The sequence below is a fragment of the Cyprinodon tularosa genome, unplaced genomic scaffold (genome assembly GCF_016077235.1).
Source record: "Cyprinodon tularosa strain WSP-4 unplaced genomic scaffold, ASM1607723v1 ctg18, whole genome shotgun sequence".
In the NCBI taxonomy this organism is placed as follows: Eukaryota; Metazoa; Chordata; class Actinopteri; order Cyprinodontiformes; family Cyprinodontidae; genus Cyprinodon; species Cyprinodon tularosa.
In genome coordinates this window covers 959,184-1,021,365 of record NW_024038608.1, presented here as the reverse complement: position 1 = coordinate 1,021,365, position 62,182 = coordinate 959,184, and the positions used below count along the sequence as shown (strand labels likewise).

The following is a 62,182-nucleotide window of genomic DNA, read 5'->3' as shown; positions in this document are numbered from 1 at the left end:
CAAAAACTGTGATTTTTTTGTGATGTGTGCACTTTAAAATCAATACAAAAATGCAGCAGATGCCAAAAGAACAATATAAACACAGCTTCAGTAAGCTTGGAGAAGAGGATTTTCCCTAAGAACAGATTCCCACAGTGGATCGTAATTATTTTTTTTTCAGAAACCACCAAAGTTGCAACCAAGTGTTGACATCATCAGCTGCTCACATTATTCACGACCCTTAAGCGGTCTGAGGTGGCCGTGCTGTGAGCGGCAGATTTCCTGCGGTCCCCCCCAGACCCGGGCCACATTATTCGAGCATCGAAGCCCAAACACTTACACCGATCTCCCTCCTCCACACCCTCAAGCACTGCCAAGAGCTTATTCCATTGTTCTCAAGAGTGAGACATCCCAACAAATGATCGTCCAGAGTGTGCTAAGAGCCAGATGTGTGGATAAAATATTTATCGCTCTTGTTTTTTTTTTACAAGGTTCTAAATTAACTGGAAATATTGTCTCAAATTAACTCCCTTTTCTTGATAATGATAAACAGTTTTCAGCTTTCATTTAGCCATTATCAACACCCAAGTGATTGTTCTTAAAGCAGTGTTACAGCTTCTTCCTGAGAATACGCATTCTTAACATGCCATCTTGGTTGCTAATGGGAATTTATGATCCATCGCGTCTTGTGTAACCAAGGTCCTTCTTCCGAGGATAAACTAACAACTTTGACAAATTGGCAAGTGGGAGTTTCCCTCCTCAGGATGGAAAAGTCCATCTGAACAGCCCATAAACTCAGAGGTAATATTTTTATCTGAGGTCCTCCTTAAATTGAAATTGATATAAACAGATGGGAATGTGAAGAGCTAACAAAAAGGTTTTCTTCACTGTAGATGACACTAAACAATGAAAAGTTGGTAAAACAAAGACAAAATAATAGGAACAAGGGAGTTGATTAAATTGATGTAATCTATTACATTTTTAAAAGTAAAAATTCTGATTTTATTTGCCATTATTTATCTATAATGGCACAGTGCAATCTGCCCTCACTATAGGATGACCATGCAGTTGAAAATGTAATGTGAATGTAGAAGGAGTCACTCTAAATTCAGCTGAGAGGGACTTAGGACAGAAGACAGAAGTATATCTGAGTGCTTCCAGTTTTTTTGTTTCAATTCAAATCCCTCTCAATTCCCATTTTTAATATTTTAAAGAGAAATAGTAATAGAGCTTGCTTGCAACAGAAAAGTAAATAAATAAATCAGAAACAGCCAAAAAGTAAAATTTGGGTTTTTTTTCAGACAAGCTGACCATCAATGATTGACCAAAGTCTGAACTTCCCAGCGAATTTTAAGTCCTTAAACTTTTAACTTTTTAAAACATTTTTTTAAATAAACGATCACATATCAAATTTGTTAGCTCTAATATAAAGCTGATTAATATAAACTTTTTAAATATTCTTTTCACAGAGTTACACTTTAACATGAAGATTCCTTTTGGAAAACATTTCTAGAAATAATGTTTCTAGAATTAGGTTAAGGTGAGTATGTGTTGAAGTTCTGCCAGCTTGATTCTTATGTTGTCAAGACTAATAACAGAGGACCCAATTGTCGAAGCGGGCAGTGCTAGATTTCTTAAAAATTCTCAATTAAGGAAAGGGATCTGCAGTAAACAGTGAAGCTCTAAGGTAGGAACCTCTGCAGGAGGGAAACACAGGTTAGTGACCATGTCTTTCTGGAGGAGGATACTTATGAACGTGTGAGTCACTAAACTGGTCTTAAAGTTCAGTCCATGTCCGGAGGACAAGGTTGGTTCCAGCCGGTCGGCTGCTGACAAGACGCTGCGGGTGCCACCCAGAGTCCCAGATGCTAAAATCCTGGACACTGGAGAAAAGGCAAGTGATCTGAACTGAACAAAAGAAGGAAAGAAAATTCAGAGGGTGAGGCGAAAGCCGGTGTCAAGGAAGTTTTAGGGAGTCTGGGCCAGGAATTCAGAGATCCGGAGAGGTACCAAAGGGAAATTCGGGACGATGTCAGTAATCAGTTCCAGGTTTGATATACAGGCAGAATCCAGCAGGAGTCTGAGAACAGGTCAGGCAAACAGATCAGAACGGGAATAGGCAGGTTCAGGCAGAACGGGTCAGGATCAGGCAATCAAAAGCACTTAGTTACACTAGAAGACTCTCACCTATCGCTTGAACAATCTGGCACTGAGGACTGATAGAAGGCTGGTTAAATAGAGGTCGAAGCAGGTGCATCAGAACAATAACAAGAAACTGGGCGGAGATAAGCAGGTGAATGAAATGAGCATAAAGATCATAACATATGTGTTTTTAGGAGAATTTTAGTTCTCCAATGTTCCTTGCCTCTGATGTTGGATGCTGTGCAGCTGAAAATATTTTTGCCTTTATTTCTTCCTGTTTAGTCATTTGTTAAGATTGCATAACCTTAGCAAACATTTTTTCTTTTTAAACAGCAGCTCATTATTACCTCTAAAGCTGAAATATGACAGTACCAGCTAGGAAGGGAGGAGAAAATAGAGCAGGAAATTCAACCCATCTTTTCCATCATACATTATGTGAGATATTTAGGAAAAAAGTCAGAGAACTTCAAGCCCTAGTAAGGACCAAGAAGATAGACAATGCAGCATCATGTGTTTTACTGAAACATGGCTGCAGGATCATATTCCTGACTCAAATGTGTCTCTACCAGGGTTCCTGATCATATGAGGACAGAGAAATTTAAAGAAGGCCAGAAAACTTTAATGAGATGGGTTGGAAGTGCTTGTGAACAACAGATGTTGTCATCAAGGATATATAACTGCAAAGATTAGCTCCATGTTATTTGCTCAGTTTACCAGTGCTCCGTTATTAACTGTTTACATTGCACCTTCTACTGTTGCCAACACTGCATTTGAAGTCATCAATACTGTTGTTGCTGAAGTACAGGCACAGCAGCCAGTTTGTGGCAATAACTGTTAATCATGCCTCAATCTCTGCTACACCACCCACATTCCAACAGTTTGAAAGCTACTATACTAGAGAAAACTAAATATTACTCTTGTTTTGTACAAATGTAACATAGGCATACATTTTTAAAGTAAGATATCCTCGTTGGAAACAGGATCACTTTCTTGTTTTTCTATACGCAGAGTATAGAAAAGTACTGTATACGTTCCCAGAAAGAGAAACAGAACTGCTCTCTTGGCTTCTCTAAATTGTCCTTAGGTGCGATTACATGTAGAAGCTCGCTTGTGTCTCTCTGTGTTGCCATGGGGACCTGTCCAAGGTGTACTTTGCCCATAGACCACGAGAGATAGGTGTTGCCCCCCTCTGCGACCTTTATAGAATTAGTGGGAGAAGATGGATGGAGTTGACAAATACTCCCAAGTCAAGATGTTTGAGGTTTAAAGACTCCTCTTTAACCTTTTTTATGTGCAATACAATTATTGAGGATTAATGTTTCAGTTATAATCCACCTAAAATAAAGTGAGCTTGTTTATTTTTTAGCAATGTCTGCAGGATTGTCAATGAAATGGGCCACCATATGGTTTTACACAGCGATCCCCAGTGGAAACGTCCTTGACAGTTTCACAGAATTTCTACTGACTCTGTTTCTGAAAAACCACCAGGATACCAGAACACCAGTGAAATAATTCAGGTCTCAGTGGAAGTGAGGGAAGTGAAGGCAGTAAACAAGCGTTAGTCATGGGGCTGAGGATGTGATCACTACCAGCACACAAGAGTGGATGGATCAAGAATTCAATGGCAATTTATTCTTAGAAACAGGAAGCATGTAATACAGCTCATAAGTTGCTGTTGTGATAGATAAACAAGAAAACAAATTAGCCTAGGTCCTTCAAAACCCTAAATCTGTACTTTTATGTTTCCTCTCCATTATAAAAGAAGTATGTGCCATCAAACATTATGGGATACTTAACCAATCCGGCATGCAGATGCAAGAGGAGACAAGCAAAAACATTTAAGTGTTCCAGACAAAATAAAAATGGGAGAGATGGTTTCATGTTAACAGTGATGATACTCCTAGTGCTTTCCGAGAATAACAGAAACAAGAGTCCTATGTGGATTTAGGTTAGATGTACGGTACAAAAGCCATAAATATCTCTTTTAATGGTAACAGAAACAGCACATGTGCTTTTCATCAGCCTGCTTTCCAACACTTGAAAGAGAAACGTTGCATGCCAAGAGCTGTACCAGCCTCTATACAGCTTGAATTTGACAAATGATGCCATGAAAGAATAGATATAGGACTTTTCCTTTGGGATTTCCTAACTGTACCTGTTTGCATGCACATGCCTTCTGGACGCGGAGCAGACAGTAACCCACCCTGCTTTGTCTGGAAACAAAATTCATTACAGTGAGAAGTATTTTCTTAGGTCGGACAAGGAAATTCCGCCCTCAATTAAATATGTGGGAAAGGGAACGCAATCAGATATGATTTGATTTGTTCTGGGTGAGGAAAACAGTGATGAAAAAAAGAGCCTGCAATGAAGGAAAACATGTATCTGTTTTTAAATCTGCCAGACTTTATTTACCTTATTTGTAGAAACAAGCTCTGTTGGTTGTGAAAATACCGAAATCTAAATAAATTTGCTTCAAGACCCCCGTTTGACTCAACCAACTGATTTTGATTGAATGTAGCAATATAATTTTTGTATTCTGAGACCAAAGGTAATATGAAGTCATAGTATTTTTTGCATGAAGGACATGGATAGTAAAAATAAAACAACCAATTAAAGCTTATGAAATAAAGATAACTCTTATACCTTTGCTTTTTATGTAATGTGCAGGCTATAGCACCTATAAACATATCAATAAAAAGTTCTATAAGGCCAAATATTAGCTAAAGTGAATATTCACTTTCAGCACACCAACAAAAATTTATTTTAAGGAGAGAGGCTTTTGGGTTATACTAGGGCTGTGTCCTAATGTCCGCACTAATTACTATAAAAGGCACTATATGGTGGCAACGCCATTTTAGATGACTGTCTGAATGTCTAGTGGATGAAAAAGTAGTGGACTTAAAATCTCCATCAATACACCTTAAAAAGTAGTGATCATCCACGGTCACTAGATTAGAGCTATATCCCAGAATGCTTTGCGAGGAGAGCTCTCCTCCTGCCCTGTCGCCATACCCAATGGAGGCGACAAAAAAGAAAGATGGCGCAGGCCCCCTGCAGGGAGGGGGGGGTCGCGTGACCAACGGGGAGCGAAAAGTAGTGACCATCTGTCTGAAGGTTAAGTTAACTGAGTTTACTATAAAGACCAGTATCTAGTCCCTGGTCTATATCGTGATTGAGGGATTTAGGGGTTAGGGTGGACGTTCTGACACAGCCTAAGTGTTCAGATGGGAAAGCAAAAAGGACTAGCAAATGCCAATGTATGCAAAACACGAAAGATGATAAACTAAGCTCTCCAATGCAGTGTTTTTGTTTTTTTCAGAAAATGTCTGACACTGAAAATAGAGCCTTGAAAACATATTTAGTAACTTGAAATCAACATAAAAGCCCCACTTGACAGAAACACTAGCAAGACAGTCTACTGTACTTATGGTAGTAGATTTACATGCAATCTCAAGTTCCATAACTTCATTTTTGCTAATAAAATAAAATAAAATAAAATAGTTTTTGGGTAAAAATTAGACAGTAGCAAGTTGAGTTCATCCAATTTTGACTATTTTGGCTTAAAATCAGCATTTTAAACTAACATCAATCAGCTTTGTATTCTATTTAGAATGCTAAGCTAATGAAGGGATGCTAATCCGTAATTTTTACTATTTCACCATAATATGCTATCTTGTAGCTTTGTTAGCTTAATACAACACATTGTCTTTCATGATATGTTTGCCATTAGCCATGAAACACTTTTACACAATGTGTTTCTGAGCTACGAAGATAGTTTTAGGCAAAAGTAAAAACCAATAAAGCTCTTTATCACTATTCTGGTTCATATAAATGTGGCACAAAGAAAAAATATTTAAAGGGTAATTCTACATATGTTTCAATTGTCCAAAACTGATTCTAACAATTAGCTAATTGGGCTAATATTTAGCATGCTTAGTTATTTCCTTCAATTGAAGTTATTCTAGGTTTAGTATTCTGAATAATTTCAAAAGTGTGTAGTAAATTGTTTTCAAAGGTGTTGCTTCTGATTTAGGAAATTATTGCATTAACACAAAGTAGTGCCAGAGCCCAAACATTTTTTTGGGGGAAGAAATGCCAGTTTGATACAGAGAAAATGACCGTAAGACACTGACAATAAGTTTGGTTTAATTTTGTTTTCAAACAGCCCAAAGTCATTCCATACAGAGTTAAGCATATTTTAGCAAATATGTCACAATTGTTACCTGTATAATCACTGGTATGATACAGGTTTTCACAGGTCAAAGCCTTTTTACAAACTTTTTTTTTTTTAAGAGCGATCAGATGGCAAATACTCAAATACTATCAAATCTGTTAGCTCTAATATAAACCTTATAAATTTTCCACTGTGCAGTGATACTGTATTCCATTGCTTATAGCTATTAATGCTTTGTTAAGAGTAAAATACAATTCTCTAGTTATTCAGAGAGGATATTACTAATCACTTGAAATTATATCATTACATTAAAGCTACAGTGTGTAATTTTCAGCGACATCTAGCGGTCAGACTGCAGACCGCAGCAACATGAACATCTCCCCCCCACCGCTTCTCCCCCCCAACAGTACGGCGAGCGTTACGGGACAAAATGTCTTCCACGACGTCGGAATCACCTACCTTCTCAAGTGATGAGGTTTGTTTACATAGATAATTTTACAGATAGTATTTCATTAGTCTGTGTAGGGTATAGATTTCATGTAGACTTTAGATAATAAATATACCCGTTATTTTTTCTACGTCGTTGTGACGTTTTGGTGAGCTGCTTTGCATGGTGATATAAACAGACGAAGGAATTGTAGTCATTAGTTTAACAGCGAGATTGTGTTCGCTAGAAGAATATATATTCCCCGTTTACAGAGTCCAAGTCTTGTTTGTGGCACGGGGGTTACAAGGCGAGGAAGAGGGAGAGGAAGAGGGCGAGGGCGTGCAGCTAGGGCCAGGCGAGAGAGGGGTGCCAGCGGGGTGACTAGAGCAGAGGAGGAAAGGCTTGAAGATCTCCAAAGGAGCCGGAGAGAAGTAACCGAGGTATATATCCAGAAAATTATTTTACAGAAAATTACTGAATCATTACCTGTGAAACGTCAGGGACGTTGCTGAATAAGTATACTGGAGAGTAACAGCATCATCAGGCAGCATGTTATTGTTTTAGACAGGTCTGAGCATCCTGTACTCCAAAAACTGCAGTGATATTAGACAATTGTGTGTGTAGGATTAATTACCTGTCCAAGAGAAAACTGGCAACTTGAGCGTCACTTTGAAAACCTTTTTCCTCCGTCAGTGACTTCCATCGTGTAAATGCCGTGCCAATGTTGATCCGTGTTTTTTGCCGTTTCTTCTCACGCTTGCGTTTATTCTCGTCGTGTTTCCGCTTCTTAGATGACGGGGGTTCGGTGTCCGCCGCTTTTCGTTGTGATACAGAGTAGGCATGATCCTCCATTCGTCTGATGTTTGGCCACACAGTGCCAAACAGTTTGCAAAGTCACTCACGCCTGCCGCCTTGTTCACCTTTCTTGTTACTGAGGCGCAGTATACCTGCTTCTTCTTCTTCTTTGGTTTCAGGCAGACTAAACGCTTCTCAGGCATAATACTGCCATCTACTGTTCAGTACCGTCTCAGTTAATCTCTCTCAACTTGCCGTAGTTATTTTCGAGCGTAATGGGAGATCTCGCAATCGCTAGTTTGTTGCCTCTGCGCTTGCCGTAGCGCAAAGATGTCTGCCCCCATGGCTGCGAGACCCGCTCCTATGTAATTATAAATAACGAATTCTAAGGCAACGCAAATATTATGGTTAAAAGGCTGAGCTCATAGGTGATGATAAATAACATAGTTATGTATAATATGTTAAATTTCTGACTTTATATCCCTGTAATTATTACACACTGTAGCTTTAATACTAATTAGTCCAAGTCTTGAACGTTTTTGCAAATGTGAGACTATTTTCAAAACCAACACCTGGTTTTTACTTCCCTATTTTACCAAACAGAATCCTACTTACATTATGCACTTCAGCGCATCTCTTATCGTCTCAGCAGAATGTCTACATCTACTTTTTTATTCTAGCCCACACATGCTGCAAGTGGAGCTCTCCAAACAGGAAGAGCAGCCAGGCAAACGCTGATAGCGAGCTTATTTTACAAGCATGTGCATTATTGAATGTAAAAAGAAGGGGATACATATTACAAAATGTTTGATGTAGAACAAAAAGCAATACTTTGTAGTTGGAGGAAGGCAAATTTTAATGTGCAAGGCTGTCCTTTATTTAAAATAGGAACTTTTGTGCCTAAAAACAGGGTATAAAACCCAAAGGACGTCATTTATGGCTGACACTTTGGATTTAGAATTACTTGATACACAAACTAATGCACCTTATTCAAGAATTTGGAATTCTGACATGGAAAACCTTTTAGCTGGTCCAACTTCAAATTCAATATGGCTTCTGTATGGACAAAGATTTACATGATTTGCTGGAATAATTTTTTTATTGCCACTTCTAACTGTATTTCGTAAAACAGTACTCTCCCCATTTTTGAACATGAATTGTTATATTTTTAACCATGTAAAATACAAAGAAATACATTGAGATTAGCTTTCATTGCTAGATTTAGCATCCCCAGTTTCGACTACCAATGCTACTTTAATTAAGTCTGCACATCTTTAACTGTGGTCTCCATCCAGCTTCTGCTTTATGGACCGTATAGAAAACAAGAATACAGATTTGAATCGAGGAAAAACTACTAAAATAGCCAATCTAGCATATAAAATTCTTTTCTTGGAATAGCAAACAGAATACCAAAATACTAGTGGGATCCGTCTCTATATTATTCACAAAAACAGCATTATCTGCAAGAATGTGTTTCAATACACTGTACAAATACATACTACAGGCTTCAATATACGGCATGCATGTTTACATATATACTCACCTCCCGCTCCGGTCATTTATCCAGCATTTTAGATCCAAATGGAAACAAAATATAGTAGATCAAATGGATAAAATGCAAACAGTGAGCCTAACCCAATGCGATAAAGCTTGTGCTTGTACCTAAACAGAATTTAGCTGAACTACAGCTTCAGTTCATCTTTGTACATGCAATGAAAAACACAACTATTAATACAGAAAACAGAAAGATTAACATGAGGAAACATATTTTAACACAATTTAATCTCTTCATTGTTTGAAAAATGTTCCTATTTTAGGACAGTTCACTTATATTAGTTACACATAATCACTGTTTTTGCCCTGATGTTGCTGATTCATGCACCCTTATTTGCAAATTTGCAATCTCTAATACAATTTGATCAAGTCTGATAAAATATGTAAAATAGATATTCCAAACACTTTACTTTATTTCCCTTCCCTTTATAATCATTTCACTACTTTGATCTTAAAACAACCTGATAGTGTTCATTTCATCACAACTTCCTGTACACCATGTGCTTGTGAAGTCATACGAATTTGTGGATTGCTGCTGTGCATCACTTTGATGAAGTAAGCCAGAGCATGGTTGACTTTGACGATGCTGTTTCTCGTGGTTTTCACATGATGAAGAAATGAGTAGATTCCTTCTGGTGATGTCATTTTCTGTGTTCCTCATGTCTGACAGTTCAGTCTTCCAGACAGTTCTGAAAATGTCAACCTTAACCGGTCCAGAAGTCAAAGAAACCTCCTTCCTTCGGAGAGTTTCTTTAAACATATGGGCTTTCCGATCTGAATATGTCCGAGCAACTTTTGCCATTTATGTGGTCTGTGTGGCTTTCGATGCTGTAGCAGCGGTGGACTTCAGTGAGTGACGACGCCACATAATAGGCTGAGCGGTTGGCAAAAGTGCCTGCAGATTGCATCCGCAGTAGATTCCACTGTCTCCGGAGAACAGTCTGAACCTAGAACACGGAAAAACATATCATGTTAAATGTTTCTCTTTTTTTTTGTGACTCAACCTCCAGTTTCAAAATTATGTTAGTATAATTTTCTCACAAATGTATACTAATTTATGACCATTTTTTTGATAAAAATATACTGCTCAAACATCTGGAGTAGCTCCACTAGTTTGAATCGGATGAGTTTTATGTTGTTTTATATTGTATATTTATCATTTTTTCTTTGTTTAATCACCTATAAATCAGAAATGGTGAGATTTAAAATAGTGGTTCTGCCTGAAAAATATTCCTCAATTCCTTTTTGTCATACAAATACAAACAATTGTATTTCCAAGTATTGTTGGCAGCTGTATTTTGTTGTACTGCTTTAATTCAAATATGTAATTTCAGGCGATATTTGCGCCTAAGAACCTCAGGGCTTAAGAAGCTAAGTGCTTTGCATGGGACCCAGGTTCAAATGCTGTTTACAAAAGGAAGGGCAACCAATGTAAAACCTGCCAAGTCTGATTATCAATTCTCAATGCATTTCTCTGGCAGTTCCTAAATAAGGAAACACACAAGGAAAGTTGAGATAAAAGAAAGATGGCACAGAACAATATGAGAGATATATGCTCTCATAATATCAAAGATCTATGTTCAGGGATTAAGACTATCACAGGCTTCAAATAGAAAGAAAATTAGGCAAACGCAAATCTAGACAGCCAATGAACTGACAACATGAACAACCCCAGCATCCTACTCTGTTTACTGCCAAAAGTCAAACAGACAACATTCCCTCGTTTGATCCAAAGCTTCCCTATCATGCTTCAAATGTTTAATCTGGCACCTTTGACATGGATCCTTCTGATTCTGTTTGTTTCCAATCAAATCAAAATGTAGTTCTGCTCAGCTATATCTGTCTCTAGAAAACATGTGAAGAGGCAAATAGAGATGTTGACTTGGAATAAGGCTCCAGTTCCAGATGCTGTCAGCCCCAGAGTCCTCAGGGCCTATGCAGAGCAGCTCTTTGGGATTCTACAGCTCATTTTCAACCTTAGCCAGACCCAGGAGTTGGTTCAACAGTTGTCACAGACATTGTTCCTTGTTCTAATAAAACTCACCCAACATTTCCAAATGACTAGACCTGTTGCTCTGACATGCCACATCATGAAGAGCTATTCCCATTGACCCACCAGAACAAATTAACGAGTAAATATAACGACCTCCTGCAGTTTAGTTATCGATGTAGAGTTAAGGGCTGGATCAAAGTCTCCCTGACAAAAAAGGCCACATTTTGTGAGACTAAAGGTTCAAGTGTCTAACCAGGTAGTCAGCACTACAGGAGTACCACAGGGGACAGTATACCTCTGATTCTTTTTTATACTGTACACCTCTGACTTCCAGTACAAGACATAGTCCTGTCATGAGCAACACAGTAAACAACAAAAATAAACAAGTTGATAAAGAAGGCTGACTATGGTCTGGGACAGAAATAGCATAAAAGTATAAAAACAGACAATACAACACATAATCATCTCTAAAAAAAACTATATATATGTTAGTGATGGAACGGTTTATGAAAACCGTCCGAACCGTTGAGTTCGACTGTCTCGGTTCGATTCGCATGTGTTTCGTTCGGTTCATGCGCTGCTCCATTTTCTCATAGGCGAAGCGTTTACACTCCAGAGCAGAAGGTGGCGGTACTGCGACCAAAGCCAACCACCAGTAGAAAACAAGAAGAAGAAGAAGCGAAGCAGCGTAGCCGGGTGTAGCAGAAAAAAATCAGTTGTTGTGGAGAATTGTGTGGGTATGGCAAGTGGGAAAGAACAGGAGTTGGAAGACGCGTCAGCAGCACTTTATAGGTCTGCTGTATGGGACCACTTTGCATTTAGAGTGACCTACGATGACGGAGGAAAGAAAGTTGTGGATAAAAGTGCAACAGTGTGCACAACAGTGTTTATGCTAACAGCAACACGACCAACATGTCAGGCTACAGTAACAATCAACATATACAGAACCGAACCGAAAACCGTGACCACGAAACCTTGAACCAAACCGAACCGTGGATTTTGTGAACCATTCCACCCCTAATATATGTAGTGTTTGTCTTGATGGTAAATGGCCTGTACTTATACAGCACTTTTTTAAAGTCAGGATACTTGACCAATGCGCTTTACATTCAGTCATTCACCGATTCACACACACACTGATGGTGGTGAACTATATTGTAGCCACAGCTGCCCTGGCGATCACTGGGGATCACCGGCTGGTCCCACTGGTCCCTCTGACCACCACCCTGGGCAATGCAGATGAAGTGTCTTGCAGATACATCGACAGCGAAAGCCAAAGCCAGGGCTTGAACCAACAACCCTCCGGTTGCATGGCAAACTCCTGCATACAACGCCAACTCTTCCCTCTGATAGTGTTTACTCTGTCCATTTTAAACCTGAAAAGAATTTCTGTACCTGGAACAACCAGCAGACATAATTTTACTACCTGCTAATAGTGTATATTTGTCCTAACTGTGTCCTATCCCTCATTGTAGCAAATATTTTTGCGCTTTTTCTTATGTTCATGTTTTTTTTTTCTTTTTGTACCTCCATAGGTAGTTGGATGGCTCCATAACCTCCCTGTCATCTCATTGTCCATATAGACTTGGTAGGTTTTTATGTCTGATTCCTTCCTTTTGCAGTTGTTGATTCAATATTTCAAACCCTTACAACTACATTGCTAGTATAGCTTAACTACTGGCCTAATGTTAAAGGAATAGTACACCCAAAACATGATTAGCCTTCATTTTCTACTCACCCCCATGCTGAACAACACTCTGGAGTACTTTTTTGATATCTCAAATGCATCTGGAGATCTGGGAGGCTTCTTGCTGTCTGCTGACATTCAAATAATGGAGGTCTATGGTGCCCGAGGCAGAAAGGTCCATAAAAGTCCACAAAAAACGTGTCAATATTCTTCCATACTGCTCGTCCAATGTATTCCAAGTGTCCTGAGTGGGTAGCGTCCATAATTTACTCGAAACGAAGTCGTTTAGAATGTTTTTAGAGCATAAACAGTAGTGTATAGGATTTCCTAAAAGAGCGTTCACGAGTCTACGGAAACCGCGGCAGACCAAACCAGATGAAAGTGCGCATTCAGCATCTGCTCTGCCGATAATGCAAGCATAGAAGAAGAAATGTGCTGTTTACCTGTGCAAAGAAAGAAACAACGAAAGAAAAATGTCTGAGGACTTCAGTGTTGAGGAAGAGCATGAGTTCTTTGCCGAGCTGAATGCATTCTAAATGACTTCGTTTCGAGTAAATTATGGACGCTACCCACTCAGGACACTTGGAATACATTGGACGAGCAGTATGGAGGAATATTGACACGTTTTTTGTGGACTTTTATGGACTTTTCTGCCTCGGGCGCCATAGACCTCCATTATTTGAATGTCAGCAGACAGCAAGAAGCCTCCCAGATCTCCAGATGCATTGGAGATATCAAAAAAGTACTCCAGAGTGTTGTTCAGCATGGGGGTGAGTAGAAAATGAAGGCTAATCATGTTTTGGGTGTACTATTCCTTTAAGCTTATTGGCCTGGAATAATTTGAGTCAGGGTATTTAATTGGGCAGAATTTGAGTAAATGACCTTAAAATTAGTTTCTTAACCGTATACTGAGGTAAGGTTGTAACTCACCTCCCCATTGAAGAAGCAGAATATAGTAGAAACCAGGAGTCCCTGAATTTCAATTTGAAAACATTTGAGAAAATAAATAAAAATCTATTGACCTTCCGTTTATTTTACAAAGAGATCCCTGTTTGTACTGACCTGGTAATGCATGGCGATGTTCATGATGTATAGATAGATCTCAATAATCCAGGGATCCAGAGGTTTGTACCCAAGGAGGACGTACTGGATGCCCAGTAGGGGGATGAGGATGAGAGTGGCCCTCACAGCCCTCATGTAGAGGCTTGATTCAGCCTGATGGGTCACTCGCAGTTTGGTGATGATAACCCGAATTATGTTCAGAAGGAAAAAGAAATTCACCTGAAGTTAAGAAGATGGAGAAATTACTTTAAGAGTGAAGGAGGAGTATATAATATAGATCGTTAGGGCTAATTTTAAGTACACACATTGTAATAGTTGTCTTGGATCAGCTTAATGTCTTATATAGGTAAAAAGAAAAAATGGCAGACAAAAAATTTAAGATGAAATTTAAAAAAGAAATCAAGTTATGAAACCTTGAAAAAATCATAATCAAAAAAGATATATTTTTAAATGTGTTTAGTTTTTGTATAATTATTTTTTACAAAAAAACTTTCAGACTCCATTAATTAATTTTTTTTTTTTTTTTACTGATAATATATTATCAAATGGTGTTTTTCAGTTTTCTTTTTACTTTTTTTTTTCTTTCAGATCATTTCTTTTATATTTACCTTTTTCAGGTTAGGTTTTATGAACTGCATTCTTTTTACATAGTTTTTTTTCTGAAAAGAAGATAAAACATCGTATCTGAGTGAAATCATGTGGCCACTTTAAACCCAATAAAAACATGGTTGCTAATGTCCAGCAGACCAATAGAAATGCTCTATCGTCTTTGCTCCTCTCTCAGGAGGAAACCTGCCCCCACAAGTGGAGAGAACCTGGAATGATTTGTGAAGAATCTAATTTGTAGAACTCAGGCCCCGTCCACACAAAGTCAAACCCTGGTCTAAACGCACAAATTTTTCACCAAACCAGCCTCTCATCCATACGAAGCCGGCGTTTTGGGGGTCTGTTAACGATCTTTTTTTTATTAAGCCTTCAGAGTGGGAAGATTTTGAAACGCCGTTTTCACGTTTCCATCTTTAAGCTCTAACCGCATTTTTTTACTTACACGCATGCGTCATAGCGTCGCCTCTAAACACGCATGCGCGACACAGTATCACAACAACAATGGCGCCGTACTGTGTTGAATGGTTGCCGCTCATGTTACTCACTCTGCTGTCGGGCTTACAACAGAATCTTCTTCTTCTGGAATATCTCCAGGAAGAACAGAGCAATATCGACGACATAGTTCAGCACCTGAATTTGACTGAAGCACAAAAATGGTCCCGCAGGGCAACCATGTATAAATATTACTGCTCATGCCCAACATTTCGTTGCCTGTTTTCGCCTATTTTTGCTTTGCCACCACAGCGCCACTTACAGGCCTGGCATACATTTTGCAGCGTTTTCATGCATTGGTGTGGTCGATCACATTTATTTTACGTCTCCGTCTTTACGACAAACGTTTTGGAAAATATTAGCGTTTCGTGTTCGTTTTGACTTCGTGTGTCTATTAAAAAAGAAATTTGGAAAAGAGAAAAAGAATAAAAATATGAAATCTGTAGTAAAAAAATGAAAAAATTTATATTAAAAAAATGTAATATGAGAAAAGAGCTTCCAACGAGTTTCCAACGAAAAAAAAAATGATGAAGTTTTCTAAGTTTAATAACTGGATTTAATGTCTTTATTTTTTGTTTTTTTATTTATTTATTTATTTATTTTTTAATTGCAACAACAAGGGAACACATCTCCAAAAGGTTATTACATAAAAAGGGATTTTCTTATTAATCATTTACATTTTCACTTTGTTATTATTTTTCTGAAAGTTGTTTCTAGTGTATGTACATGTTCCACATGGGTATTCTGAGCCATGTTTCTCAACAAAATCATTACGGCTTTTAAATGATAAAGATTTGTAATTCTTTACAAATATTTATAAGGTGCTAAAAGCAGAAAGAAAGAGAAACCTAAAAAGAAAAGTTCAATCCATCGTTTAACTTCGCCGATATAAAAAAAAAAGAAATTTGTGAATAACATAGAAACCCTTACCACTAAAGCAGTGCAGAAGGGGGCATGAATAATATACAGCAAGGACGTATCCGAGCTGCCCCAGCATCTGGAAAGACACGGCAAAGGCTGTCAGTTAAATAAATACCTGATATACTTATAATTTTTTTTTTTTTTCTGGATCAGAAAAACTCACCTGTCATTGTAGTAGCAAAAGCGGGCAATTGAATATATAACAGCTGGCACAAGTGGAAAACCTGCAAAACATTTAAAATTATATCTTTGGTTTGCATCAGAGCATGCTATTTATTTAGATCGGAGAGTTTGCATTTTACTAACCCCATCCTAGAAGATAATACCACAAAAGATGCTGTTTTTCTGCAAACACAGCCACAACAATCAGAGTGTGTAGGTAGATGCCCTCACAGAGCATCCAGAAGTAGTTACAGCCCATTATATATAAATGGATGAAAGCCAGAAGCTTACAGACTCCCTGTATGGAGAGAGGAACAGAAACCTCAGCATCATTTGGTGCATGAACATAGGCTGACAAAGAAATCCAAAAAATTGAACTTGTGTTCACATGTCGGACACATTTTCCACATATTATTATGCAGTTTGATCTTGTATTCCATGTTTGTTCAAATTTTGACCATGAGATTGTATATTGCTCACATTTGCACCACATAATCAATAGATTTGACTTTGTGTAATACCTCTTTGATTTATTTGTCAAAAAACCAAAGTATTTGTATGTATGTTTTAATGTGTATTCTTATAGTTTTTTTTATGTAAACATCCCTATGATGTACTTTGAATGCACATTATAAAAAAAAAATTAAATCAAAAATGGTAAAAAAAAAAAAAAAAAGAGGTTCAAAAGTAAACACTGACACCAATCTGTAAAGTTATTCAGATGTATTTATCATGTTTAACAAAAATTACACAGAAAATGTTGCTAATGTTTAAATACTATTTGGATGCTTTAAGTTTTTGATTCCTAATAGTGTCAAATACAAATAAACATATGGATCTTTACAGAGATGGGAAGTAACGAAGTACAAATACTTCGTTACTGTACTCAAGTAGATTTTTCTGATATTTTTACTTTACTTTACTACTTATTTTTATGGCGACTTTTTACTTCTACTCCTTACATTTTTACACAAATATCTGTACTTTCTACTCCTTACATTTTTAAAAATTGGCTCGTTACTTTAGTTTTGAATCATTTCAATGGAGTTACCGTTATTATTTTTCAGGTCATCAATACCAAATTCAATCTATCTAATTGGATGGTAATCTACGTTGCATTTGACACACCACTACAAGATGAATCGACAGATTCGGCGGTATTCATTCGCTGCAAATCATTGCAGCTTGGTGGCGGTGGCGTTAGCATAGTAGTATGGACGACGAGATGATTGAAAATGAACACAACGGAGATCTAGTCCTATTGGCAGACATCCATTTAAAATGTAGGCAACGACATGAAAAAAGTGGTTTCTACTTTTACTTTTATACTTTAAGTAAATTTACAAGCCTGTACTTTGTTACTTTTACTTGAGTAAAGAAGTTTAATCAGTAGTTCCACTTTTACCAGAGTATTTTTTAACTCAAGTATCTGTACTTTTACTCAAGTACGGAAAGTGAGTACTTTTGCCATTTCTGGATCTTTATAATGTGGAGAGGGAGGTCTGAGAGTCTGCTGAGGCCACAGTGCCATACATGTATAATGTATGTATACGTCTTCATTCATAGCTGCAAGTTTATGCTAGTGTGGAGTTATGTCCCATAAAGTAAAACGTTTTTCACATGTGAACAAGTATTCCTCCTACAGTATCAGTGTATTCTCATTATGAGTTCGTATGAAATCGTACGAAAAGTTATGCACCGTAATTTCGTGCGTTTTGGACATTTTTTTCGTCGTATGCGCATGCGCATCTTACGCCCCATTCAAGAACATAGAATATACATTAGAATTAGCCCTAACCCTAACCCTAACCCTAAGATATAAAACAGCAAGCAACGGAGTTAGAGACATGAATAAGTGATTATTGCACGATTGTTCCCAGTTTTACGTCTGTCCGCGGATCTGCTTTTTTTTCTGTCTGCCAGCGCACGCGCACTGATCTGTTTTTTTTGACGAAAAACGTCCAAAACGTACGAAATAGTGTGCATAACTTTTCGTACGATTTCATACGAACTGATAATGAGAATATTTTGACAGTATGTAGGGTCCAAAACGCAGGACCTGAAATTTACCATTGAAACAAAGAAACAATCACATGTAAAAATCACATGTGAAAACATAGGGAGCACTTTTAACAATCTAACATTTTTTTACACACTATACAAATGTTCATTTCTATTTTCAATTTGGAATTTGATTCATATGATTTCACGTTACACAAATATTTACACAAGACTATCATCTATAAATACAATGTGATTCATATTTGAGGCACATGCGAAAAACATAGGAATCACTTTTAACAATCTAAAAATTTTTTACACACTATACAAATGTTCATTTCAATTTGGAATTTGATTCATGTGATTTCACGTTACACAAATCTTTACACAAGACTATCATCTATAAAGACAATGTGATTCATATTTGAGGCATATGCGAAAAACATAGCAATCACTTTTAACAATCTAAATTTTTTTTACACACAAAAGTTGATTTCAATTTTCCTTTTTTTCCAAATGTGATTCACATGTTTACACATGAAACTTCACATGTGATTCCTATTCGAAGCACATTTGAGGCAAATGTGTAGCGCATGTGAACAACATGGGAATCACTTCTGATTTTAACATTCCAAATCCGCACCAATACATGTGGTATTACAAAACATTCACATGTAAAGTTCACATTTATCTTTTTCCAAATGTGATGTTCCAAATGTTTTCTCATGCGATATCACATGTGATTCCTATTTGAAGAACATTTGAGGCACCTGTACATCACATGTAAAAACACACGCATCAGAATTGTTTTTGCAGTTGATACACATTTTTTTACACGTAATTCTCATATGAGATCCACATTTGAAGCACATGTGGATCACATATGAAAATGTGGAAATCACATGCGCTTTTAACAGGAAATTTCCCTATTCCACAAATATACATGGGGTACATATGTTTCACATGTGTGATTCATGCAGTTTTTCTGTAACTGTAAATAAATTGTAAATCTTCCATAAAGGAAAACCATGTACCTGATTACTAAGCGAGTCCTTCCTTACTTCACATAGCCACGTCACAGTTATCACCGAGTTTAGGACGAAAGAAAGGAAGAGATTTTTGTGAAGAGTTATTCTCTCGCAGCTCAAAGTTCTGAAGAAAATCAGGAAAAGGACTTTAGAGAAACATTTCAAATGGACCGGTAATATTGAATGTGCTCCTAATTTAAATCAACTTACTTAAAATAGAAGAATATTCCTAATGAAATGAGGAGTGAAATGAGTGATAGGCCATGGCCAATCATGGTCAAGTAGAAGTGGGTCATTGTTGCAGGCTGTGTAAAGATTGATTTGTCATTACTAGCTACATTGACAACAAAACTGCAACATGAGTCTCAGTTCTTGTTGTCGTTCTCTTACCGTCCGGTCGGTATTATTAAACTGGCAGCTATTGAAGTCTGTCCACGTTCTGTTGCTCTCTGGGTGTCGTCCCCACTCCCCTGTGTTTGTGCAGACTTTTTCTGCCATGGCTTCGTTAAAAAGGAAATAATTGTGAATAAATTAGATGACATTACAACAACAAACTGTTTTGTCTATTAAAAAAAAACATATATTCATATGTATATAATCTAATTAAATAATTATAAAACTTTACTTCATAAATTGGTATACATTCAATAGTCACTAAATAATCTTTGCTGTTTGGGTTTAACTTAACTTCATCTGAAAATGAAATGTTTAATTTTTAAAACCTAATTTAGAATTATTCAGTTTTTTGTTGATGAGTCTTAGGTAATCTAAAATAATGTGTCTAAAATAAGATTTGAGTCATTAGTTTAATACATTTTGATGGGTCCAAAATATCTACATCTCAGGGAAAGGATTAGGGCAATTAAAAAAAGGGCCACTCAATACAACAAAAAGACTACTAACTTATGACTAAATTTAACTCGGAATTCTGACTAATTCTGACTTTGTTCTCAAAATTCTACTAGTATTATTCTAAGAATTCTGTCTTTATTCTCAGAATTCTGACTTTAATTTCAGAATTATGATTTTTATTCTAAGAATTCTGACTAATTCTGATGTTAATCCAGGAATTATGATTTTAATCTCAGAGTTCTGACTTTATTCTAAGAATTCGGACTAAGTCTGATGCTGATCAAGGAATTATGATTTTAATCTCAGAGTTCTGACTTTATTCTAAGAATTCTGTCTTTATTCTGAGAATTCTGACAAATTCTGACTTTAATTTCAGAATTATGATTTTTATTCTAAGAATTCTGACTAATTCTGACGTTAATTCAGGAATTATGATTTTAATCTCAGAGTTCTGACTTTATTCTAAGAATTCTGACTAAGTCTGACGCTAATCAAGGAATTATGATTTTAATCTCAGAGTTCTGACTTTATTCTAAGAATTCTGTCTTTATTCTGAGAATTCTGACAAATTCTGACTTTAATTTCAGAATTAGGATTTTTATTCTAAGAATTCTGACTAATTCTGACGTTAATCCAGGAATTATGATTTAAATCTCAGAGTTCTGACTTTATTCTAAGAATTCTGACTAATTCTGACGTTACTCCAGGAATTATGATTTTGATCTCAGAGTTCTGACTTTATTCTAAGAATTCTGTCTTTATTCTCAGAATTCTGACTAATTCTGACTTTAATTTCCGAATTATGATTTTTATTCTAAGAATTCTGACTAAGTCTGACGCTAATCAAGGAATTATGATTTTAATCTCAGTGTTCTGACTTTATTCAAACAATTCTGTCTTTATTCTCAGAATTCTGACTAATTCTGACTTTAATTTCAGAATTATGATTTTTATTCTAAGAATTCTGACTAATTCTGAGGTTAATCCAGGAATTATGATTTTACTCTCAGAGTTCTGACTTTATTCTAAGAATTCTGTCTTTATTCGCAGAATTCTGACTAATTCTGACTTTAATCTTAGAATTATGATTTTAATTTTAGAGTTCTAAATTTATTCTCAGAATTCTCACTTTAATTTCAGAATATCCTCATAGAATTATAACAAATTTTTATATCCCTACTAGTTCCTTAGTTTTGGCAATAGAGTAAGTATTCTGAGAATAAACTCCGTATTCCTGAGGTGTCATTTGTTTATTGTTTTTATTTTATGGTCCTAATCCTCTTTTGTAACTTCTGGTTTCAATACCAACATTGACACAAAAGAATTCTGCACAAATAGCCTGGTACCCGTACTGTCTCCATACTTAAACATACAATAAATGCAATATATTAGTCAGTTATTGTTTTCTTTAAGTTCCTTTCCTCTATAACTTTTTAAAAGACTTAAAAAATTCACCTTGCGTATCAAAATCATGGAAGTAGTCCGGACAATTCTGTCTTTTCACTCCGGGTTCAGTTTGTTCCCAGCAGAGCCATCCATCCCATGTCGTGTTACACATTGGCCCTGATTGAAAATAATCAACCTTTTAAAAGTAGTTACAAACAAACTTCATTTTTTTTCATTTTAATATTAATTCATTTTCTTTAAAAAAAAATATGCTAAAGAAAAAATATTTCAGTCTAGATTTTTCAATAACCCTAATTCTAATTTCAATAATGTCCATAATCATTCACAAATTAGTTTCATTACTTATTTAATTAGAAAGCTTTTCATTTCAAAACACTTCTTAAACACAAGTCCTTCCAAACTTTAGTATACCCATGGCTCACCTGCAGATTTTATTGGATGATAAGATTTTTGTGTAATACTCTGAAAACACTGGAACTGAGCTCTTGAAATCAGCTGGCGAACGTTCTGGTGAGTCCGGTGCTCGTTCTTGTCTCCCTCCGATGTGGCGCCCACCAACATCTTAAGATCAGTAAAGATCAGAAAATGTAAATGTTAAAATTGAGGCAGAAGACAGTGTGATAAATTTCAACCTAGACAAAGTTAGTTTTTTTTTGTTTTTGTTTTAGATCAGGCCTCAAAACCAGCAGAAATTGTTAGGCTTCCAGTTTGTGTGGGTTGTGTTTTTCTTTGTTTTCCCTCCACCACCGGGTGGCGCCTGGTTCTCGTTGGCCTTCTCACACACCTGCGGATGGTTGCCTCGTTAACGGAGTGCTCTTAAGCTGCTGACTGCCACTACCTCGACGCCAGAGTGTTTGCCAGTTTTGGGTACTCTAGCCAAGCTGAGTTTTGCTTAGTCAAACTGAGTTTTTGTCAAACTGAGTCTTAACCTAGTTGTTTTTTTGTCTTTGCCTTTCGGCAAGAAGTCATCCTGCAAACTGGATGTTTTGGACCTTCTCTCCCCTGGAAGGATTGTCTGAGCGTCAAACTGAGCTGAGGATTCAAACAGGTGGTTTGGATCTACTTTTCCCCAAAGGATTGTTTGGGATTCACACTGAGCAGGGGATTCATCTCCACAAGAAACAGTTCAAGTACCATAGAAAATGGTAGAAGTGGCAGTCAGCTCCTCCGTTCCTCAAGGAAACACCTCAACCTGGATAAACCCTGTCAGCCCTCCAACGTGCAACTCAATTACTGGAACAACTCACACTGACTGGATTCAACGAAAGACACCTGGAAACGTGAGTCCTGTTGCCTTTATTCACTTTAATAAGTCGAAACACAAATTTCCCTCTGAGCCTGAATTAACCACAGGATCTTCCCCTTCACTTTTCAGTCCCGGTTCGCCAGTGTTCAGAGCAGCACTGGGCCCTTCTCTACCAGTTCATAATAAACCTGTTTAACCTTCCCCTGGTCTCTCTGTTTGGTTTTCTGCATATGGGTCAGATCTTTGGATTAAATCATGACAGAAATATTAAAGACAGAAGGGAATCAGACTCCAAAAAAAAAAAAAAAAAAAAAAAATCCGTGGGAGGAGATGTGCTCTTGAATACAATAAAAAAAAAAAATCTGGACAACCACCACTCAGGTGTTCTTCCTGAATTTAACAACACCGTATAGGTGAAATACATTCTGGTTTAAAGAAAAGTATTTATTCAACTAAACTATTAGCCTAATGACAATTAAGCTGTTGTCTTAAATGTTTTAGATTAAAGGTGGAAGTTCTGGTTCCTTAGTGTTTTTTTTGGTTTATTTGTCCATTCGTCCGTCCATCTTCATAGCGCTTTGTAAAAACCAGCAATCTGACTTTTTCATGTTAAAACCTGTGTTTATGTTGAGCTTCAATTAAATTCTGCCAAAAACTCACAACAGTGTGCTCTCCACGTTGCCCAATTTTTATCCTCCTGCTGCATGGATGTCAAATCCTGGAGGGTTTATAACCTTAGCGTGCTTTGCAAAAGTAACTCTCGCCTCTATTCCACCCAAATAGGTGATTGCACCAGTCAGGACTTTACCTGGATTCAGTCGCTAAGTGTCGCTACTTGTTTAACTTTTTACACCAAAAAACAATGTTAAAGCAACCGCAGCTAACTGCTAATGTTAACGCTACAGCCATATGGATAAATATACGCATACCCTCACTAGAAAATATAAGGGGAATGAAAAGCTGTCAGAATCAGCTTTTTTTATTTTTTCGTTTTTTCTACAAAACTTTAGTAAACGTGAATTTAATTTCCATTTCTGTCTAGTATTGTATACCAGGTTATGACTCCTTTAAAGTAAGACTGTGTAACTTTTATCTACTAGGGGCACTAGACCTGTATTTTCCAGGTTAGGCGCTCTTGAAAGCAACCAACAACACTGCACTGTTGTAAAATAAGTTGAGATGTATTTTAAAATAAGTAAATATTTGGGTAAAATCTTGCACTCTGTTTAAAAAAAATAAAAAATATATTATTTGATTTCAATATATATGACTCAAACTTTTAACTGGCCAAATCAAATTCAACAAAACCCCTTGAAAAGGCATCAATTAAATCAGCTGCTGTTCTTTACTCCTGGGAGCGTCTAGCCTGCCATAGAAAAATGCTGTAATGGTGGACAGTAGCCTTATTATGGCAGTATGGGCCTCAAATTTGGACGCCACATACATCCTGCAGATTAAACTTTTTCAAAGCCTTGGACATTCTTCAAAATGTTGCTTTATTGATTTAATAACAAACTTTTAAAGAGATTAAAGCATCTACCCAGTCTCCAAAACAGAGGACAGTTGCTTCCCACCATTTAGGTACCACAGCATAACACAGATCTTGACAGGGGTGGAGCTAGATGGTGGGCCAGTGGTGGCCATGATGACCCTTATCCAATCAATTGGCCACCCCTGTTCAGTGGCTGAGCCTGAAATTGTCATAGTGATGGCCAGGCAGGGATCAATGTGCACCGAGTAGTGGCCAAAAACTGAAAGGCCCAAAAACCAACCAATCTACACCAACCACATGGTACAGTACTAACAGGAAAATTACATCTGTATTTTTCCAAATAATTGGCCGAAGACAAACCAACTTTGGATAAAGCTTTTGCCTATAAATCTAAACACATATTTATAGGGTACATCAATTCTGCCTAAATTAAATGTATTAAACGTATAGTTCTGAAATATATCCACATTAAATGGTTAGTTTAGTTGTTACCTATTACTAATTATTTCAAAGACTCTTAGATGACTTGCAGAGACACATTAATTGATTAATTAAAAAAAGTTCTTAAAAGAGCATGAATTGTGTTTGTCATCTTTAATGTTCGTGAAGATCAGCAAAACTCCCGAAAATCGGTGATCTACCCTTCCTCTATCCATCTAGTCTTCAAAACCAAAGATCACAGGAGGCCCCCAATCTGGGGGGTTTGTATGTTGATGTGAATAATGAATTAATGCATTACTTTTATCAGTTTATGGTCAGTAAACTTACAATATGTTAATTAGTCAGAAGATTCCTCTTGAGGGCATCACTGCTGCCACCCTCTGGCTCAGAAGTGAACTGCTTGTTAAAGAGGTAGAACTTTTTGTATAAGTAGGAACAACAAATCCCCTGGTAGAGGGAGCCATGGCCACCCCTGGTCATCCCCTACCTCCGCCTCTGTGTCGTTCCCTACCAGGTGATCCCAGGTGGACATAATTAACAAGCAGTTCCCCTCTAAACCAGAGGGGGGCAGCAGTTATATTCTCAAATGTAATGTCATAACTATTTTTACATCTTAATTGCTCATATATTAACAACAGACAGCAAAAATACAACACTTAATTACTCACATCAATATATTAGGGTTTATTATGGTAAATATAAAATTCATGCTCTTTCCAGACAGTGTTTTTGTATTTTATGGTACAGTAGAGGAAGTTGCGTGTCTCTGCAAGTCATTTTGGAGTCTTCTTTTTAATTAAACATATAAACATATATGGATTAGTATATCTGTATCAAAATATTATGCTGAAAAAGTATTGCTAAAAGTATAGCGGTTTTCAGAAATGCAGGTAAGAAACACCTACGTTTTTTTGATTAACTTGCATGCGCAAGAACATCCCACCTGCTCTACCACCATTGTGTGAAAGACTCTCAAACACACTCAACTCTATATTTCTTTCTTCTAGCGCATTCCTCTTCTTCGCATACACTTTTAGCCATTTTGAAAGTATGCAATGAGAGCTGGAGCCCCTCTGGAGCTAAGGTACCACAGTGAGAGATCAGAGAAACGTTCTGGGCAGACAGAGCACCAGAGCGGGGGAGAGGCAGCGGCTGGCCAACATCTACTACAAAACTAAAAATGGCTTGAAGACATTATTTTCTCTGTTTTCAGTTGCGATTGAAAAAAGCTGGTCTCCAATTCCCTTCTTTGACGTAGGTCATAGAAACATCTAGTGTCTGATTGGACTTCATAACGTTGATGTAAACAAAAGTTCAGATATGGCTTCCCCTATTTTGCTGGCATGGTGGCGATCTAAGTTCACTCAATTCACAGAAATCGGGCCATTCGTCTCAGTAAAACGGCAACCTTTGCCTCACAGTGTACCAGAACTGCCCCTCACATGGAAATCCTTTGCGCTAGCTTCGCTGTGTGAGCTGGAGAGAATTTACAGGAGTGTGAATATCAAGCTATGAGCGCAGAGAAAAAACATTTTAACCTTTGACATATGGGGCGCCTCATGGTATTCAATCTGCAGGTATAAAACATTCAAAATATGCATAGAGAGTAGTTTACGTCTGTGTGTTTTAGATAAAACAGCTATCATGATTATTTTTTATGTACATGCACTAATGGCAGAATTCTGACTTCTTACAATAGATAGGATAATCTCCCCCTAAGGCCAGATGCTGAAAGAAGATGATTAATATACCCTTCATTGAGAAAACATGGAGGTTTCATGTATTTTGTTTATAAGCAAGGGCTTTGAAAAAATGCAATTGGTCTTTATGTTGTGCTATGGGCAATTCAGAGTTGTTTACATTAGAGAAAAAAATTCTATAAAAAAAAAAATTGATAAGCTTCTTTTGCTACAGATTTTTTAAATGAAAATTCATAAAACATAAAAGGTCCAGGCAGGAAATTTCCAGGACCTTTTGCTTTTTTAATTGATTTCTTGTGCCTATCCACTTCTGACCGAAGGAATTGTACAACCAAAACATGATTAGCCTTCATTTTCTATTCACCCCCATGCTGAACAACACTCTGGAGTACTTTTTTGATATCTCAAATGCATCTGGAGATCTGGGAGGCTTCTTGCTGTCTGCTGACATTCAAATAATGGAGGTCTATGGTGCCCGAGGCAGAAAGGTCCATAAAAGTCCACAAAAAACGTGTCAATATTCCTCCATACTGCTCGTCCAATGTATTCCAAGTGTCCTGAGTGGGTAGCATCCAGAATTTACTTGAAACGAAGTCATTTAGAATGTTTTTAGAGCATAAACAGTAGTGTATAGGACTTCCTAAAAGCGAGTTCACGACGCTACGGAAACCGCGGCAGACCAAACCAGACGAAAGTGCGCATTCAGCTCGGCAAAGAACTCATGCTCTTCCTCAACACTGAAGTCCTCAGACATTTTTCTTTCGTTGTTTCTTTCTTTGCACAGGTAAACAGCACATTTCTTCTTCTACGCTTGCATTATTGGCAGAGCAGACGCTGAATGCGCACTTTCATCTGGTTTGGTCTGCCGCGGTTTCCGTAGACTCATGAACGCGCTTTTAGGAAATCCTATACACTACTGTTTATGCTCTAAAAACATTCTAAATGACTTCGTTTCGAGTAAATTATGGACGCTACCCACTCAGGACACTTGGAATACATTGGACGAGCAGTATGGAGGAATATTGACACGTTTTTTGTGGACTTTTATGGACCTTTCTGTCTCTGGCACCATAGACCTCCATTATTTGAATGTCAGCAGACAGCAAGAAGCCTCCCAGATCTCCAGATGCATTTGAGATATCAAAAAGTACTCCAGAGTGTTGTTCAGCATGGGGGTGAGTAGAAAATGAAGGCTAATCATGTTTTGGGTGTACTATTCCTTTAAGTGGATGTGGGTCCCTGCCTGGGCACCCCTATAAAAATTTACCAGCTAAATTACTGGCCCAGTAAACATCACCACCCCCATACCGGTAAGGATGAGCACTAAGACATGCACAAGACACCCCCAGGCCCTGATGTCAAGCTAATAAAGCAAATCCCTGCAGCTTAGTCTATGTTTGTTATGCAATATTCCTGAAAAAGTGCTAAATTCACCTAATTTCATTTTGACAGAAGATAACCCTATGATGCAACATTAGCATGAGTCGAAACTAACTTGAAACAGGGGTGGAAACAATAAAGCTTGATCACCTTATTCAGGGAGAGGAGTGCCAGCAGAGACACGATGCCGCTCAGATCCATCCTCTTCCTCTTCTCTGGGGAAACAAAAAAAAAAAAAAGATATTAATCATAAAACAAATACTTAAAATGAAATCCAGGTGTTCTATACCCCATAACGTGTTATGTAATATCTGGAGTTATTTTTAGTTGATTCAGAGGAACAGGTAAAAGTTTCAGCACTTTTGCAAATAGTTTGTCCCAGGAGCTCGCGAATAAAAGCTCTTCCTGAGCAGCTGTTGAGTTGATCCAGGACGTTTCTGCTCTGTCATATATGCTCTCCGTTCTTTTCAGTCAGTATTCTTCAGATAATTCATGTTATTAAATCCTAACGGGTCACGATTCTCATAAATCGAGATAATGTAAACATAAGAGAAAGAAACGGTCTTTACATAGACTTGCTTTAAATATGGAGAAGGCAGATCTCCCCCTTTTTTCTTCGGGATGTCAGGGTCACAGATTTAGCCTTTGCTTCCTCCGCTCCCCGCAGTTTCCTTCCTGCAGCTTTATGCCTGCTGAGCAAGTTTAACCAAGGTCCCAAATACAGCAAGCACCATCAGCAGTGGCTGGCATTGTTAATACAAACCATTATAGAAACGGTCTTAAATAGATCTTTTAATCTCATTCAGGTGGAGTTTGATTCTTTGATATCAACAAAAATAAAGAATCTAATTAACGATTTGCAGTTCTGGAAGAGCTAAGAATATACATTGGAACTGTTCATGCATCAATTTGTACTGTAAACCAATACTTTGAAAGCTGAGTATGGAGTTATTTTAACTCCATTATTGGTCCAAGAAAATAACACGTTTTGTTAGTGGAAATTGAAAAAAAAATCTAAAATAAAACTTTGTAGAAGTTCATAATTAAAACGTGATTGTTTGAAGAGAACCTTTGCTGTTTTCCTGTTTTTTTTTTACAGGTTTTTTATTTTAAAATTTTCTTATTTCAAATTTATTTTTTTCAGATGTACTTTTATGAATGTTGTTATTTTCAAACTGCATTGCTCAGATCAAATTTTCTTCATTTAAAGCAGGGATTTTCAGCATTTTCCAGGCCAACGACCCCCAAATTGATGTAAGATGGAGCGGGGACCCCCTAATTATAGATATTGCATGAAATTGTGTTATATCAAACTGATCCCTTAGTCACTCTATTACAGATGGAGTAATGAAACCAAAGTTATATCTCCCTGGGATTATTAAAGTATTTCTGATTGTGATTCCTGGTTGATGGGACAGGTGTTGTGAATGAAAAGGTGCCCCCCTTGAAAGAGCTCCTGTGTGTCGCTGAATGTGTGCATTGATTACTGGAAGACATCTTCTGCTTTCATTTATCTGTTTACTACAGTGTGTTGAATTCCTGTTAATGTGGATTTAAAGACATTTCAATTAGTGGAAAAAATTGCAGCGGGTTAAAAAATGTCTGATCAACCTAAACTTCCGTGACCCCTATGCAGTAACTCTGAGGACCCCATAGGGGTCGCGGACCCCCTGTTGAAGAACTCAGATTTAAAGCCTAATTACAAAATGCTCACTCTTGACCAATAAAAATACTATTGCTATTGTCAATGCAGACAAACAGAAACATGTCTTTGCTCCTTACTACAAAGGAATCCCCACCCCCAGACATAAAGAGAGTGTGATCTGAAAAACACAATTTGAGAAGAATTCAATTCGTAAAACTCAGTCTGAAAAAAAAGTTTTTTTTTTAAAGAAATGAAGTTATTTGACAAAAAAAATCTGACGTAAAAATTAAGTTTCAATCAAAAATGTTTTCTTTGATTTAATTTTTTAAAGTTTCAATTATTAACTTTTATTTCTTTTTCATTCCATTTGATAAATATGTTTAATGCATCCACAATAACGGGGGGAAAAAAATCGCCTCATAGTTTTAATTTTGAGTTAATTCATTTTATTTCATTTAGCTCTGATTCCCAACACAACGTCTCAAGGCACTTTACAGAACAAATCCCTTCAATCCTATAATGAGATTGTTTTAAATGAACATGATTTCTCATTTCTTTCAGTGCAAAATGAAGCCCATGTTGTTTCATGGTTTAAATATTAGGATATAATACTTAAACTTTTTTCTGTAAAGCTAATTAAACAGTTGCTATATAAGCGGCCTTATTCTTTATTTATTTATTATTTATTTTCATTTTGTACTTTACAACAAAACAGGATTCATGTACTGTACGGTTACTTTTTTCTGATATTGCCGCTGTGCTGGTTAAAAACGTTTATGCTCCATATCTGCAAACTGCTAAAAATCCATTCCACCTTAGAGGTAATCGCAAGACAGATTGGAAGAAACAATTGATTATCAAATGTCATTAATAATGCAATTGCACTCATCGTGATTCAGTATTTTGTCCGCCCTCATGCGCTATTGCTAGCTTTACATTTCGGCTGCAATTTGTGTATGGGAATAACGCTTCACTTGCATAATCGCTTCATCAAACAGGAAGATTTTCTATCAACTGCTCATTGGTTTCAACTCAACATGCTGGACCTGGATTTTATCAAAGTTGCTGTGCTTTTTGTTATTATGGAGAGCCAATCAGTGGCCCTATTGTTGCCATCATGGGGTCCATCCGATTATTCAGAAATGTTCACAGGTCAGGGAATCCCGGAGCTGTGGAGTAGTACTCTCTGACCAGAAATTAAAATTGTTATCCTTTTTTGAGGTTGGATTACTGGGACAACAGAGGTAAGGCAAGGAGGTGCTCTGGAGCTTAGATAGGAGCAGTGAGAGTTTAGAGCAAGAGACCAGGTGGAGGGAGCACCAGAGCTGGACAGAGGTAGCAGCAAGATGTGACCAGATCTGGTGCTATAAGAGGAGGATGAGTCTTCAACGGAAAATAGATTAGATTTGCCCTTGGTCCAACACAACTGAATCAAATTAGTGAATTGGCTCCTCAGTATGCAGTCGACTTCTCCAGAGTCCTCACAGTCATCTAATAACTTCACCCAGTTATGATAGACTAAGGAAACTTAAAAGTTGCAGTATACCAGCCCTTAGGAACTACATCTGTCCACCATTGTTTAAAGCACAAAATAGCAGACATGTCTTCCAAGAACTGTGTACCTCCCCTAAATCTGTTCCTGGTACCTGACCTTTCTGGCTTACTTTCATCCCTGGGTACAGGTGATGGGGCTAGGCAGGCTTGCATCTGCAAAAAGGCCGGTTTATAGGCCCTTTATGAGGTAATGTCAAAGAGATACAACATGGGGTCCCTTAGAGAAAAATACCTTAAATTTCATACACGTAAATAACGAGAAACCCATGTACCAAATGCAAAATTTACATATGTACCACATGTAAATCAAATTTAAAAAGATATATATGTTGATTTGGAATGTTTCATGCTAAGGAACATGTGTATCACATTGAAAAACCTTATTACCATTAGAAGGATGTGATTTACATTTGAGGCACATGTGTGTCACATCTGAAAAACATGCTATTCACACGTTTTATATGTGAAAATCATTTACCGCGTGAAATCAACATGTGGTACACATGTGTAATACATGTGAATAATCATAAAAGCATAATGTAAATCTGTCGATTTGGAACGTTTCATGTTAAGAACATGTGTATAACATTGAAAAACCTGATTACCATTAGAAGGATGTGATTTACATGTGAGGCACATGTGTATCACATCTGAAAAACATGTTATTCTCACATTTTATATGTGAAAATCATGTACCGCGCGAAATCAACATGTGGTACACATGTGTAATACATGTGAATAATCATAAAAGCATAATGTAAATCTGTCGATTTGGAACGTTTCATGTTAAGAACATGTGTATAACATTGAAAAACCTGATTACCATTAGAAGGATGTGATTTACATGTGAGGCACATGTGTATCACATCTGAAAAACATGTTATTCTCACATTTTATATGTGAAAATCATGTACCGCGCGAAATCAACATGTGGTACACATGTGTAATACATGTGAATAATCATAAAAGCATAATGTAAATCTGTCGATTTGGAACGTTTCATGTTAAGAACATGTGTATAACATTGAAAAACCTGATTACCATTAGAAGGATGTGATTTACATGTGAGGCACATGTGTATCACATCTGAAAAACATGTTATTCTCACATTTTATATGTGAAAATCATGTACCGCGCGAAATCAACATGTGGTACACATGTGTAATACATGTGAATAATTATAAAAGCATAATGTAAATCTGTCGATTTGGAACGTTTCATGTTAAGAACATGTGTATAACATTGAAAAACCTGATTACCATTAGAAGGATGTGATTTACATGTGAGGCACATGTGTATCACATCTGAAAAACATGTTATTCTCACATTTTATATGTGAAAATCATGTACCGCGCGAAATCAACATGTGGTACACATGTGTAATACATGTGAATAATCATAAAAGCATAATGTAAATCTGTCGATTTGGAACGTTTCATGTTAAGAACATGTGTATAACATTGAAAAACCTGATTACCATTAGAAGGATGTGATTTACATGTGAGGCACATGTGTATCACATCTGAAAAACATGTTATTCTCACATTTTATATGTGAAAATCATGTACCGCGCGAAATCAACATGTGGTACACATGTGTAATACATGTGAATACTCATAAAAGCATATGTAAATCTGTTGATTTGGAACGTTTCATGTTAAGAACATGTGTATAACATTGAAAAACCTGATTACCATTAGAAGGATGTGATTTACATGTGAGGCACATGTGTATCACATCTGAAAAACATGTTATTCTCACATTTTATATGTGAAAATCATGTACCGCGCGAAATCAACATGTGGTACACATGTGTAATACATGTGAATACTCATAAAAGCATATGTAAATCTGTTGATTTGGAACGTTTCATGTTAAGAACATGTGTATCACATTGAAAAACCTGATTACCATTAGAAGGGTGTGATTTACATTTGAGGCACATGTGTATCACATCTGAAAAACATGTTATTCTCACATTTTATATGTGAAAATCATGTACCACGCGAAATCAACATTTGGTACACATGTGTAATACATGTGAATACTCATAAAAGCATATGTAAATCTGTTGATTTGGAACGTTTCATGTTAAGAACATGTGTATCACATTGAAAAACCTGATTACCATTAGAAGGATGTGATACACATGTGAGGCACATGTGTATCGGGTCGGGTACCCGCGGGTACCCTGTCGGGGACCCGCGGGTACCCGACCTGTTGCAGGACTCTAGAACAGCAGAAGCAAGGAGAGTCGTTTCAGAGGAGATGGAGAAGGAGCTAGCAGACCATATGAAGCAGTTCACAGACCAGTTCATGGCCTTACACCAAAGAAATGCCGGGAACTGTCATTAGAATTGGCAATCAGAAACAACATTCCTACCCCCAGCAACTGGAGAGAGAAAGGTTTTGGAAGTGCAAGAAACAACGTAACTCAGTAGGTTGGCATAGGCCAATTTATCTTGTGTAGTTCAATACAGTACCATTTCCTTTTTAGGTAACGATTGGTTTAGGAATTTTATGGCACGCCACCATCTCTCCTGCCGTATAACCGAAGCAACATCTTTGGGAAGGGCTACGGTCTTTAATAGAACAACAGTTGGAGAGTTCTTCGACAATCTGGCTAAGGTGATGGACAGATAACAGAATTCAAGAATTCAATTTGAAAAAATTAATAACTATTTATGACAACTACATACAACAGTTAAGTGAAATAACCATGCTGGATATGTGTCTCCTAATGACATTCTACACTTACCCAAAAGTCAGAACGCCCGGAAACAAACAAACCGAAAGCGTGTGAAGACAAGAATCCTGACTGATACACCTAAAAAGCAGGCGATCAAAAGTGCCCATAAAGAGAGGCAAAATAAACAGAAAGGCAAAACAGAAAGATCCATAAAAGAGAAAGGAATGCTGAAGAGGAAACAAACCCAGAAGAAAATCGCAGTAGAAATCAGCTCTGAGGAGAGTGATGTTGCCATCCCATTTGAAGACACTTCTGAGCACGAGAGTTCCAGCGATGAAAGAAGTGAACCAGATGTCTCAGATCTGGTAGTTGGTGACTTTGTCATCGTAAAATTTGCATCCAAATGCAGAAGCCACCATTACATTGGCTTGGTTCACAGCCTTGCAGGCAACGAAGTGAGTACCAGATTTCTGAGAAGAATCCGAGGGATCACTGGCAGTTAGAAACCCACCTTTGCATTCAAGGAAAATGATGAGGCATCTTTCCCACAGAGTGATGTGTTGAAGAAGCTACCTCAACCGCAAAAGGTTGGAGGGACTGCAAGGAGGGAGCAACAGTTCATGTTCCTCTGCAACCTTGACAGTTGGAATATTGAATAGTTCTTTTGGTTAAATGGTTTTGAAACTAACTGGTGGTTTGTTCTCAGAAGTTCAATACTTTTCAAACTGTTAGCACAATATGCTCATGTTTACATTTTAAAACCTAGAGGGTCAGTTTACCCCAAGATGGCTCAATTTACCCACTTACTTGGTTCAACTTACCCCTAACTTGGGGCAAGTTGAGCCACAGGAGCACTTTTTTTTGAGAAGTCATTATTTTGGGCAGCTTTGTTAGAGATGTATTCTGATAATTTAATTTGATAGGAGACATCCTAAAATAAAATAATATGTTTTTATTCTATTTCTGTGACATTTTTCCTTAGGTCCAGAACAACATAAGTAAAAAATGGCTCATCTTACCCCACTCTCCCCTACTGGAGTTGAGGGGAGTGAGGGGGGATGGCATCCCCCCCATACCATCTCCTGGAACATTGTATTACTGAATGTGTAAAATTTTTACTATATATTAACAGTAATGGCAATAATATTGCCCTTTCAACATTCGGTGGGCTTACAAATAGGCTGAGCAAAATAAATTAATTGAAAGAAGTGGCCTACCATGACTATGGAGCTGATTCCAGTGGGAAATTTGTCCTCTGCATTTGTCCCTAACTATGTAGGGGCAGTGATAGCCATGCCAGTCCAGGGACTGACTGCAGTTTCCCAAAAAAAAAAAGAAAATCCGACCATCCCCTTTCTCTTATTTTACAACTAAACTATTGAAAATAAGCGTATCTGTTCTTAAAAATAATCATATTAATAGATTGGTAAAGTGTATCACTCATCTGATCAACACTAGCAAACATTTTTTTTCAAAAGTTTCAAGAACAATGACTTACTTATATATTACTTATATAAGTATTTGGGACCTTACTTATATATTTTCTTTTTTGCAGCGAAAGAAGCAGATATGTAAAATTCCGCTAATAACTGAATTTAATTTGACCTCTTTTTAAAGGTCATACTTATTTTTTTTCCGTCTTTGAATTGTGTGAAACCTCCTGCTTTTTCTATTCAATCCAGTACTGCAAAAGTTGTCCCTTTCAATGATATATCTAGCCAAAAAGTTTGTTTTGAGATTGATACACAAAGCAGGGGCTGATTCTCTCTGATTGTCAGTCTCCTTTACAAAGAATTTACCAGCACAATCAGAGTTTCACTTGGTAAGACTAAATAAATAAATAAATAAATAAATAAATAAATAAAAATAATAAAATAATGACATGGACAATATTCTCAAAAGAAATAGAGCTCACTAATAAAGGCCACCAATGACATTATCCCTCTGTTTAACCTAGAAATAAGGATTTTAGTTGTATGAATATTACTAAAAAAACACAGATTTTCTTTTTAATAGATGTTTTATTCATTGATTTTAATTCTTAGTATAAACACGGATATATTTTAATGGAAAATGTATTTTCACAATGTTAAAAAGCTGTTCTTTGAATCTGATTTAAAAAGTGTGAGATTTACAACACAGAGGCTGCATCATAAATCGCTCAAAAATTATTTTTCAACAATTGAGAAAGCTTCCTGGAGAGGTGGCGAAACGTCTTCAAATCTTGAAAACCAAGTCCAGTGGATATTTTTTGATTTTTTACGGAATGACTATGACCTGGATGACTGAGAACCTTCATCAGCATATTTTTCAACAACCTTTGGACTATACTGGATAAGAGCTGCACTTAGTATATTGATTTTTCCCCTTTTCTGTATAAATATGTTTAGAGGAATTAGCAAGCTTTTCTTCCAATGATAGATCTACCTTAAAATCAGTATACAGAAATAAAATACAAATGAACATGGAAGGTGGAAAATAACATTTACTGATGTCAAAAAAATTCTAGTTACATAAAGGGGAAAGAAAATAAGAAATAAAGAAAAAAAATCTCTTTGGAACTTAATAATAATAATTAAAAAAACAAGTTCTAATGAGCAATAGATGATAAACAAAACTTCAACCTTACCAAAATAGAGGGCACCACTGGCATGAAATTAATAAAGCAAACCAGTAAAGAACTTCATAGCAACTCTGAAGCACGGAGGAAGACATATCATTCTTTCGTGTAGCAGGAACTGTCGTCAGCTCATTGGCAACATGAGTAGAAAATGGACAGTAGATCCACAGAGAACGGGCTCAAATTAAGAAAATAGTCCTAGTCAAAGCCCAGATTATGATTTAATCAATATACCGGTATCTTGTAATAGGTTGTACAAGTTATGAACCCCTCAAACATCTCATCTAACTTACTCCAAACAAAAAGTATCAGGTATTTTTTATATTTTTTGTGTGATTAAGGACATTTTTCATTAACAAATAAGTATTTAATGGGGTGTCTCATGTTTTTTACTCACCACAGTGCACCTCATTCCTTGTGCAATAAGCAAACCCAATATACTTACTATAGTATGGAGTGAAGTATGTTCCATTATTGTTGCAAGTGAGAATGTTTTCTTAGTGGAATTTTGAAAAAAAAATAAAAACAAATAAATATAACGTAAACCCCAAATTAAACTTTGAAAAATGTTTTTTTTTTTTTTACATAAAACCTGAGATTATCCTTGCTGTTTAATTTAATGTTTGTTTGTCTATTCAACTTTATTTGTAATATTTTGTTCTTTCAAATTTTCTTTTTTCTCCATTAATGATTTTCTTTTAGTTTTTACAGTTTTTAATTTTTTCAATTCAATTGTTTTTTTGTATTGGGCTTGAAGGGAAGAGAATGTGATCTGTAAAAAGCATTTTGAAACAGCTAGTTGGCAAAAAATCAGAAAAACTGAAATTTGAAAGAAAAATTTGAATAAATAAATAAATAAAGTGCCTTTTTTTTGTTTTTTCCCCACATTTTCAATTATGAAATGCATTTTTGCTTGCAATGGTAATGTAACAAAATTCATAAAGTGGTATCTTTTTTTTTTAGTTTAATATTTAAAGACTTCTGAAGACACTGCGGTTGTTTTTAGGGTCTAAAGAGTTACACACTTCTCCATCAGAGGTAGTCATTAAAACTACATCGATGCTGGAAACCCCTCATTCCCACTGGGTTTGGCATGTGGACAGCTTTTACTTGTTAAGCGTGACAAACCACACTACATTCCCACATAGAAAACCTTCCTCTTCCCACTTTTTACACTTTTTTTATTTCAGCACAAGATAAAAAAAAAAAAACATGACCTTTTCTATTTAGAACCTTACCTTTACAGAAGTTGAAGGAAAAGGTTTTGTTTTTGAAGAGTAATCCTTTATTTAGAGAGCTGTCCTCTGTCTTTAAGGGAAAAAGGAAGGGTTTCTTTGCTTATTTCCTCAGAGGTTGTTGTCCAGGGTGTGTTGAGCAGCGGAGGTTGAGGCGACACTGAGCTGAACTGAGCTGATTAAAACCGAATGAGGCTGTCCATGACATCACATGTTTGTCCTCACCGAGGGACGTCCCAGGAGACCAATGATGAACATCCCAAAGCATTTTCTCTGTAATTACATTGTAATTAAGAATAATAAAAAAAATATGCTAAACAAATAAAAAAAAAAACTTAAAAACATAATTAATTACTAAGAGACAAAACCGAACAGAGCAAGCATTTTATTTATACTAAAATGCCTATAGAGTTTTACCTGTGATCTTCTATGATCAGTATGATGCCTAAGTGGTTTTGTCATGTAAGAGGCTGAAAAAAACATAAAGAATTTTTAACATTCATATGCTTAACCCTTTAAAGCCCGATCCAAGAATAAAACAGAACAGAAAATTACCTTTTTAACCAAATATGTGAAAAGAAAACACAGAAATACATTTTTGATATTAATAATTTATTACTATGCGATAAGTCAAGATTATTTTTTGTGTAGTCTTCCACTGGCTATCTGATTGTGTACAATAGGATTTTGAGCAAAGTTTTTACCATTAAATTATGCAAAAGGTGTCAGACGCAAAACATTTCAGAAACCGTATGTATCAAATATGATACATTTGGCATTACAGGGTTAAAAAAAATACATTAAATCCATTGAAAATTAAATGTTCTAAGATATTTTCACATTAGAAACTACTTTATGAGCACTTTTTCTTGTTTTACTTTTCCCTTGTTGCATGCGATTAAAAACTTCACTTAGGGTCGCCAAAAAAGGGGGAAAAAAAGAAAAAAAAGAAATTTATTTGCCAAATAAAAGTTTTTTAGTAAAGCGATTTATAAATCAGAAGGTAAAAAAAGAAGGTGCTATTTCTAATACATTTATATAACACAAAATTTAATCTGTTTGTCCCCAAGCTTTATGAGCCTTGATGAAACCTTTAGGGTTTCCCAAAGAGGGGGTCAGGGCCCCTTGGGAGATCCTAAAACACTTTCAGTCATTGTGATGTGATCCTAAAGGCATGTGGAGGACCAAAATATGTCATGAAATGCTTTTATATTTATAAATGCACCATGAAATATGTATATATTACATTTTAGATGCTAAATTTTATCAACATTGATTCAATCATTACAGTAAATATACTATTAAATAAATAAATGCCCTGTAAATACTCAAAAGTGCCATTAATATATAAAAATATATTTAAAGCTATGCAATAAATGTAATTTTAAAACAAGAAATGTGTCTAAAAATGAATATAACTACTTCCCTATATATTTCCCTATATAGACATAGAGTGAATTGTGCCGTCAGGGTGTCGCCACTGTGTGGCACTGTTATTTTTGGGGTCACAGGCTTAAAAGTTTGGGAACCCCTGCTCTAGAAATCCTTTCAGTATAAGAAGCCAAAATCTCCTTAATTTATGATGTTATTTATTCTTGTGAAATTCACCGGTCCCCTCTGTAGCAAAAATACCTAGACAACATGATACCACCACTACCGTACTTCAGTGTTGTGATGATGCTTCCAGATCAAAGGACATGTCTCCTAAAATTAGCAACTCTTATCTTATGTTTATCCTTCTTGATTTGTGGTGTTTCTTATCTTATATGTTGATCATTCTAGCTGAGTAAAAAAGGGAAAAATATGATTTGACTTCATATTAAACAGGTAAGAAAACATAATTATTAGAGAAATCTAGTTTTAATTGCAAGTGGTGTTAAAGGAAAACTCCGGTCAGCAAGGAATAACTAATGGGTCATTATTTATACCCTAAAACTAATACGTTTGTGGTGATTTAATGAATTTAGCGTTTATCAGTAGAAAAAATAAAAGGATTTGCGATTGAACGTCTGGCGAGAGAAAAAAACATCATTAATCCGTTACTCTCTGCTTCGCATAGAGCTCTAGTCATCACCATCATGGATAATAGCACGTTGCGACAAACACCAGATTCAGCATTGGGAATTGCTCAACAGCCAATACCGCACCGTGACGTCACAAACCGGTAGGTGGCAGTAGTGCTCTTTGACAAACATGGATGCCGCCAGTAAAGCCCATTCACATGAAAATTACTCTGAATTAAAAACACTTATCATTCATTGAAAAGTGTGAAATAGATTCATACCTAAAGTACTTTCAGAAGTTTGTATTCTGAATGTGACCGGACTTTAAATAAGTGTTATTACAGGTAAATAATAATATAATCATCACCACTGTTATTTAATAACAGAAAACAATTACTCAGTCACACAGTTAATCAGTTATAGACAACTAAAAAAATTGCAAATCATCCAATTTTTTATTAAATTTTAATTTAATTAATTAAACCATCTAAATAATAATAAAAAAAATTTTATTAACCTTTTTTTTTCAAGATCTCCTACAGCACCTTTAATAAATGCGATGCATTTTTTTTTTTACCAGAGCAATGTCTCCCTCTGCTGGTTATAGGCGGTTTAGTCGCCTCCATTGCCAAGGCTACAAGAACCCCTAAAACGTTTTAGCCTGGTCTAAAACGGGTGAAACGGCTCATTTGTGAAACTTTCAGAAAAAGGTGAGTTTATTTATTTATTAAGAAAATAAGTTGTTTAGTGTTTGGGGAAGCTGATTTCCTTTTTTGAGATAACTGTAATCTTTTTTACGGAAGAGGATTAGGGCCACTGGAAAAACAAACAAACTGATTTTTAAATTTTATTTCAGTTTAACATGGGATAAAAAGTCAGAATTCTGAGATTAAAGTCAGAATTCTGACTTTTTTCTCAGAATTCTGACTTTAATCTCAGAATTCTGACTTTTTTTCCCATACTATACTGAAAAAAAAAAAAAAAAAAACCAGTTAACATTTTTTTTTTCAGTGGCCCTAATCCTCTTCCGTAGATCTGCCACCCAAGAAAAGACCAACCACATTTAGAGAGGATGTGCAGAACAGCTCAGTTATCCTGGATTCATAGAGGAGGAACAAGAGGGATGTTCTTCTTTTATTATTACTTATCTTATATATTTATTTTGGTCCATTGAATATGTTTAAAAGCTTAATTTCCATCACACCTTCCAAATAAAACATCCAGAGAAGTGCTGTCTCCTTTCATGGGGAGTTTTTATAAAATCTACAGCCTTCTAGAAGGTCTAAACTGTTTAGCCGTTTTGTCAATTGTAAGAAAAACTAACAACATAATGAATGAAGATTTTTAATCCTTAGCCCAGTAATAGCTTATTAATTCCCCATTGTTTAATTTACTTGATCTGCAGAGAATAATTAATGAACAAAGTTGTGATATTCTTAGTTTAACGTATATTTAAGATGCAAGTATTTTAGTAGGGCCCATTCTGCTTTACTTCAATTCTCTAAAAATCACCAGAATATAGAAAATAATGTAAATTGTGAGAAAAATGTTCCACATAACTACAGAACACTTACTGTTACTCAGTAACATTTACTCTGCTATAAAAATCCCATAGTTTCCCGCTTTGTTTCAGTTTAATCCCCTGAAAACCTCTAACCTATAGCTGCAACTGTCCTCATCTAACCTGACAGGGTTTCCTGACAAAACTATTTTAAAATCTCACCCCAAGGTTTGGTGAAAATTTGGCAGACCCTCTTTGCTGTATCCTTCTATGTCTAAATATCCTCTTCTGTCAGTGACTGGATGTCCATCAGGACTACAGCCAGGGAGGCAGTGAGGTCCTATCAGGACCAAGCCCTCATTGCCACCATCTTTCTGCTGCGGTCCTATGGCCCGGCTGCGTTTCTTCTCCAAGAGGAGGTAGAGGGAAGAAACTTTAAGGTTAGTCACTCTGAGATAACCGGGTTTATTCTTAGTTCTGATAGATCTGGGGCCATGTAGATCTTGCAGCATGTTTTTCTTATTGTCCAGGTGTGCCTGGGCGAGCAGCATTCATGCACCTATCCCACCTTCAGCAAGAAGCGGGAAATGTGTAAACACATCTGCTGGTATCAGCAACACACACTCACACACACAAAAAGAAGCAGAACCAAATATTATGAAGTTTTTTTTGTTTCAAAACTATTTTTGCATTGTAAGTGGGACTTTAAAGTTAAAGAGAGAGTTACAGTCTAAGTTATTGTAGCAGTATAAAAAAAATCACAAATACAAATTTTTTTTACACCTGTTCAAATTCTAAGTAAAAGTGCACAAATTCTGTTACAACTCTTTAAATTCTTGAGTATAAGTACACAAATGCTGTTCTACAAGTTGCACATCAAATACCTCTTACATTCTCAGTTTTGCTCCAAATAGTCCAGAACTATTGTTGCAAAACTATTTGTGCGTTGTAACGTAGGTGTTTTGTAACTGTAGATGTTTTTTTAATCTATCACAATTACAAAAAAAGTTACACCTCTTCAAATTCTTGAGCACCATTCAGTTTTGCTACAGTCGATCTAAAACAAATGGTGCAAAGAAAAATCAAACACGTGATAAAAATAGAGTAGTAAAAGTGAAATTTAAGATGTGTTATGTTTATGAAAGATAGCCGTTGTTATTTTATTCTTCACTTAATATGTTATAGCAGAATATTCCCAGTGATATTGATTTAAAAAAAAAGGAAACACAAGCATTTGCTTTAAAACAGTACGCTGACAGCAGTGTCTACTCCTTTTTCTGAAAGCCAACAGCTCCTTGTTCGTTTCAACACGTTCCTTAAAAAAAAAAAACTCTCGTTTCTCGGTGTCTAAATGTTCTCATCTCATTGAAAACTGTTGTCAACCTTATTCTTGCAAAAAAATGAAATAATAAATGCTGTGTATGGGTACTTATTATAGGCTATACCCAGTAGGAATATTACTTTTTCCTAAGTCAAAGCCTAGTATCTAATTATAATGTTAAGAATGTGTATATTCCTATACTGGATGTGTAGAGTAGACGGGGATACTAATTCTGGCAATATGGAACGAAATAAAAAGCCTGATGTTGGAACAAGCACTGTTTATTGAGGATAGGTCAACATAGAGAAATTCTAAGTCAATTTCAAACACAAATATAGATTTAATTACTAAATTTCCAAGTTGCAATGCGCAAATAGTCTTGCAACAGTAGCTCTGGACCATTTGGAGAAAAACTAAAAAATAAGAGGTTTTTGATGTGCAACTTGTAGAACAGAATTTGTGTACTTCTGATTTGTTTTATTTATTCTACAAATTAATATTAATTAATTTGATTAATTTACTAAACTGAGATTTTTCAACGATTTATACTGTGTCTACCAATCAATAATCTTTCCAATTCCAGGCTTTTACTGAAGAAATTCAGGCTACCCAGAGAGCATGTGTGTAAGTATTCCTTTTTTTTAATTAACATCTTTCCAAACCAGTCTTATTATTTAACTTTTATCTATTTTTTAAAGTCTATATATAGTCAATTCAAATCTAATTTTAATGAACTCTTTTTTTTAGGGCTTTCCATGTTCCATAAAAGATCTAAACTATATAAAAATATAATTTAAACTGAGACTCAGCTTCAGCTCAGCTGTGTAAAGTGTGTTGATGCTTCACATCTTGTCGTTGACACGTTTGTTAAAAATACTCCTGCTGCAGATGCATTTAAACCCGGATTGCCAGAACCTTCCAGATCAGAAGGTTGGAAGCGTCTGCCGGAAAGTGATTCAGGCCTAGGATGTGTGTCCGATCTGTCAGGAGGGGCTTCTGCAGAAAAAACAGCCGGTGTCGCACTGCAGGTTGGTTTGGGTCAGAACAGTTACTGCCGACCAGAACACGACCCCACTAATGTTTGTTCACCTCACCCCCTGCACATCCAGATGTGAAATACAGGAAACCTAAAGCTCAGAGTGTCGGATATAATATAAAATATGATATTCAGATCTCCTGATGCAGCCGTTTGAGCTTTTTCCTGATACTGTACATTTCCTGCACCCCTCTCCCTCACAGGTTCGGCTGTGGTAACTGCATCCACATCTCCTGCATGAAGGTGTGGGCCGACCACCAAAGGCTGGCAGACAGTAAGGAGATAGTGAAGTGCCCCATGTGTAGGGGAAACTTCAGCTCCCTGCAGCTGCTTCAGGAGCAAAGCAAGAATGCAGCCAAGCTCTTTACTGCAGCTGAAAGAGAGAATCTAGATAAACACCTGGGAGCGGTGTGCTTCAGCTGCAGAGGCTGCCCCATCACTGGAGCCTGTTTCAGGCAAGTCATATGCACAAACTACCATGAATGCTAAAAGAAAACCAACAGCAGTTTTAAAGACAAATAACAGACACCTGAACTAAAAAAGGAACCCAGATGGTTGAAGCATCTGTAACTGATGATGACAGCATTGTCCTGGATGCAGACAAAGTGACAGGTTTCAAAGTGTGGAGTGAAGTTTGTTCCATTATTGTTGCAAGCAAAGAACGGGTTTTGTAAATGGAAATTTAAAAAGACCCTATTTGTAAATTGAAATAAAAAAGAAGTTTGTAAATGGAAATTGGTAAAAAATAAAATCTAAAAAATGAAACTAGAAAAACGTATGGCAATGGAGTGCAGCTTTTCTGTTGTTTTAGAATTTTTTCCCAATTATTTCTATTCTTCAATTGTCTTTTTCCCCATTTTATTTTTAAAATTTTTTTTTAATAAAAATTTTTCAAAATAACATTTTTTCAAAAAGAAACTAAGTTTTTTCTAAAGATTTTATATTTTTAAACTAAATATTTGTAACTAATTTTACAGATGTTTCCATTTCAAATGTATTTTTTTCAAATTCAGTTGTACATATTGCACTATTTTCAAATGGTCTTTTACAGATAACATTCTCTTCACTTCAAGCCCAAAACAAATGCTAAAAAATGTACATTTAAAAAAAATTAAACAATAAAAAAATAAATTACCTTTGAGAAAACAGTAAAGTTACTGTTGAAACCTTTTTTTTTGACTCAAAATCTTTTCACATTTTAATTTCTGGATTGCAATTTTTTCAAATTTATATAACTTGCCATTGTTTGCAAAACAATTTTTATTGCATATAAAGATGCAGAATAAGGTAAGACGGTGCTCATCTCAATTATGTGGTGCAGAAACAGTCTTCTGTCAAACATTTTCCATCTAAGATAACCTGTAATCCATTTTAATGACTAAACAAATGCCTGGTTTTCTTCTTCTGAGCTGTAAAGTCCATACATTTTTAAAACTAAATAATAACCCCAAACACAACATTTGAGACAATAATTAGTTTCAATACTAATGATTCAAAGCAGAAAATTAAGGATTTGACCAAACTGGTTTTTAATGTGTAAATGGGTCCAAAGCTTTCCAAAGAAAATTTGAAAACAGTTAAAAATAATCAGAATTTCTTAAATACTACCAAACATAACATCTAACTGCTGACAAACCACTTTTTCTTTTCTTTGTTACTGTTACAGAACCTTAAAATGATGACTTGGTGCAAAACTGATTAAACATTTGAAACTGATGGATCGATTAAAGTGAGTTCGTCTTTGCAACACAACACTGACCCCTTCAGCTCCCCTCAGTATTCCCTTCATGGACCTCTGGGTGCACACAAATGTTATTATTACTGACCGATTGCATCCAATAATGGACAGTATACTATTACTGTATTTAATATTCAACTTTTCCTGAAATGTGGATGGATAGTCATGCACTTGATACAGTGAACATCAATGGACTGAGCACACAGCCTAGAGGGACCCCTTTAGATCATTACTTCTAATAGGATAATGCAATATGTAACAAACTAGTTTAATTAAAACAGCATAATCTAATCTCAATCCAGTAAAGCATCTTTGAAACAGATTACCTGGTGTCAAATCTGATAAATCTGAAGCAACTGTGTATTTTTGAAAAATATGTTGGACATCTGTGGCAATAAACAAGAAAAGCAGATCAGTTTTTTCTTTTTTTTACTACATTGGAAGAGATTGGAATATGTATATTGAAACAAAAGACCCACAGCTTTTAAAGGTACAGTGGAGGATTGTCGCAAATTTGTTAAAAGACTCTCCACTTTAGAAAAAAAAATTCACATGCTCAACCCTGTACCCACACCCGAGAGGGAACGCCTGTGGAACTTGTGCGAGAGCGTGCACAAGCCTATTTCTACTCGTACAACATCTGTTTAAAAGTTGCTGTTTGCATCGCTCAAACAAGCTCACTTTCCAAAAGAAGGTATTTCCATTATATCAGACCGGAAAGTGAAAATGGGGACGACCACATAGGATGGCCTTATGTAAACATATCACCAGATTGATTGACAATTAGGAGGACCACTTATTTTAATGATCCACCTGGAAAAAAAAAACATTTCCACCCTAACTTTAAGTAAAGTATGTAAAGGGAATGGTGTTTATGGAGGCACATCATAAACACCATTTATGCCGCAGCACTGTTCTCTATGTTTACACTCTGCTGGTATACGGAGTGAATTTTGCATATTATGCATATTATTTTGCATATTTTAATTTTAAACATTTAATTTTACTATTTTGCTTTTTCCCTTTTTATATTTTTCATAAATTTTTTTTACACAAATTTTTTTTAAACCTTTTTGGTTTCCGTCACAATTTGAAACTGTGTTTTACAGATCACATTCTCCTCACTTAAAGCCTAATGCAAATGGTCCTTCTTGACCAATAAAACTGTTTTTGTAAACTCCATGCAGACCAATAGAAACGTGTCTTCGCATTAAACTATAACGATTTGGGGAAAAAGTGAAAAAACATGAAAGTTACTCTCAAAAACTTTTCCTGATTCAAAGTAATCCAAGGTTTCTTTTCTGGATTGCATGTTTTTTATTTCCATTTATAAAAAGTGTTCTTTGTTTGCAACGTTAATGAAAGAAATTTTACTCCATACTGATGACATCTCTTTTCTACGGAAGAGGATTAGGGCCACTGAAAAAAAAAAAGTTAACTGATTTTTAAATTTTATTTCAGTTTAACATGGGGGGAAAAGTCAGAATTCTGACTTTAATCTCAGAATTTTGCCTTTTTCCTCCGAATTCTGACTTTAATCTCTGAATTCTGACTGAATTCTGACAATAAAAAAAGTCAGAATTCTAACTTTTTTTCTCAGAATTCTGACTTTAATCTCAGAATTCTGATTGAATTCTGACAATAAAAAAAGTCAGAATTCTGACTTTTTTCTCAGAATTCGGACTTTAATCTCAGAATTCTGACTTTTTTCTCAGAATTCTTACTTTTTTCTCAGAATTCTGACTTTAATCTCAGAATTCTGATTGAATTCTGACAATAAAAAAGTCAGAATTCTGACTTTTTCTCAGAATTCTTAGATTTAAGTCAGAATTCTGACTTTTTTCTCAGAATTCTGACTTTAATCTCAGAATTCTGACTTTTTTCTCAGAATTCTGAGATTAAAGTCAGAATTCTGACTGAATTCTGACAATAAAAAAGTCAGAATTCTGAGAAAAAAAGTCAGAATTCTGAGATTAAAGTCAGAATTCTGAGATCAAAGTCAGAATTCTGAGATTAAAGTCAGAATTCTGACTTTTTTCTCAGAATTCTTACTTTTTTCTCAGAATTCTGACTTTAATCTCAGAATTCTGATTGAATTCTGACAATAAAAAAGTCAGAATTCTGACTTTTTCTCAGAATTCTTAGATTTAAGTCAGAATTCTGACTTTTTTCTCAGAATTCTGACTTTAATCTCAGAATTCTGACTTTTTTCTCAGAATTCTGAGATTAAAGTCAGAATTCTGACTGAATTCTGACAATAAAAAAGTCAGAATTCTGAGAAAAAAAGTCAGAATTCTGAGATTAAAGTCAGAATTCTGACTTTTTTCCCATACTATACTGAAATAGGTTAACTTTTTTTTTCAGTGGCCCTAATCCTCCTCCGTACTTTCCAGATGCACCATCTGCAGTTTTTTGTATCTCTGCGAGAACTGCGTAAAGAATGGCTGCCACTCACAACATCCACTTGCCTCAATAACGGTAAAGCAAGCAGAGTAAATCTGTTTCAATTATCCACGACCAATGACGCTGCTGCAATCTAAAGAGTTTTTAACGAAACAATTTCAAATCTTCATTGAAAACAGACCAGAAAGGAAAAGTGGATTCTTGTGGATGCAGCCTCCTCTGAAAATCCCAAACCACAAGATGAAAGGTACATTTAGGTATCCTTAAATTTCTGCACCGATCATGTCACTAATACAAGTTTCTCCACTTCTCAGCACTGTTGCAGAGGCCTTTTCAGCTGAAATGTTGAAGCGACTGCCAGTAGTGAAAGTGAGGTCAGGCTCTCAGCTGCTGAATGAAGGGCTGCAGTGTCGGATCTGCCTGCAGGGGTTTATCCAGGGTCAAAAGGTCCGAACTCTGCCCTGTAAACACAAGGTATTGTTTGCAAGGTTCCCAAAAAATAAAAATTAAACAAATCTTTTATATAATGTTGTCAGTTTTTCCTCCACAGATTATTTCTTGTCAAAAAATATACTGGAAACTTAAAGTAATCTCGTACTAAACGGCAGGAACTGTGACAGAAATGATTGAGAAAGACTAAAAATGTGACATAAAATCCTGAAGAAAAGGGAAATCCGATCAGATCTAATTTTAGTTGCGTCAAAAAGTGTGAAATAAGCTGTACAAAAGGGCGAGTTAGAGTGTTATTTTCAAACATTTTGGGCATTTTTAAAGAGCATTTCCTCAAACAAGTAGCAAAGTGATTTGCCTTTGCAATCAGCAAGCAATACACACAAACCCTTTTTTTCTGTCTTTACCTTCATCAATATGCAGACGACATTCTAATATTCAAACTGTTACATTTATAGATGGAGGACGTATGATTTTTCAAACCTGGAACCCAGCTGTATTACCTCTAAATTTACCACCTAACCCCTTAGTCTTTTAAAAAGCTGCTGTTTAAGTTACAGTAAATTTAGCTCTCTGTCGGCACAGGGTGCAAAAATTATTGCAAGTATGATCAAGTCAATATCGCAGCCCCGATGGAGGGAGCTCAAAGTAGAGAGAATGTGGATAGCTTACATCGTTGATGAGCTTAGAGCAGAGACGATGCACTGCTTTGGTGCAAAGTTCAAGTGATGGCGTTCTGGATTTTACTGACTTGTTTCACAACTCTGCTAAGTTTGTCTTTGTTTTGTGGTCACTAACTTAAAGGCTAGCAGGAAGAGCCTTTGCTGTGATTTTTTTGTAAATACCTTCAACATGAGCATTGAAACGGAAGCAATTGTCTAAAGGCTTTTCCCAGTTCCTAAAACACGCAAAAGGTTCTCACTCTTGTCTGATATACCTTTCTTTTTATTTGTTTTTTTCTTTTGTCAAAAATAAAAAATCTGTTTTATTTATGTGGATCTTAAACACAAGATTCCAGTTATATGCGTTAACGTTTGAGTTCTGCACTGTGCAAGCTGAACATGTAAAAATCTGCCCTTAATTTGAGCAGGTTTGTTAAATGATTTACCAATTGAATTGTTATTTTTGTCCCAAATTAAGTTAGTTCAATATTATGCATTAGAAATAAAATAATTGAGTTGATTTTTTTCTTATTTTAAACATAAATCATCTTATTCTTTTGGTAAATCACAATACCTATTTGTTCAAAGCAAGGAACTATACATCTTTTAAAGAAAATTGACTTAGTTATATTAGATTTTTTGCAGTGTAAGATCATGAAATGTGAAAAGGTTTAAGTGTTTGAAATACTTCAGTGTAATGCTTGTTCTTTCTCCCCTTTTCAGTTTCACGTGAACTGTGTCGACCAGATCCTTCTGAGGTCGAACTCCTGTCCTTTGGATGGATTCATCATTTTCAGTGGGGGAAGAATCAAGAGAAACACGTCTTCTAAGTTCCTCTGCGCTAAGCAGAAGTAAAATGACTTTAAGGACCTGGTCATCCCTGGGATATCATTGCTGACTCAAAGTGCTAAACCCTCTCCTGCATGTGGAGCTCTTAAAGCGGATGTTCTAATGGATACCTCATCTTTTAGTGGTCTTGGACAGAAAGAGACAAGCGACGACATGGTTGCAAAGCAAACAAATGTGCATCTCAAAGACAAGGAAAAGGCTGCTATTAGAGAGAGAACATCAGCCGATATGGAGCTGAGGATGACTGGAGTTTCAATAAAAACCAAGCAATAATTATTATAAAGAACATTTATTAATTTAGTGCGCAAAAAATGCAATAACAGTAACACCAACATCATTACGAAGTTAAAACACAAGCGGTGTCATTTTGGGTAGAAAACTATGGAGGGAATTTTGATGCATTATTATTGCAAGCAAATAATACATCGTTAAATGGAAATCTGAGGGGGAAAATGCAATTCATAATGAAACTTGTGATCATTAAAACATGTATAAAAATTGCATTTCAAAGAATAAATATTAAAAAAATATATAAGACAGCATAGTAACTCTTAAAAACTTTCTTTTGATTAAGAATTTTTACAAAATTTAAGTTCTGGATCTCTTTTATTTTCTAGATTTCTATTCAAAAAACATGTCATTTGCTTGCAAAAATAATGGAACAAAATTCACTCCGTAGCACAAAAGCTGATGATGCTGGATGACTACAATACAAGAAGAAGAACATCAAACTTATTACAGATACATTCACCTTAATCATTCGATAGTCAGAATGGCAGTAGGTTTGTTGTACAGAACAAGAAAATCCGCATAAGTGTTCTCACTGAAAAGCAGGGTAAGGTGTTTTCAAATTGCGGGTTCATGAGTGTATTTTGTGGGGTTTTTTATAAGCTACAGCTCCTCTTAGAAAGTTCAAGCTTTTCGTAGCCTTCCCCTGAAAAAAGACAACCATGAAATAAGTCACATTAATACAACAACACATCTGTCAAGTGAACAGATCGGTCAATCGTCTCTCAGACGGAAGAAAACAAACACAAGATGATTAAATCACAGCCGTGTTTCACTGAAAATGGTATTTACATATAAAAGATAACACTTTACAATGTACAGAATCAAAGAGAAATCATTATTAAAAGCAAGTTTTAGTAGAACTAGAATGGAAGACTAACTGTGCCTAAGTCGGTTGGCCAGAAATATTCACTCATGGTTCATTTGAGTCAGAGTTGTTGACTTGAGCCGTTTGTTAAAAAAGAGCTAATGATAATGCGAAGGTATCCTGTATCTTAAATGCCTTTCTTTCTTTTAAAGAAAGGCATGAAAAAAAGAAAATAGTGGTTAGGAAGAAAAGAAAAAAAATATTGCAAAATGTATTTCTAAGTTACAATCTTGTTGCAAAGTAGACCGATATATGCGTTTGTTGTTCCAAACTTTCGGTTTGCCTTATAAATTTTAACTACATTATGAAATTAGCCTAAAATAGATTAACAATTTTGTCTAAAAGAGATTTTGTTGAAGGGATGCTCCGACATATTGATATTGCCGTTATGGCCAATACTTGATAAAACCAACCTCATATATCAGTTGTTTTCCTACCCTTTTGACACAATAAAAACCAACCACAGTGCTATTGCTTCTCTTTTTCAGTTAAAGGTGCATAGTCCTGTTATATGCCTTTACAAAAAAAAACCAAAAACACCTATGATCCAGGTAAAATAAGGTCATATATAATCTTGATAGTGTTTAGCTAGTCCTTTTGAGCCTAAATGGAATTCCAGCACCAGGTGCAATGAATTGAGGCGTGGGGCCATCTGCTGGTGGTACAAAGAACTATGAGAAAGCAACTTCTTAGCAGAGCGTGAGTGTCATGCAGTGTCTCACAGTAAACAGCTTGGTATGGTCGAAAACCAACAAATATTAATTAAATAAACAGATCTATAGCAACTCTATAGCCTCCAATCAGAATATCAGAGAGAAAGAAAAATTCTCCTTCCTAACAAACGAAAACACAGCATCAAGGTTAAACCCAGTCAATCTATATCATTCTATCCAATTAAAATAGATTCGATTGTAGAGACTAAAAATAACATTGCTATTGCTATCATCCATATTAATAAGGTTTTTAGTCGCACAACCATTCATTTAGGCTTAGCTTTTTAAATAGAAACAAAGGGCTTTATTTACTAACAAAGCAAAAACGAAGTGTAAGACACAAACAAAATAACAAATAGAACGGCAGCAGGACATGGTAAACTTTCGGAAAAGATTTGTAAGCAACAAGTGTATAAAATTCAAAAATGTCAAATAACGCGACTATGCACCTGTAAAAACTTACAGTCCTGAGCTGCATCACAGTCCCTGTCACTTGACCATAGTAATACCAAAGAACCAATCCCCTTAAGGAAAGAAAAATAAACAGATACAGTATAAACATTGGTTGTTAACATCCACCAAGATTTACTCATCAGAACTAAAGTGGTATTTTTAAAAAGGACCAATATTGGCCAATACTGATATATATGACGATATACATTCCAGCCCAATTTTGGTGCAATGAGTGTTGACATTGGTGAATATTTTATGTTTAGCATCTTTACCAGTTGAGTTCACACTAGGTTGCATAAAAAGCTGATTGGTCTTGATTACACAACATTTGGTCAGCATCAGGGAATATACAAAACCTAGAATTTAGTGATCATTTTTTAGCCTTTTCATTCCTTCCATGGACAATGAGATTTTGAATAAATCTACCCATGGCGGAAGTCCTTATGTTTTACTTTTTGGTGATACATCTAATGTGTGCTAAAGGTGCTCACTAATGTGCAGTGATTGATTTAAAGCACTGCTGCCCTGGTGTGTAAAGCTACTTTGTTTACCCAGATGTTTAACTGGCATTAGCACTGTTGGGTATCGCTTTACATCAACATACTTGCAAACTTGGCTCCGTGACTTTCTCCTTTGGTGGATTAAAGGCATAATAGCAAAGGGTGAGCTTTAACCATCTTTATATACCAGTCCATACAAAGCAAGGTTTTAAGATTTGATCCCAGATCTTATTTAAATCTAAACAATAACAGCTGAAATTGTCCAATGTTCTTTTTTTCTGGCAGAGGAAGGTGTTCATAATGATTTTAAGTATCCTTTGCTACATCTGACCAATAAGATGACAAATCTGATCAGACTGGACCTTTTCTACCAACCCAAAACCCTCAGTTATGACTTCCCATGTTGGTCAAAACACACTTCTTGTTGCTGCCCAGCTCCCATGATGTCCAGCTCCATAAAAAGAACCAGTAAAACCACAACCCTTAGCATCTATATTGCTCATGATAATAGCCCTTTTCTATTAGAACCAACTCCGCCCGTTTTAATTTTGCTTTTTCTCTGAAAAATATTTCCTTTTTAAAAGCAACCTTTTACCCATACAAGTTAGTTGATGAAAATGTGATGTAATAAGACTGCTGGTCACCAGTTGGCTAAGGAATGGAGTCAGCAGTGGCAAGTTTATATCACAGAAGGATTGCAATACGCTGGGTTTAGTTTAACCAGCATTAGGTCAGCATTAGTTAGCGTTAGCTTAGCCTCATGCTTTATCCTATGCATATCCTTCAGTTTCATTGCTTTACTCTCTCTCCTGTACTTATCCAGTCTTTTTCTCTTATCTTTTCTGGATATCTTCTTTTACTATGACTCTGACAAAGCCATAACTAGTCATTGGGTCCTCCATTGTTGTATTGTGTGTTTTTGGTCACCTTTCTACAGCAACCCCACTGACACTGTTGTGGTACCGCCCATGGAGAGTAAACACAAACCCAAACAAGGCAAATAAAGTTAGTACCAAAAGAAAAGGGCCATAAGAACTTTGACTTAACTTAATTGGCAAGCAAAGGCTCAATTAACATTAGTGTGCCAACTTCAACCCTACATTCGATAACAGTTCATTCAAAGCATGCACAAATATGGGAAAGAAAATCAAGATCCTGTATCGGTGGAAAAAAAAGAAAAAAAAACTTTTTTACAAATATTAAAGCATATAAAACCATTAAAGTGAATCCCCTGAATACATTTCTAAAATCAGAAACAAACAAATATTGGCTCTTTCACTACTCTCTAACTGGCATAGAAATCCCAGAGTTGGAATGGTTACAATTGGCAGCACAAACATGAGTTTCCTGGCTAAACCAGAGAATAAAATAAAACAATCAATCACAGAGTCCTCTAAAAGCTATTCCGATCTCTTTTTATCTCAGTCTATTTGTCTCGCTCATAAAAGGAGACTTTCATTTTCATGCAAAGAAAAAGTAACTCTTGTCCTAAAATCTTGAATATTGTGAACATTATGTGGCAGCTGTGTGGTCTTTCTCCAGCTCAGTGCAGAAGTCCTTCTGTTTTGAGGCAGTGTGTTCAAATTCTGGTGAAAGCGCTGAGAATAAGGAAAGCTACTTGTTCAATTTACAGCAGGCATTTATGGTGAGGGTAGGTGCACTTGTCCATCCTGCCGATTGATCGGATTCTCAATAAATACAAGAAAACAAATTACATTTCATGATTACAGGTTGTAAGAAGGCACCCTCTGTAATGCAAACACTAGGAACTGTTACATATCAGCTTTGAAGAATCTCGCTGGTGATCTTCAGATTTGAGGGAACAAGGTGCAGAAACTTCTTAAACAGCATCTGCATCAGGATTCAGTGTAATACACTGTAGATGCTGATGTGCATCTTCAGTTAGCTTAAGCTTTCTTTGGCAAAGTTGTACAATCACGTGACTCAACAACAACGATGCCTAAGTAAACACAAATTTGAGGAGCTCAGTCCAGTCACTCAACAATACGTCTAAAATAAATGAGCTCTAACTTCTCTTGGTCAAAGGTCTTCCCTCCCGGACATGCTTTGCACTCCTCTTGTCTGCCTTCCCTCTTTCTCTGACCTTCCGAAGACGCCGAGGTGGCGGCGTACCTCTCGACTCACTGTCCTCTTGTGCGCTGGATGTATCCATCCCGTCTCGCTCTTCGGGAATATTGGGAATAGCCCCACTGCTTCCATCGAGAATGTTCCTTAGGGAAGGGTCCTCTGGTGTACAAGTGGCAGTGGTTCCGCTCTCGCTGCTGCTCAGGTCCTGCTCCTCCCCGTACCGGCCTCCTCTGCCGTGATGTGGCAGGGAGGAGGCCCTCATCGATGGCCTTTCACGTTCCACGTCACGGATGTTCTGCTGGGGCTCGTTCATGTCTACGCCAGAGTCCAGGCTGGTGTCGTTGCTACTTGGCGGCCTGTGCCGGCTCTGGAGCTCGATGATGGAGTGGCGAACCTGGGCAGCCGGTTTTCCATCCAGAGAAACAAACCAAGCCCTGGGGTGAGCTGATGAGGACTTCCCACGAGTCAACTCCAGCAAGGTGCGCTCAGAAATCCCTTGTAGCTCACTGCTATGGCCGCTACTAAAGGACTCCATACCAGCTGCTTCATTGAGAGTCCCTGGAACAGATACAGAGGACTCTAAGAGGTTAGAGTAGCGTCCCCAGACACTAGCGTTAGGACCTTGTCCGGGTGGGGGAGTCTCCAGAGGCTGAGGTTCATCTTGATTGCTCTGCTGTGGACTGCTCCCACTCTGAGAGTGGACTTTAGGTAGCGTCTGGGTGTAGTTGTCTTTACTTGCAGGTTCAGAATGAGCATCATACTCAGCTCCATTCCTGGGGAAAGTGGCAGACTTGCAGCCTGGTAGCTGCTGCTCCTGAGCACCAAACAGCTCCGGAGCCTGAATAATTGCCAACGGCTGGTTGTAGATGTGAACCAGCTTATCTTGAAAGAAGCTGTCGGAGTTTAAATTGGCCCGATTTTGATCTGCCTTCTCTCGTATCCGAGCCACTTCCTCGCTGTTAATGTAGTGTGGCGGAGGCTGAGATCCCTTCATCCGATCTGAAGCGATATTATCGTAAAGAGGAGCTGCAGCCAGACTCCCTGGATCCTCCACATAGATGTTATAGTTGGCTTTGTGTCTTGGTGTGGATGGTTCACACTGGACACTGCAAGAGGTGAGGCTGTTGTCACCAGATCGGAGGAGCAAACCTTCCTCCATGTGGGTGGAGGTTGTTTGGTCTTTCTTTACCACGGTGAGTTTTGAAAAGCGGGCCCTTCTCCTCCTTTTGGGTTCTCGACTGGAACTGCTGGATGTGGAAAAGCAAAACCTTATCAATTTGGAAATGTGGATGCTCAGCAAACCTTTTATGCCTTAAATCAATATTTACAACTGGTAAGGTGAATGTTCTTTTTCTTACCCGCAGTGACATAGAAGCAAGGACAGGAATCCAATTACTATGGCAAGAGTTCCTCCCAGTATTCCCACCAAAAGATAGGTGTGGTAAGAGAGGAAATCCATAGAGCTTGCATGTCCAAAATAATCTGAAAGGTAAAAAAATTTTGACATGCATAAGTGCAAGATCCTGTATTAAAAGTACTGTGAAATTTCTAAACACTAAGGACCTGTAGAATAAGGCATTTACTTAAATGAAGGCCTGTCTGACAACATGAAGTAGGCTAAAAGATTCAAAATGCAGGACATTGTATTCCAATCTGTAGACAAGCTACAAGAGGTTAGGTACCTCAGAGGGATCCACATATAAAGAAAACATGAAACAATGATGGACCTTTGAAGGAGCGGACAACCTATTGATGAACCATCCAGGAGGTCAAGAAGGACCCAATAACAGCATTTAAAGTGCTTCAGGTCTCACTTGCCTCAGTTGAGGACCCAAAACTAAAAGGAAAGCATGACACATAAAGGCCTGACTCATGTTTTCATTAGAAATAACATAAATTGGGTTGAACATGATACCTACAGTCAAACACAATGGCAGTAGCATAATAGTGTGGAGCAGATGTGCTGTTTCACAAAATGGTTTTCTTCCTGTGGTTTAAAGTTCTCGAGTTTAAAATCCTTTAATAATATCAGTCTGCCAGTTTGAGACCTTGAAACTGAAGTGTACAGTAGGACAGGGATCAAGCAAGGTTATATCACCAAGTTCCATCTCAGAAACATCCAAATCCTAAACCTTCATGTTTTCAGTAAGTACATGGTGTACCCGCACTTGCCCAATCTTGTTCTGTATTACTTGCCAGTTTGTTAATGTCAATGTTAAACATTTAAAGCAGGGCCAAAAACATGTTGTCCGACTCTGATTGTGCAATTTCTCATACTAGAAAGATGAGAGAGGTCTGTAATTTTCCTCTTACACTTCAACTATGATAGACAGAATTCAGAAAAAAAATACAGGAAATCTCATTATAGGATTTAGGAAATTGTATTTGTAAATCATAAAACATGTATCCTAAGTCTACCTTTAGAATCCAACTCAACCACATCCAAGACGTAAGAGCTAGACCTAAGAGCTACTGTAGACCTAAGAGCTGACCAAAAAATAAGAAAATAGCAGACCTGCACAAGGCTTGGAAGAATGAATCTACACTGTGAAGAAATCAACTACAGGGCAGTTCTAAGAAAATGGTAAACATAGAAGACCATTGATAATCTCCCTCAATCTGGGGCCCCAGCAAAGATCTGGAAATGATCATGCGAACAGTTAGCAAAACTTCCAGAAGTACATAAAGGGATGTGCACCTAGGTAATAAAGGCTACAATCAGTAACACACCATGTCCAGAGTGGCCCATATTGGGCAGTGCCACTCGTGTCCCCCTGCTTAAACCAGTACATGTCTAGATTACCTGCAGAACTGAAGGGAGAGTCAAACTGGGTCCTTTTTAAACATAAACTTAAAGACTTTTTATTGAGAGGTCAGTCATGTGAACATTAATAATCTAACTGACCTGATTTTATTTCTGTGATGTTTTAATGTGTAATTTGCTCTGTTGTTCTTGTGTACAGTCACTGTGTTTTGTGTAAAAATCCTAACTGGGGACAGACATTGAGAATTAGCCTTAGCTAAAATGTTGTAGTGTGTGACATGATGCATGAAACATACTTGTCCCTATCAAATAAACGAATACATAAATACATACATAGATCCGTGTGAAATTTTACAGAGAGCGTTCAGATGATCGACAAGAGGATTTGATTGGAGGAAATCAAATTACAGCCTTGACCTACCACCTCCAGAACTTTGAACTCAAATAATTGTGTTTGGACGAAGAGAAATGTTGAGTTGCAACCCAAGTTGGCACTAACGCTTAAAAGAATTGGCTCATTCAGCCTCTTTTTTTCCCCTTTATTTCTTGGCTGGAATCTAAGAATTGTAACACTGTTTAGAAGACATTTCTTACCACTATCATGAAGCTACTAGGATTTGGCAATGCCTGAGCTCAGTTTCACAACGTCAACCTAGTAATGTAAAGTACTTTCCTTTTCAATGTTTTTATAGTATAATTTAACCTTTTATTTAGATAATCTAGACATTTTGTACATTCATTATTTTATTTTGATGGAGAAGTTGTAGCCACCACCATTAGATCCATTTTCCCAAATGAAAATAATCCTGCAAAGAAGAGTGATGGAAAAAAACTCATTCCCAGTTATGACAAATGTGTGATGGCAGCTGTTGTTGCCAACAGGGGGCGAGCTGGGTGTTAAAACTTCTTTTCACTGCATCACGTGATATGGACAAGGTACCTTTTGCCGAAGGATGGGGGGCAGCAATCCAGTAGCCCAGATGAGATGCTGTGTACTTCCAAACCAGCTCATTACCAACTGATTCAACTATCCCCAGACCATGATTCTCCCAGGCACCTATAGAAAGCATTAGTCCATGTAGTCAAGCTAATGCCATTAATGTATGTGATATACCTAAGGAGTCTTATGCCTACCTGTTTTCATGTTGAAGGCCCAGGCGGGTACTGTATTCGAGGCTCTGAGGTGGCTGTTGTGTCCCAGCGGCAGGCTGATTTGGATGGGCCCTCGAACCTCAAGCTCCTCACCACCAGAGTACAACTGAACGCTAATGGCCGCCAATGCCTTTAGCTCAATGCTTCTAAGCACTGAAAAGATTTCTCGAGAAAATAAGCTTATAAAATTCAGACAAGGCTTAGTGAGCCCCAATAAAAAAATGTACCTGATTTACTGCTGACGATGCCCGGGGTGCAATTGGCGCAATCCTTCGCCAGATGGTGCTGCGGCACAGTCAAGTACGCCATCAATGAAGAGATGTTGCTTTTATCTGGAACGCTGAGGAGGTTCTTGGGGAACTTGATCCTCGGTTGGGAGGTACTGTCTGTGTAAATATGCAAGATAATAATCATTAAGAATAAGTGTCCTTCTGTAGCCGCTCTGCCTGATTTGAAGGTGAACCTACCGGGTAACTTCCTGGTGATAAGAACAGAGTCTTCAAATAGCCAGATGTTTCCCTGATTATGAGGGAGCAGCAGCAAAGTTACAGCGGAGAAAACTGCAAAATAAAAAAAAAAGAAATAAAAAAAGAGCTCAAATTTATCCTGCTTCATGGCACATTTTGTTGGTCTTTTTTGCATGAAATCCAAATTAAACAAGTTTCAGTTTAAATGTTAGAAAATCGGAAAACGAGAAAAAGATATGGCCAGGCTCGGACTGGTAATCTGTAATAAAGGCATATACCCCGTGGGCTGGTCTTAATTTCAGCGTGCGAGGACCCCCCAATCATACCGGCCCCAACACTTACTCTACCTGAATGAAGCATGCAGTATATATAGCCCTTCCTTGTCATGCACATCCTTGTGACGGTTGGCATATGGTGTAATTTTCTATTTCTTCATACTGTAAAATCCTTGCAACAAACTGAATTATAATAAAACTAAAATGCTTTCTTAAACCAAACAATGATGTTCCTCTTATATTTTGCAATTCATGTTGCAGTGCATGATGTGGTTTTGCATCTAAAGGCTAACGTTTCCCGTCTTCAGGATGGCTAAATGGGTAAAAAATGTTTTTCTTTAGAATTATGGCCTAAGAGATCAGTAGACTTTGGTTCAAATTGGGCCAGATTTCACATATCCAGGCAGTTTATGAAAATGTATTGGGCTGGAGAACGTTGGTCAGTGACATCAGGCAACCCTGCTGAAGTCACTGTAGCAGCCATGCTAATAACCAAATGCAGTAAAACCGCATTATAGAAGTCTCGGTGATGGTTGTCGTGTGATGCTTGAAGATAGATCGGTTAATCCACAATGTCTTTCACATTTGAGACACACATGTTTGCCTGGGGGGGGGGTCCATAAGTCCGAGCCTGGATATGGCTAAATACGCAAGGCACTGTGGAGATTTGAGAAAACACAACAAACAAAGAGCCAAAGGGTATTTGACAAGGTGTTTTTCTGCAAATAACCACTAGATGGCATTGTGTCCTGCTAGGACTACTCTGTGTGCCTCAGCTGCTCAGAAGGGAGGTGTCTGTAAAAATAAGACCCATAAAACACCTGCTCCATTTAAACCTCCACCTCCCTGCTGCTTTTTTGCCAAATTCATACCCGCTTGGGGACAGGGTACAATAGCGAGAGGCCCCCTTTGTCACAGCTGCGCATCAGGGGCCCCCATCCCTGGCCCTCCCTTTCCTGAACAGGACAAAGATGGTCCGGTAACCATGGGTTCCTGCTGACTTTTTATGTGAATAATGATGTTTAAGTAAACCTAAAATCATCCACTGCTTCTTTTGCTCACTTGGTCTCTTGGTGGTGCTCCAAGGCAGTGGGGTGGGTACATATCCCTCCTTAACGCCCAGTAGAGTCAAACTAACACCCGGGTTGTACGGTACCCAGAGCAGGACTTCCCCATCTTCGCCTGTCTGGGCTGAACTCTTGAAGGTGTGGTTCAAGTAGACGTCTACTGAGGCCCCTGCCAATGGCCGGCGGGTCACCAGGTCTCTCACCAGCACCTTTAGGGAAAACTGGGTCTCTGAGGAGAAAGCAAAGGAGGTGGAATAGAGGGGGGGATGAGATCAGAGCTGCACGTGTCTACGTGAAAATGTGATGAGGCAAGCACAGCTGAGCCACTGGGAGGATGGAAAATTACACCAAAACAAGATGTGAGCATCACTGAAAAAAATAATGCAACCATTTTTATGTTAGCAGGGTAGGACATAAAAAAAATAGTGTTAAAGTATAAATATGATTAACTGAATGCAAAATGCATTATTTTTTTCAGTGCAGAATGTCCAGGAGCTTCAAGGTTCCCATTAATGCTTAGATGTTTATAATAAAGGAATTGATTGGATTCTTATTTTATTTATAAATGCAAACAACAGAACTAATCATCAACAACAATAAGACCGATTTGTTTGTAAATATCTTCAGAAATGTTTGTTTGTTTACCTGTAGTCAGAGCTGAGGTGTCTCCCTCAGTGGCAGGGTGGCCATTGTCCCCGTAGGAAGCGGGGGATGAGGACAGGCCTCCGCCCTCCTCCTCCGCTCTCACCAGCCCATCCAGTCTGCAGATCAGCAGCGAGGACGGCAGGAAAAGGAGCAGCATCGGCGGCAGGTAGCGATCGGCAGCGGGCATGATGGAAGGGCGGCGGGGATCAAAGACATAACGAGGCAGGCGCGAGAGAGGAGCGCGAGGAGTGTTCTGTGGTGTTTGTGTGCGTCACGCGGGCCTCGAGGATGAGGGAGGAGGAGGGAGAAGCGCGTGAAGAAAGGATGAGCTGGTGCTGAGGCTGGGCGTGTGTTCAAAGATCGACTGTGAACAACAGGATGCCTCACTCACTGATTTATATATATTAATTCGGCTTTGAAATTTATTTAAGCAGACGCAAAACTACGGAATTTGTTTCTTAAACGACTAAACGGGTAGAAAAGCTCAGACATTTTCATCAATTTGAAATTATATCTGAATAAATTTGGCATTATATAAATTTAGATAAAATATCCTAAAATGCATCAAAGACAGAATATCTGATTTCCCATATACCTTATTCTTTTTTTCCCTCCTTTTCATTTTTAAAGCTTTTATTTTTTTCTCCAGTTGATTCCATTAGTAAAAGAGACAAATCTAAGGTCATAATAATATTATGAGAAAAAAATAACCATTTTTAAAGCCAATTATGGGGCAAAAAAGTGGTTTTATTGTTTTTTTTCTCAGTATATTAAAAATTTCCTACGGTTTTATTCATGTAAACTTAATATTATTAGATAACTTAATATTATTATTAGATTTTTTTTTGTAATATTGCATCTGTATCCTCGTAATTTTACGTCTAGCCCTAATAATCTGATTTGTTTTAATATTAATATTTATTTTCATACTTCTAGGCTAATATTAAATCTCTAAGTAGGCCTATGTCTCTAATACTCCGTCCAAATATGGGTATGTATTTTTCTTCCTTGATTGTTTTTTTTTTTTTTTTTTCTCTAGTTTTAAACCTGACACCCCGTTTTTTCCTCTGTGGGTCCCGTGAATAAATGCAGGGTTTAAATTATTAAATATAATTGACTGGTATCACCCTGCTAGTGCAACATTCTGCAGCTTAATAGAAAAATTGTAACAGACTAAGTTTGATGGTTTTCATACATACTAAAAAAATAAAATAAAAAAGAATTAGTGTGAGTGGTCTTTTACTACATAACATCTTTGATAATATAGAGGTCGCTTTTACATCATTGATCTTCTTTCTAAAAAAAAACAAAAAAACAAAAAAAACAAACAACAACAAAAAAATAATAAAACTGACAATCATTAGAGACATTAAAGTAAATAGCTTATTTTTATACACTGCAAATAAAAACTATATCTAAATAAAAATGTCTTGAAATAAATTTACTTGCACTTAATTTGAGTAATTTAAATATTCTGCCAATGGAATAAGATTTCTGCTCATAAAACAGCAAAACAAACACATTCTGGCCTTGTGTAATTACTATATCTTAGGGGAAAATATGGTTTATAATGAGGGGAAATACACTTTTTCCAATAACTTTTAGATCATTTCTTGTGGCAAACACTTTAAACAACTCTATTGTACTAAAGTTGT

At 36.8% G+C, this 62,182-nt stretch overlaps 3 protein-coding genes across 4 annotated transcripts; 1 reads left to right on the top strand and 2 right to left on the bottom strand.

Annotated features, from left to right (window-relative positions):
- Positions 1 to 8,932: 8,932 nt before the first annotated feature.
- Positions 8,933 to 37,469, bottom strand: calcrlb (calcitonin receptor-like b). Its single transcript, XM_038282160.1, has 13 exons — positions 37,288 to 37,469; positions 27,692 to 27,756; positions 21,705 to 21,843; positions 21,331 to 21,438; positions 19,414 to 19,523; positions 19,234 to 19,328; positions 19,030 to 19,147; positions 16,139 to 16,292; positions 15,996 to 16,056; positions 15,842 to 15,908; positions 13,814 to 14,032; positions 13,682 to 13,723; positions 8,933 to 10,018 (listed from the first exon to the last, which is right to left on the bottom strand). Exons 2-13 carry the CDS (start codon positions 27,740 to 27,742, stop codon positions 9,824 to 9,826), a joined length of 1,359 nt encoding a protein of 452 aa, XP_038138088.1. The 5' UTR covers positions 27,743 to 27,756; positions 37,288 to 37,469; the 3' UTR covers positions 8,933 to 9,823.
- Positions 37,470 to 41,090: 3,621 nt separating this feature from the next.
- Positions 41,091 to 49,516, top strand: zswim2 (zinc finger, SWIM-type containing 2). The gene is given in 9 exon segments (XM_038282109.1): positions 41,091 to 41,228; positions 41,319 to 41,395; positions 42,693 to 42,729; positions 42,998 to 43,137; positions 43,349 to 43,600; positions 47,277 to 47,361; positions 47,466 to 47,533; positions 47,601 to 47,760; positions 49,122 to 49,516. Coding segments are annotated over 9 exon segments (1,089 nt in total). The 3' UTR covers positions 49,254 to 49,516.
- Positions 49,517 to 53,181: 3,665 nt separating this feature from the next.
- On the bottom strand, positions 53,182 to 60,868 carry LOC119781575 (protein FAM171B). 2 transcript variants are annotated; one of them, XM_038282096.1, is made up of 8 exons: positions 60,528 to 60,868; positions 59,878 to 60,111; positions 58,541 to 58,633; positions 58,301 to 58,459; positions 58,056 to 58,226; positions 57,862 to 57,978; positions 55,516 to 55,639; positions 53,182 to 55,401 (listed from the first exon to the last, which is right to left on the bottom strand). In XM_038282096.1, the coding sequence occupies exons 1-8, from the start codon at positions 60,712 to 60,714 to the stop codon at positions 54,096 to 54,098; spliced, it is 2,391 nt and encodes a 796-aa protein (XP_038138024.1). In that variant the 5' UTR covers positions 60,715 to 60,868; the 3' UTR covers positions 53,182 to 54,095. The 2 variants fall into 2 exon arrangements, with proteins under 2 accessions (XP_038138024.1, XP_038138023.1); XM_038282095.1 differs by having other exon boundaries at positions 53,182 to 55,404; positions 60,528 to 60,867.
- Between the last annotated feature and the right edge of the window lie 1,314 nt (positions 60,869 to 62,182).

What these genes read in the sequence shown, in the direction of transcription:
- calcrlb (XM_038282160.1), bottom strand. Translation starts at nt 27,742, where the DNA reads ATGGATCTGAGCGGCATCGTGTCTCTGCTGGCACTCCTCTCCCTGAAT. An exon ending in TCATCCAATAAAATCTGCAG is followed by an intron (nt 21,439 to 21,704) that starts GTGAGCCATGGG and finishes ATTTTCAATCAG; the next exon opens with GGCCAATGTGTAACACGACA. An exon ending in ACATCGCCATGCATTACCAG is followed by an intron (nt 13,724 to 13,813) that starts GTCAGTACAAAC and finishes ATTGAAATTCAG; the next exon opens with GGACTCCTGGTTTCTACTAT.
- LOC119781575 (XM_038282095.1), bottom strand. Translation starts at nt 60,714, where the DNA reads ATGCCCGCTGCCGATCGCTACCTGCCGCCGATGCTGCTCCTTTTCCTG. An exon ending in CACCTCAGCTCTGACTACAG is followed by an intron (nt 60,112 to 60,527) that starts GTAAACAAACAA and finishes CTTTCTCCTCAG; the next exon opens with AGACCCAGTTTTCCCTAAAG. An exon ending in TTGCTTCTATGTCACTGCGG is followed by an intron (nt 55,405 to 55,515) that starts GTAAGAAAAAGA and finishes TTCCACATCCAG; the next exon opens with CAGTTCCAGTCGAGAACCCA.